Raw genomic sequence first — 72,089 nt, 5'->3', positions numbered from 1 at the left:
ATAGTCCTATAAGCTTTGAATTGAAGAGAGATAGGAGTGGTAAAAAGTAAGAGAAAGTATTATTTGCCACAAACTGCCATGATGATGGCTTAATGCTCTGTTACTGATAGACAATTTCAAGGGAACTTTCTTTACTGCATGTATTATTGAGTTCTTGTGAGATTATTTTCCATTGGGTTCCTTCATGAAGGAGGAACCCCAAGCATACAAACTTTCTAATAAAGATACTCCTCTGTTTCTTCCTCAATTTTTCTACTTCACAAAGTACTAATAATGGAACATTTTCACAATGGCAGGTTGTCCTCTTGAGTATTTACCCTTTTAAATGACTGTAAGCAAAATTTCTACCGTGAGGTCCTCAAAAGGTGCTCCGCTTTTCAGAGCAAGCCATCCCTTCCAGGAGATATTCATATATCATGCTGCCTGCCATAGGCTAGTTGGGTATTCTCAGGTGGAGCCCAGGATCATCAGTTCAGGTTCCTGTGCTTCTGTAAGGGTAGGAAGCATAACCAGGCTTTCATAGCGATCTAATTTATTTTTGACTCTAAGCTTTAGAGAACCTATGGAGCATAAGCCACTCTACTCCATTTGTGTGTATGAGGCAAATTATTCACATCAGAATTCATCCAAATGAATTTTTGTTATAAAATCTTCTTTCTTAATATTCTACTCATTTATATGCTAAAAATGGTTAAGGGCATTCAAGAGAATTTTAGAAAATCTGGAATTTTATCTGTGGTTTAGCACCTTTTGAATCTTGGTGCTCCAATAGAAACTTGGTGCTTTCAATAAAATCAATATTCTATTACATTAATGAGTAGGCAAAGAGACCGTATTTGATTATGGATGTCAAAGTTCCAGTGACGCAAAGAATTGATGAGTCAGAAAGAGGAGAGCATAACTAAGGAGAAAGGAGTAACATGAGGGCATGAGATCTGCATCATAAAATGAGAGGGTGGTAATTAATGGGTAAAATGCACACAACCATAGTAAAAGGGGAAAATAGAGAAATTACTGGTACAGATATATCTGGTTTGGTTGTTTCATTGATGAAGAGATGACGGATTTTCTTTTGGTTTTCTTGTCTTTTCAATGAGGTCTGGAACAATATTATCAGCTGAGAATAAGAGCGCATAGGGATACAGGGAAATTTCAGGAAATAAGAGCTGTCATAAAACACAAGATTTGAATTACAAGAATAATAATGGGATTATCAGGCACCCTTGATATTTAGGGTCCTGAATTTATGTAAAATCAGTTAGCAAAATATCTGTTTTCCCCAATGAGAGACAAATGTATACTTGTTGAAGAGACAAAAAAAAGTTTAAATTTAACCATATTCAGGGTTTGGCTAGGGCAAAACAAAAGGCAGGGAGGATAGGAATAATACTTTATCCTTGTAAAGAAGTATTTCTAACTATGAGCAATATAATCTAAACTGCATAGATTGGAAACTGAGGGCCTTTGAGTAGACATGTTAGAATCTTAATTTCCTCCATCTAGACTATTTGAATATCCTGACAAACACTGTGAGGAAATATGGCTCCTTAATTCTTCCCCAGTAAGGTTCCATGGCCTTTGTCATCTTCATATTTCTATCCTATTCTTACATGAACCTGGCACATATAACAGTTAAAATTATGGGTTCTTCATGCCAAACTCTGAGATCTGTTTTTTACCTATTTGTTAAAAAGTACTTTGAAATGTATTGCTTTTCTGTATATATGTTAAATTTCACAATAAAAAATGGTTAAAAAAAATGATGAGCTCTTGTGTCATATAGGCAATATTTAAAATCCTAGCTCTCCCATTATTTAATGTATATGTACTTTAACTTATTTATTTATTTATTTTTAGTTTTATCAGTAAAATGGAGAAGATAATTGCACATACCTTCTAGAATTCTTACATGGTTAAAAAAAAACTTGCAAAGCACTGAGAATAACATATGACATATAACAAAGATGAAGGAATTACCTACACTTTTAATATTTCTAGTACATTAAGAATCCTAAAGAACTTGATATCCGGGTGAATTGACAAAAAAATTTATGGGCCCGAGTGATCTGGTATGGCTACACTTTGCACAATAGGAACAGAAGTTACTATTTTGTTGAATAGTTACTCATTTAAAGGACTTAGAAAAGAATAAAATTTAGTACAGAAGAATTTTCTTTTCCTTTTTTTTAACCTCATGGGTTACTTAAACCTATAATATCTGGTCCTCTTGTATTTTCAATAACCTACTATGAACTAATTAAGTGGAATGTGGTAGATAAAATGGGAAAGATGAAATTTTGGTAAATGTCTAATCATTCAAACCTAAATGGCCTGCTGGTGTTGCCCAGGCTACTTTTTGAAGACTATGGTTTAAAAGTCCTGAATGGGTTTTTATTTCTTGCCTAAGGTAATTAAAGCAGGCAGGAAAGTTAAAGTCAACTATTGTAAACTCTAGGCAGATCATAGAAAAACATCTAGTCAGTCATTTACAGGCAGGATTTCAGAGCAAAAGAAAATGAGCTACGAGATACAATTTTGAGTGAGAAGAAATACCAAGGACTGTCTTGTCAGTGCCGTTTTTGAAGTGGCTGGTAGAGTTTACTGCGGATGATGGAGTCTAATTGTCTTACAGAATTTGGGGTGATAGTGGAGCAAAACAGACCCAAATTTACATACTGCAGGGAACTTTGGTTTGCAGAAAATAGTGGTGATCTAATAGAACAACTGCTGCAGGATATTTTAGATGGGTTAAGAGTTTAAGCACAGATTCATATGTGATACCAGACAAGAAAATGCCTCAGTCAGGTTCTTACCACTATTACCATTAACTATCAGATACTTGGGGAAAGACAAAAAACGGTTATCCAAACCATGCATAAAATCCAAATAAGTATACTAATAAAATGTCCTAGTGATTAATAGCATTCAGCAATAAATGACATTTGCTTGAATTTCCATTTAGCCAATTAAAGAAAAGCATATTCTAGAGACAAAGGTGTAATTAAACCTCAAAATTGGACTCAATAAGTTCTAGGTGTGTGAGGAGGAAAACTGAAGAAATTGGAGACTAGCATAAATATGAAATTAATAATATATTTGTCATTCTTTTATCTAACACTTAAGTTCTAATGACTTTTAAGTACAATGCTGTACATTATGTATTTAATCCATTGTGGCAGAATATGGACATAAATTACTGAATAAAGAGGTGATTCTTATATTATATTGGAATCTTTATTGTAAATGAATAATACATATGATGTAATTTATATTCTCACTTATCTAGAATGTTGCAAGATCCCCACTCTATCTTTTCTCATATGCCTCACCATATATATCTCTCAGACACAATAGGCCACAAGTTTACAAATAAGTAAAACAATCTGATAGATACTGTCATCATAAATAAAAATGGAATGAGATTTTATCAAATGAGGTTATTGTTGGGTGGACTCCAATGAGCCCCTTAGTTTGCCACAACTTTTCCACTACTCTGAGAAACAAAATCACATTTTTAGTCATAAGTTATATTACTAGAACTCTTTTCATTTCTCTTTTTCATTTTTATAGAGTGTCATTATAAGTATTCCTCATATCCACCTGAGAAGTAAATACTATTAACCCATTTTATAGTTGAAGAAACTAGGCCTCATAAAAATGGTGCATTTGAAAAATTAATATAGCTTTTTAGTGATCCAGACATGAGTCAAATAGAAATTTTAGAATTCTCCACTTTTTAAACATATAAGTAATGGGATCTAACTAGACCAACGCTAATCTCACTCTGTTGTATTCACCACTTTATATAGTTGCATGACAACTCTCCAATTCCCTGTAAATAATGAATGTAGGTGCCAGTCATATCACTAGGGCATCTTCCTTTCTCATATCACAAGATGCGACATATTTCTTCTCAGTGAAGGTTATGTGCCAAAGAGTGACCATTAATCCAATGAAATATTTCATTATATATATTAGGAACAGCTCTTTTCTAAAGATTGCAGAACCTCAAACTTGTATTTTCATTGGAATTTAAGGAAACTATTTTGCAGTGGGTCTTTATAATATTTAAATGATTATTTCAAGGACCTCACAGGGCCTGTATTTTACTACACAACATGCATGTTTTTGAAAAATTCTATTATATATTCAACTTTTATAAATCACCATCTATTTAAAATGAAAAATAATGAACAAAATAGATATGTAAATATGTTGCTATAGTTGTGAATTCAAACGGGAGAAGCCGTTGTTTAGGATGCATTCCCCAGCTCACATCTTAGCATATGTGTAACTTTTTATACTTGGCTCTCATTTATATATTGCTCTGCTGCTGTTCTGGATTTATTGAGGAAACTGTGAGGCAGCATAAAAAACTTATTCTGGATACTTGTGGCAGTTTTGAAATTAGCAATCTTTTTCTTTTTTTTTTTTCTAACCATTGACTTGGAATTCCCCTGAGATTCAGAGACAGTCACTGAGTGGCAGTGCCCTGGGGGATGCGGAGTTGAGACACTGCCTTCATAGCTCTGTTTCCATTACTAAATGCTGGGGGGTGCTGTGAGGAGAGAGTGATCCTTACACTTCAATAAATAGTTTAGGAAGATTTTATCTACTTATTATTAAATAGTCCAGTTTCCCAAGTGTGAGACTCAGTTTACACTTTGCATTTCCAAAATCTAGCCCCCATTTCCCTCTTTGATTAAGGTTCCCACAACTTTTTAGGCCTCTCTTGAAATAACTTTACTTGCTGTGTTTTATATTCCTGTGGGATATTGCCTGAGTGTTTATCTGATTTCACTACTGAAACTTTTTCTTCTTATTGGGCCACATATTTCTACCTGCTTTCAATAACTAACCACTCTTTGTCTTCTCTATTGGTTATTCCAATGAATTCTCAATTACATACATATGTAAAATTAATTCACATATCCATTTTGTGGGGTTCTATAGCCTAGGAGTGGTACCATTACTTCTGGAGGTAGTTTCTTCCCTGGAGAGAAATAATTAAAACATGATAATGTGAATTATAGAAATATATTATATAAAGCACAGCTGTTTGTGTTAAGAGACATGATACCTGAGTTATCTAACTGAATTTAATTTCTCACTGTGAACTGCTTTTCTATGTAGTCCAGGCAACTTAATCTAATTCACTTCTTATTTTCAACTTGTCCACTCCAATAAATGCTTTTGTTGATTTAGACTTAGTTAATCAGTTACTGTTACTTTACATTTCTTTTAAGCCTTTCTTCCCTCACTTAGAGTTGTGAGTCAATAGTTTGGAACTTTGAGTAGTACTGCTTGCTGGATAAAATCCTTTCAATGAAATTTTACTCATTTCAGTGGCAGGATGTTTTTCATCCTTTTAGGATATATACTTAATGCCAAAATACTGCCTGGTACCGATTATTTCATGTGACTTGGTTTTTGAGACAGCTCCTTCTCATAGATAAATCCATTTACATTTAAGGCAATTATTGATAAGGCACAACTTACTTCTGCCATTTTGTTAATTGTTTTTCCATGTCTTATACTGTTTTTGTCCCTCTTTTCCTTCATAACCATATCTCTTTTGTTTAGATGAACTTTTATAGTGAACAGCTTTTCCTTTCCTTTTGTGTTTTTTAAAAATATATTTTCTGTATGGTTACCATGAAGATTACTTTTAACATCCTAACTCATATTTTTCTGTCTCCTTGTATGCTTTATAATATTTTTTTTCAAGACCTGGACATTCTTACTATTATGTTGTGTCTACTTTATATATCCAGTTCTCCTCTCAGTCTGCTATACCAAGAATGATAAAAAAAGGAAAGGAAATATAGAAAGGCAGAGAGACAAAAGAAAAAAATATTAACAGTCAAGACACCCACAAGGAAAAAAAAAATAAAGAAAGTGTATTGCCTTTCTAAGTCTTTCATTATACGCCCATGGGAAAGTAGAAGCTGCTGCTGCTGCTGAGGTTAAAACCAAAGCCAGCAGCCATGCTCATCCCTTGGGGGTCTCCCAGATTGAAAAACACACAAAAGAGGAAAAAGCAACACCCACGACCACTGAAAAACACCATTGCTGAAAAAAGCAAACAAACAAAAAGGGATGCACAGAGTCTTTATCTTCTGGTAGATGCTGATGTAGGACTGAACTTGCTGAGGCCAAATGGCTGAAACTCAAACCAGTGTCTATATCAGGCCCTTGGGGATCTACATGACCAGGAAATGCCAACATACAGAAGGAAAAGCAAAGAAAATGTAAAAAAAAGAAAAAAAGCTATACTTTCTTTTTATGTCTTGGTGAATGCTGGTGGTAGGCAGGGAGCCACTTCTGCCCAGAGGGACAAAACTGAGGCCAGTAACTGTACGGATCCCTCAGAGAACCCACAGACCACCTCCACACTCAGCCCCCAGTTTTAGTGGATAAGGAGTCCTCTGCCCGAGCCCCAGCCATTACTTCAGAATCTGGACAGTGTTCCCATGGCCACTGCCCCTCCCACAATTACTGCTGCAGGGCTGAAGAATGATGGTTGGCCACTGGTTCGAGCTTTCACGTACAAAAGCTGAACTCTTCCTAATTCTCCTGTAGACGTTTTAGATGTCCAACCCAGTTCCAGGGTGACCACTTAGTTTATTACAATCTCTTTTCCTAGATCATTCATTTTTCCAGTGGAAGGAGGGAACTATAAAATTTACTACTCCTCCATTTTGCCAATCTATTACTTCTGATAAGAATTTTCTATGTTTATGAACAATGTACATATGGAAGATACCATGAGATAGCTTAGTTATTCTAAACTAAGTAAAAGAAAGCTTTCTGGGGCTGACTCTGTGCTTAACTGGTATATAGCATGTAGTTTTTCTCAATTATAATCACATCTCATAAACAAACAAAACAAAAAACACCACAAAGAAAAACAAACACAAATAAAAAACAGAAATCTACCTCAAACAGCCAAAGACTCTGACAACTATATTTGAGGAAAATGACAGTATAAACTTCAATGCATGTTGCAACCTCTCTATTTATCCCTAGTACAGGTCCCTGGCCTCCCTTCTCTTTTCACCTTCTTCCCTCTCCAGCATTTGCTTTCTTACTTTCCACCAAACCACAGATTTGGCTGCAAGCACATACATTAACTTTATTAGAATAAACAATTTAACATTTCCTATTTCTAGCATCTGATTTTAGCCACAAATTAGCAAAACCTAAGGATGTCCCTTTACTTTAAATATTGGGCAGCAGGAATCATAAATATTTTTAATATGAAAATTTACTTCCCATGTCAAATTTATAAGTCCATAAAGTTGGGAAAACCATCACTTTAATTAACTAAATTACTTAGACTTAATGATTATTAAATTTGTGCCTGATGTTCTTCATGTATTATCCAGGAAATACTGATTCAGCACTTAAAACGTGTTTGCATAGTCTACCATGTATGGAAGAGTATAATACTAAAAAAAACAGACATACATTCTACCCCAAAGAACTTAAATTCCAATGAAAGTAGACAATCACATTTAATTTGAAGACTGCTTTGATAGAAGAACAGAATATGCAAGAATAGGTAATAACATCCAATATTACCATTTAAGGAGAGTGATAAAAGACTGGTTCAAGCAGTATTTAGTATGAAATTAGGAAGTTGAATGCATGTTTGCAATGAGTAAAGGCTGGTACTTATAACTGAAAAAGGTTAGGAAAGTGGACAATGTTCCAGAAGACAGAAACTAATCCATAGAAAAAAGATTTAACATGGCACATATTCCACTTACTATATTCACTATAAACTTAATGTCATAAAAGATATTATTAAACTCACAGATTCTGTGATTCAGGAAAATAGGGTTCCTGTATCTGGCGGGTAGTACCAACCGCTGACACAAGACTTCAGTTTCTCTCCATGTAAGAGACTCAGTGCTACTCTGTAGATGGACCCATTTGGACTTATTCACAGCATGGTAGGTTCTAAATGTGACCTCCTGAGAGAGAGAGAGAGAGAGTGAGAGGGATTGAGAAAGAAATAGAAGCTATATCCTCTCCATGACTAAACAAATAAACCTCTGAAAACATCAAAGAATATTTGTACCATAGTCTGCCAGTTAGATGATTCACAGGTTCTCACTTAGATGCATAATAAATGAGGCAACAGGAACCCTACATCTTAGTGGGAAGAATTTCAACTTTGGAAAATGCAATCTTTCATAGTCCCCTTGAGGAAGTTAAAATATTTATAATTGCTAAAGCATGGTGTAAAAAAAGTGCAGGGAATAAAGTTTCTAATAAGACATGTAGAAGTGCATGATTTCAGTTTAGGGGAGAAGGGATTCAGAGTTGAATGCACCCCAGAAAAGCATGTTCTTAAATTTATTTCATTTCTGTAGGTGTAAACCCATTGTAAGCAGGACCTTTTGGTGAGGTTTCTTCTGTTACAGTGTGGACCAATACAATTATGGTTGGTCTTAATACGATTTCAGGAGCCCTATATAAGCGAAGTGAAATTCAGACACAGGAGAAAAGCTATGGGAAGCAAGAAGGTTAAATTCAATGGAAACTAGAAGAGACCCAAGGGACCAGGAGAGGCTAGCATGCACATTGCCATGTGAAAGAAAAATTAAGGACCAAGGATTGTGGGTACCAGCCCCAGAGTGCTACCACCCTCAGAGAGAAAAAAAGCATTGCTTTGATGATGACTTCATTTCGATCTTTTCCCAGCCTCAAAACGGCGAGCTAATAAATTTCCATTGTTTAACCCATCCATTACTTGGTATTTGCTTGAGCATCCAGGGATTCTAAAACCAAAGGTCACAGAAATATTTTGATAGATTATCTGTAATAAAAATGACTTCATCAGATTAGAATGTGACAAGGTCTCTTCATATGATTGTTTTGTAAGAGGGGAGAAACTCTAACACAGAGTTTCAGTTTGTTAGGGTATTGTAGCTGTTTGTTTGTAAAACTTTATAGGTTTGGATAAAAGCACCAGGGAAGGAAATATATAAAATATCTGTTTTTTGTTTTTAAAATGGGGATAACGTGATTGATTGGCCACAAGAGGTTAGTGACAAAAAAAGGAGTCAAAATGACAAATAGATTTCTGACTCAACAACTGGGTAAATCATAGTGCTGTCAAATAAAATAAATTGGCTGCCTACATTGGCCTGCCATGAACAGCCATCTTTTCTGAGATGTGACAGGAACTTTAGGGCTCTCCAAGAAAATGGAATGCACCCTGCAAAAAGTTGCAATTTAAGCAACAATTAGAAATGAGCTGGTTTCAGTACAGTGGAAGTAGCTTAACAGAAATAGACAACCATGTCCCAATGACCAGTGTATGATCATTGCTTACTTTGTAAAACCCTCCTTTGTAATAAGGAATTTAAATATCAAACAATTATTGTAATTTCTCCTCTGGGAATCCTCTAATTATCTTTATAAGCTAAAGTCACTTGCTACCTATTATAAGATGCTTACTTCAGCTTGAGAGCTTCCTGTTAACAGTCCTCTTTCAATAAACTCATTATATTGATTACTATTAGTGCCAATGATTTGTTTTGTTGGTTTTGACAGCATCTTAAAAATGAGGAGACCAGTAGGAGTATATTTAAAGTGAAAATGACTCTATTTTACATGCTATGTTTTACATAGACTTTTTTCTTTCAAGAGTTAATGTTTTTCACTGGACTTCATAAGACAACCTAGGGATGAAAATCTATATTTGGGGAGTTTTTAGTGTACAGATAATAATTGAAACAATGAAAGCATAAAAGATGACCTTGTGGAAGTTCACAGAAAGGAAAAGATACATGTGTCTATGGAGTAGTCTTGCAAAACATCAGTGTTTAAAGGAAGATGATAGCTGACATGTATTGCTACTTAGAATGATTCAATCACTATTCTAAATGATTAACGTGCAATATCTTGTTTACATTTTACAGCAATCATATGAGGCAGGTGCCATTACTATTCCTAACTTATAAATAAGGAATAGAATGTAAAAAGGGCTAAGAAATGGCTCATGGGTTCCAACTTGGACATTTAAGTCCAGAGCTGGCACTGCTCTTGACTATTGTGATTCCTGCTTGGAGAAGGAATTGTGTGAGGAGAGGAAAGAGAGAGGTAAAAACAGAAGCCAGAGTAGAACTAGAAACTGTATTGAAAGGTACCACAAACACCATAGATAAAAATACTTTGAAGAAGAATTGCCTAGCAGTTCCAAATATCTTTAACTTCTAGTGATTTGGTGAGTGAAGACCTGGTGGAGTTGTGGGGCAGATGTTTTGAACTGAGAAAAATAAAATATAATTCTATCAAAACAGTAATATTATTGTTGAGAGATAAATGTGTGTTTCTTAAATTAAATAACTGAATTCTCATTGTGACGAATTACAAGGTTATTTATATCACAGGATAAACAATTTTCAAAAATGTCACTTCTCTTCTAGGAGCTTAGGAGAGTAAATAATAAAGCCAAATGACTGAGAATGTTAATGCAGCACCCGACCAGGTATTACACTAGCAATTTATTTGAGGTCATATATTCTATTTTTGACATTTGAGGAAGATGTTTGCCCTCTGTTGAGTCATATTTTCATACTGCTTTAAATTCAAAAATGTGTTAAATTGCTTGTCAAAGTGGAAAAAAAATCAATTTCCAGGGAAAAGTGGGATTATATCACACTGCTTTTTGTATGCCATGCTGCATTACTCCAGCATGAGAGACAATGACTGTAAAAATAAGAAATAAAATGAACCTTTCCCTTCAATTGAATAGATGCCACTGTGCCTCTCACAGACCATAACCTTAAAGCACAAATATGATAGCAGTATTTCAGGCAAAATCTAGGGCTCAGGTTATATTTTATTGATGATCAGTGCTGCTATTAAAGCATATAAATATCTGCAAAAATAATATTTATCTTTGGGTGTTTACAAGCAATGCAAACGTAAGGCAAATCTTGTCTGAGAATTATACGTGAAATATGAAAAAGCTTGAGCAGATTATAGGTAAAGTCACTCAGTCTATGTCCAACTTTGGTAGCTGTCAAAGATGACAGCTACCAAAGTTACAAAGGTTTTAACTGAATGTCTGCAATAAAATGATGAATGTAAAGAAATAATTTACTGCAAATAAGGAGTTGTGTCTCCCATCTTCCTGAACAGTGTTGAAGAAAAATGGCCTCCCTCTCAGCATACAAGGGCTTCCTCCTCTAAATCTCAGATTAAATAAAGACATTCAGAATAATACAAAAAGTAAAAGTATTTTAAAATCTTAGCTCACATTTAGACTCTCCAAATTTTGGAAATTGTCAGTATCTAAACCCTGGTGATCAGTTCTAGAAACCTTAGAATGGTGATTATATCAGCATTTTAGCTACTCTCTTTCAGATCCTGGCCTACCTCAAATTAATCAATTTTCTGAAGATAAGAACCAGAACTCTGCAAATTATATTCTATGGTCACCTTTTAACAGATTACTTCTTCCTAGTTTCTGTAGATTGAAAGCACTTGAGGAATGTTGGAAGTCAGAAGAGAGTAATACTTTCTTCCCGTTTGCTTGTCCTTCCTGTCAGTGATTCCCCAGCATTGCCATTTTGTACAATGATAGCAATTGGGTGCAGCCTTCAGCTATTTCCATTACTTCCAAAAAAACCTTTCACTCTCTCTGGGGTACTAATAGCAGAGGGGTCACAGGCGTTCTTCAGGGAGCAAGTCCTAGCTCCATGTTTTCTTCTTCTGATTTCAGATCCTGAAAGTCTCCATTTCTTCCTTTTGTGTTTCCAGATCCTGAGGGCAGTAGTATCTTCCTGCACTATTTGTATCTTGGTCCCTCCCGTTTCCCTTGTTTTTTCCAAATATTCTACATTACTGATTGGTCCCTAGTTGTAAATAGTAAACAATGTTTGCTGATGTGATTTTCTGTTGTCTTCTCAATAGAATCACTGACAACCCAATTTTAAAGGCTTAAAGTGTTTCACAATTATTATCTAGATATGTTAATTTTGTTCAATCAGAATTTAAGAAAATATTTTTTAACATTAACTTTCATTACAAAGTTTGGACATATTATAATTCAATATCAAAATGGTGATTTAACTTTTAAATTAACAGTAAATTCATTCATTTATTGGATAAACTTTTGTGGATTACATAGCTGTAATCTTGATCTTTCCTGATTACTGCCTCAAATAAGTTGCCTTGAACCGAAAAGGTATATTACAAGTGATAGTAAATCCTGTGATGGTCTTGTTTAAATAAGAAAAATACTGTCATCATTCTCTGAGAGTTCAAAGCCATTATTTGGGTTTTTGGATTGTAGAAGAGTCTTATGTCAGGTTCAAAATACTATGTAGACATATAGACAAGATTATGTGTTAAAATATGTTACATGTATATGCTTATAATTTGCTCATTTAAGTTTATTATTTTGCACAATTTACCCCATAAAAAAATACAAAATTTGCACCCTCACAATTGAGTCAACAGGGGGCCACATTGATTCCTTCTGGCCACTATTGTATCATTCAGTAATATTTAAGGAAGTGGTAGCCCTTTTGGAAAAGAGAATGAATTAAAGAACATTTTTTGAAGACAAAGTACTTTGGGGATAATGTATTGCAGAATTATTAAAAGGATCCTTAGATCTAAGGAGTTATACTGAGCTACTTTTCTGTACTGATAGCATATAAAATATATTAAATGCACATTGACATTTTAAAGAAGAATGAGAAAGAAAAGTTTCCTATTATCTGTAATGAAGAAGTTTTATGATATAATACACTTATTTTAAAATTATGATTGAAAATGCACTTCAAAAGTCAAATCTTTTCAAAGAAGCTCTAAATCACTGAATTAAGAATTTAGAAATCTTATCTAATGCTCTTATGAAGAATTCTTTTGACCTTTGAGTTGACATTGAAGAGTTTTCTTATTATCTAAAAGCCTATCTTACTTATTCTTTTCATGACATTGAAATGACATGAAAAATGTATTTGCTCAATGTAGTATAAAACAAAACTATATTATACATGTACATATATAGGCAATATAATAAGGATTTATTTATAAAATGAGAATCGAAAATATTTAAATTGAAAATATATATCCTATTTTGCTTTCCTTGCAGGGTACTTTACAAGGAAATTTCTCAGGCCATGCATGTTTCTTTATAAATATCTTAGGGATATTTATAGCTGTAAGTAGAAGAATTAGTCATTACTTTTAAGTTAATGGAATAATATAGAACTTTGAAAAGTATGAGCTCTATAACCACTGTAAATAAAATTACCTTTTTTTTTTTTTACATGTGGAAGCACTGGGAATCAAACCCAGGTCTCTGGCATGGCAGGCAAGAACTCGGCCACTGAGCCACCATTGCCTGCTCAAAATTACTTTTTAAAGCATTGGGAGTTTTTGCTTTCTTCATGGGTGTTCAGTGTTATCGGCTGTGCACCAGCACCTCAGGGGCACTGCACTAGTGTAAAAGATGAAGGTGGTATGGGGTCCACTATATTTAAGCATGATGGATTGTCAAGCTTTGATTTGTCTTTTTCTTCCCCAACTTTCACTGAAATCAAGTAAAATAATCAAAACAAAGACAAAAGGCAATGGGGAAGGAAGCATCATCAGAAGAAAGTTTAAAAAAATATATGATATAGAACATTTAAAAGAGAAAGTTTACATTTCCTATAGAAAAAGATATTGAGGAGAAAAGAAATAATTACAGCAAATAGTTCTTGAGATTCTCAGAATTTTGGTAAATTTAGAAAGTTAGAATGATGCAAATAGATAAAAAGAGAAGGATTGCTACAGCTGGGATTAGTCATTGTCTTCTGCCAGATGGAATACAGATGCTTTACTCCATGAGACATAGAACAAATGATTCTCTGGGTTCTGGAATGCAAGCACAGCAGAAAAAGGTTCTGAGAGAAGGGCTTATGATTCTACCTTTTTTTATGGTCTTCTTTCCAACTCATTATTTTCATAGGCTCTCTCTAAAGGAAAGGATTACCTTTTTACCTTACATGGAAAAAAAAAAAAAGTTTTCTCCAAATCTCTAAGTCAAAAAATAATTAAATAAAGGACTCTTTTGAGAAATATAAACAATAGACATGCCTGGATGTGGACTCTGAATTTACACCCTAAGTTTAGCATACTAATACAATTATTAATTGTTGGCCTACTATCGTATTAGTTCTCTGGGGACATGAATGCAAAAGTACTCAGAAGGAACATTTCCTTAGATCATCCCATAAAAGTTTCCCACATAAATTACCCCCAAATGTAATTTACAAAAATCCACTCAGAATATTAATCAGGAGTGAAACAAAGATTTTGAATAGCTCCCAAGAATAATATAATTTCATAAGAAATATTTTGAAAATCAAAGACAAGTAGAAATAAACACCACACACAATTATATCTACTCACACTAAATGTAAAACAAAGCCTGGAAAGGAAAGATGAACTAGAATATTTTAAAAAGAATACAATGATATTCCTAATAATTAATATGATTAGTTGGAATAAAATAGAAAAAGCAGAGTGAGCAAGGGAAACTGTATTAAAAATGATTACAGAAGATTTTCAAGATTTTTTAAAAAAAATCATAATTAAGCAATTTACAAAGCTTACAGGAAAAATAAAAACATGTCCAAACCTGAAATAACAAAGTGCCAAAAGGGAAATACAAAACTTTAAAAAAAAAACAACCAGAAACAAAAGATGGAATATATTCCCAAAATATTCTACTGATACAGATTTCCCATTAGTAAAATATACATTCCTGCAAGCAATGTAATTATATTTTAAAAATCCTCAATAAAATAACTTTTGACCTAGGATTATCTCCTTTGCTCAGTTAACATCTGAGAATCAGAATAAAACTGAATATCTTCTCAGATCAAGACTAAGAATGTTTGCAACTAACATATCGCTTCTTACAAAATTAATTAGTGATAAATTTTAATTAAACATAATTTGAACCTTATAGAATGGAGTAGAGAGAAAAAAGAATGGTCAGTGGTCTGGCTTTTTGATTCCTAATACATCTGGAGATTTCACAGAAATAGATAAGGATCGTATGACAAATCTTTACTGGAGTAAGAAAGGGCTGCAGAGAAAGACTGCAGGGGGGAATAGCAGAAGACAGCTCACTAGAGCTAGGACAGTAAAAATAAAAAGAGTGATTTTGACGTGCGCCACTCTCTAGAACTGATGATAACCTGCTGTTTTACACTTTTACACAGGAAAACAGCAGGTCCAATGCAATTTTCAGAAAATTGAGTTACATGAGAATAGAGCCGAAATTAGTTTTTGTAGAGAGTGAGTAGGGCACATCCAGTTAGTTAATCGTGGTCGCAAATAGCCTCTCGGGGTTTTGCTTCCTGTGGTTTCGGTGCTCATCTCACTCAGACAGCTTCTTAAGAGAGTGTCGCCAGAGCACTGCAGAGAGAGTAGCGCTGGAAGCTCTCTTCCACAAACTATGTCCTCTACTATGCTATGGAGAGGATTGTAGAGGTCTCGGAACTTAGGCCTCGGAATTTTCCCTACGCCACTCTTTTTTGTCACGACCTGAGCCAACTAATTGCCAAGGTATCTAGAACCCACAGATAAAAGTAAACACCATACAATTTCAGTCACTGCCAAAGGAAAAAAAGCCGGCAGACTTCTTTGCCAAACTGGCATCCATTCTCTGCCCTTCTCTGCCATGTAACCCGAAGAAAAGAGCCACAGACTGCATCACCACAACCTCTTAACTTCAGGCTTTGAATAAAGTTCTGCTAGTGGGAGAGAGATCTGTTTACTTCCCACTAATATAAAAATGCCTCCTTGGGGGTAAAATTCAAATAGGTTTATTTCCCATTGTAAAAAATAGTAATTCCCTAAACTGAGAATTGTTCTTTAAAACAACCCACTGTAGCTGCAGATGTGACCTGGCCCTTTCAGCACTGCTCTGTGGGATCAGGTCTCAGGGAAGAAAAAGAAAAGTGATGAAATCCTGATTTACCGCTTTTGCTATGAAAGATAAACTCTCCTTCATCTCTGATTCAGTCATCTTATTACTTTAGCAAATGTGATAAGATTTTAAGTTGGCAGGCTAACCTCAAATCTCAAAATCATTGCAGTTCTTGACAGCAAGGACAAAAACGCAGGTATAGTAACACACGTTTATACATCTTTTTTAATGAAGATGCTATTTGTCTTTGTTTCTGTTTCATTTGCACCAATGATGTGATAATAATGATAAATAAAATTCTAGCATCTTGAGACAAATCAAATCAGTATCACAAAATTGATGAAGTAATTATCATTATATACCTCACCACCATGAAATCACACTAGGAAAAAAAAACACACACATCACCAATATCGCAAAATTACCACTAATCATGTATTATAAATCATTTATATATATATATATATATATATATATATATATATATATATGTATATGTAACCTATTAGTAATATATAAAGTCTACTTTTCTTTTGGTAACTGCATATTTCTCAATTTCTGTGGATTTTTCATAGCTTATTTAGCCAGTATCCAACTATGTATATTTCCAGTTATTATTTAAATGTGTTTCATTTTTTAGTATTAGAAATCATGTTTCAGGGCGGGCCACGGTGGCTCAGCAGGCAAGAATGCTTACCTGCCGTGCCTGAGGACCCGGGTTCGATTCCCGGTGCCTGCCCATGTAAAAAAAAAAAAAAATCATGTTTCAATTAAAATCATTATGCATATGTGATTTTACATATTTGTCAATTATTTTGAGGGAGATGCAACCCTAAAATTGGGATTAATATATTTAAAAGTAAATGCTATCCTAGAATATAGTAAGCAAATAATCAAAAGATATTTTGAGGGATGGGAGAAAAAATATGAAAATATTAAACTTTAACATCAGGTAATCCCCTGATACTGTGTTAAATATCGGGGACACCCAAATGAATAAGCCAAGCCCTTGAAGCTTACTCTTGTGAGGCTTATGCAGGTAGTGGAGAAGTTTAGCTTACCTATAGGTATACCTGAGATTTACTTCTGGAGGAACTCTGTTGTTGCTCAGATGTGGCCTCATTCTCTCTAAGCCCAATTTTGTAGGTGAAATCATTGCCCTTCCCCTTACATGGGACATTGCATCCAGGGGTGAAGGTCTCCCTGGCGATGTGGAAGATGACTCCCAGGGGCGAGTCTGGCCCTGGAACCATGGGATCAATTCCATCCTGACCAAAAGGGGGAAAAGAAGTATAACTAATAAAGTATCAATGGCTGAGAGAGTTTAAATAGAGCTAAGAGGATACTCTGGAGGTCACTCTTACACAAGCTTCAGTTAAACTTTGCTGCCTATCATAATTTGCCAAACTCCAACCAAAACCATTCCAGCCAATCCTAAGGAACACTTAGGGCAATATGTAAGATTCTGCAAAGGTTCCATGCACTAGAGTAACTTTCCAGAAACCTGCAACCTCCAGATGGGTACCTGGGCCAAATAAGTCCTGAAACCGAGAAGGCCCAGCCTCTCCAGGACATCAGATAGTTCCATCTCCCTACCCCATATTATTGACAGCCTCTTCCAACATGAAAAAGCTAGAATGGCCATAGCCCTCATACCCATAAAAAGTAGGGTAGAAAAATCAAAGTTGATGGTGGAGTTTAACAGAGAAGGTGAAGTTTAACAAACAAATATGATTGCTGAATCATTAAATTGTTATTTCTTTAGTTTCTAAAGAAACTGCAGCTGTACTTTAGAGCAGCTAGAAATAAAAACCTAAAATTATGGAATTGTAAGCCATACCAAACTCTGAAATCTGTTCTACAACAAATTGTTGTTCTGTGCTTTGAAATTTATTGCTTTTGTGTATATATGTTATTTATCACACACACACAAATTTAAAAGTCGGTTGTAATGATAAAAAAAATTTATTCCTTCTAGCCTCCACATTCTGGAGCAGCTAGAAGGAAAAATCTGAGAGGATGGTATGGTAGCCCATGACAAACTCTGTGATGTGTCCTATGACTACTTGTTAAAGAGTGCTCTGAAAATTATTGCTTTTTTTCTTTCTTTGCTTTGTGTATATGTTATATTATACAATAAAAAAAAGTTAAAAAAAAAAAAGTAAATGCCAGTGGAATTTTATAGATGTTGTCAAATGACCTACCATAAAGGTTGCATTCCCACCGACAATGTCTGAATTATCTCTTTCCTACACTTGCACAACAGAATATATTATATATTATGAAAGTACTAGAATTTTATAAACTGATCAGAGAAAGGTGGTATTTCAGTGTAATTTAATTATTGATTTCCCTTTTTAAAAAATTTCCTTCCTTTCAAACACTGTCTCTCATCTTCCCTCATCTCTACTCCATATAACATAATTATTTTGACTTTTGAGAAGCGTTCCTGCTTTTTCTTCAATATTTTTAACCTTCTTTCTTTCCCCCACCTTGTTTCTATTCACAGATTAATATGGACATTCTTAAGTTATCACGTAATTTGTTTTTTAAACCACAGAGAGTTCCTACATGTATGCAATTCTCATATGATGTTTTTAAAATGTGTAAAACAGTAGTATAATATACAAATTTCATTGCAAACTAAAGTGTGATATTACACTAATTTCTTACAAATGGACCCATTTTCCCCCTAATACTCCATCCTACTGCTTTAAGTAATCTCTTGATTTACTTGAATAAATTTTCAAGAAATTTCCTCAGTTTTTATATGTTTGAATGATTATTTTCCTGCTATAAAACACCATTGAAAGACTGGTTAAAAATACAAATTTTAAGATAATTTTTCTACCTAGTGAGCATAGTTATATTGCTTTTCATCATCTAGTAGTACTGATAAAGTTTATTATATCAATTCCATATGTGCACACTTTTTGGTCCTTAAATTTATCATTTAAACCAGATTTAATATCTTACTGGCATCCTCATTCATTAATGAGTTAAGTGAAATCTTTGATACATGTTCAGTTTATATTTTCATGAGTGTCAGGCTTTTATTTTTTGAAAATTGTATTTAACAATAACTGCATATGTGGATTGGAAACAATTTTTGGAATAGTTCCTATATGACATGGCAGAGAATTTGAGCAAGATTGTAAAACTTTATACAATCAAAATATGATTTATGTTTTATTAAATACAATTTTAATTAAACAAAATTTCAAAAGTTATTAGATCTCATATACAAACAGTGAGCAAAAGAAAAATTTCTCTTCCCTATATGTTTTAGATGCCATGTTTTCTCTCGGTGATATTTTGTAAAATAAAAATGAATTTTTAAACTCTCAGTAGTAACTGACATTATATTTTTTATTACCTGAAAGGTATATTTTATTCTCTCTTTCGAAGTAAAGTTTGGAGGAAGTCAGAAATTGTTTTCTAGGTCATAAGTGACTCAGTAGTTACATATCTAATATCTACGATTATTATTTAGGAAATTGTCATAAATAGGCTAAAGAAATAGTAAAGCACTTACGTATATCAATTATATTTTATTACAACAACATAATGTACATGGTTCTCTTATAATATCCTATTTATATAAATGTTTCAATTAATAGCATATTTAATTTTTAAGAAGGACCTTGATATCTAGATTTACAACAATTTATTTTAATACTCTGAAATTATGAATCACTCAGGGAATCTCTGGCAAACCTTTTGTTTTTTACTTTTCATTAAAACCTTAAGTGCAATTCACATGTGCATGGTAAAGATAGAGTGTTTTTTATTTTGGCTGATTCTCATATTATCACTGGATCAGGTTATTTCACTGCAGCAGAAAATTTCACCCAGAGGATATTAAGCATCAACTGCTTCTCTGGCTTAGGTTAAGAATATTAAACCTAACATATTTTTTTGTAACTAATAGTGAGTTTTCTCAGTATATGTGACAATCTGAATTAAATTTGGGCCTTTATGTATGAAATTATACCAATAATTATACAAATAATTAAAATTACTGAGGAAGACTAGCCCATTAACACAGGATCTGTATAACTTACTGTTTTATCATCTATACTGGTGACAGGTTGTGGAAACTTCCACGTAACAGGAAATGGAAAGGGATTAATGAAGAAAATGATGAAAGCATTAATGAAAACTGGACTATAGATTTGAGTTTAAGATCTAAAAGTCAATACATTTGGCCTAATTAGAATAAACCTCATAGACTAAGGGAACTCTGTGAAAGTTCAAAGTTTACTGAGATTTTCATCATATCTTTCACACGAAATGTAAAAAAAAAATGGATAAGGAGTGTTAAAAATATTAATAGAAAAAAAGAAGACATTATAAGGGGTGGAATAATCATTTTGTATACTGATCACAAATATGTTAAAAAATCCTAAGCATAAGAATAATATTTATAGTAATAACTTCTTTTTACATACCATATAGCTAGAACTGTGTTATTTACTTTGGTCTGATTTTCATACCCTAGACCTTCTCTTCTGTCTTCATTATTATCCTTTTACAACTCAAAAGAGGATTTTGAGTTTTATTTTTATTTTTGTTTTACAACTCAAAAAAGGATTTACATATAAGGATTTTGCAGGTATATAAACTACAACTCAAAAAGTACTTACAGATGAGGATTTACAGATGAAAATTCACAAGTTCAACAGAGGTCATGGCTAGTATAGAGTCAAGCAAGTAATAAAAGACCAATTTGATTGCAAAAATCCAAAGATTTTATCTTGTTTTAGTTTCATAGAATTGTGTCATTTTTCCATATGCTTGTTGAGTGATATAGTGACCTATGTTTAGTGGGCACTCAAAGCATCTTGGCTTATTGAATTCAAGGAAAGTATAATTAATATTTCTTCTTGACCAATAAACTGACCTATTGAAACTATAAAATACTCATGTGGTAATATTTGAGAATTGCTATGCAATTATGAAATAATAGTAATCTGTGGAATCGATATTGTGCTTAGATTCTAGGAATTTCAAAATTCTTTGAACCCAATCAAAAAGAAACTTTCCTTCACTACTCTGAAAGATATATTGAATTCTGATTTTAGCTAGCATCAAATACTTGAGTATTTAAAAATTTTAATGGATAGAATTTTACAGTATACATTACTTTGTAACTTTTTGCACAAAATTTTATTTTTGAAAAAACTTATTTGCAAGTTTTTTCATGTAGCAGAAACTCATTCTTATTGCTGTAAAATATTTCACTGAGCAGGTAATATGAAATTTATTCTTTCTACTATTACAAGGCCTTCCCGTAATCCATAGTTATGGTTATTTTGAATAGTGCTGCTGTGGATATTCTTGCACATGCTCCTTTGCTCATTTGTATTAAATTTCTATTAGGTATGTATCTAGCAAATAGAATTGCTGTATCACACTTCACTTTGTTATATATTCCCAAATTTCCATAGTAAGTGTACTAATCTACATGCACAAAAACACTCTTGTGATGGATTGAACTCTAGTCTTGTTTGGACATGTTATTGGTCTTTGTCCTCATTTTGGTGGGTGTGGACCTATGGTAAATATAGAGCTCTTCAAGATATTGCTTCAGTTAAGGAATGGCACACATGAATCAAATTGGGCTTTAATCCAGATAACTGCAATCCTTTATAAGCAGAATTAAAAAACAGACAGAGAGAAGCCATGGGAAGCAGACAAAAACATGAAGTCAATTGAACTGGAAAAAAAGTCATGAGGTGCATTGCCTCATGTGACCCCCAAAATTGCCAGCCAGCCAAAAGAAGATCCCGGGAGGGAGCAAGCCTTTTAGACTTTGAACTATGAACCAATAAATTGCTGTTGTTACGCCAACCCTTTTATGTAGTTTGTTTTAGCAGCTAGGGAATGAAATCTATAAATTGTATTTGATTCATTTTAACTCAACCCTTGGTATAATCTTTTAAATTTACACTAGATTTATTCTTGTACTAATGTTATTGATGTTGTTAAGAATTAATGTTGTTTCATTTTTTAAATAAAATTTATGTTTTAGAAAAGTTTTAGATTAAAAAAAAAACAAAAACCAAAAAAAGAATAAAACACAGAGTTTCCATTTATACCAAATCCAGTTTCCCCTATTATTAATATCTTATATTACATAATTACATTGCATAATTATGGAATATTTTATAATTAATCACCAAAATAGGTACAATATTACTAACTAAGGTTAATAATTTATTGAGATTTCTTTAGTTTTTACTACATGTGCTTTTATTATCAATTCAGGATCACATCCAAGATAACACATTCATTTTGTCATCCGGGCTTCTTAAACTCTTGTCTGTAGCAGATTCTCAGACTTTTCTTATTTTGATGACAAGGACAGTTTTGTGCAGTACTCGCCAAGTAGAATGTCAGAATTTTTCTCTATTCCTAGTTTGCTGAGACATTTTATCATGGTGTTTTATTTTGGCTAATGCCTTTTATACATTAAATAATATAATCCACAAATTTTCTTCTTTAACTTGTAAATATGGTGGATTCTTTTGGTTGATTTTCAAATGATGAAGTGACCCTGCATACTTGGAGTAAATCCCGCTTGATCATATATAGAAGTCTTTTTATATGTTCTTGGATTTAACTCTTGGATGCAATTAATATTTTGTCACATTGTTTTGCATCTGTTTCTGCCAGATCTTGTTTTATAGTTTCTTAGTTGTAGAGATTTTTCCTGGTTTTTCGTGTTATGATTATGCTGGTCTTGTAGACTGAGTTAAGAAGTGTTCCCTCTTTTTCTGTTTTCTGGAAGGATTTGTGTGGCACTGTCACAATGTCTTCCTTAAATGTATGATAGGATTTAATGGTATACACATCCGGGCTTGGTGCTTTCTTTTCCCGGAAGTTATAATTCAATTCGTTTAATAGATTTAGACCTATTGAGATGTTCTATTCTTAATGTGTGAGTTTGAATAGACTGTGAATTTCCAAGGAGTGCACATTCATCTAAATTATCGAATTTGTAGGCATGGAGTTGTTCAGGGTATTTCTTTTTATTATACTCAGTAAACATGGAATGACATTGGCAACTAGTTTCTTATCTCTTTTATGTTTTTAGTTTGAATAAAGGTTTATCAATTTTATTGATCTTCTAAAAGAATTAGCTTTTGGATCTGCTCAGTTTCTCTATTTTCCCATTCTCAATTAAAAAAAAATTCTGCTCTAATTACCTTTCTTAGGCTTTCTTTTTTTAAATAATTTTTATTGACAAACCTCCACACACATCCATTCCATATATCGTGTACAATCATTGGCTCATAATATCATCATATAGTTGTGTATTCATCATGGTGATCATATTTTAGAACACTTACATCACTCCAGGAAAAGAAATAAAAAGATAAAAAATTCATACAAATCATACTCCTTGCCCTTCTCGCCTATTGACAACTAGTATTTCCATCTACCCAATTTATTTTACTCCTCATCTCTCCTATTATTTATTTATTATTCATATTTTTTTTTACTCATCTGTCCATACCCTGGATAAAAGGAGCATCAGACACAGGGTTTACAAAATCACACAGTCCACACTGCAAAAGTTGTATTTTATGCATTTGTCTTCAAGAATCTTGGCTACTGGAACATGCTCAACAGTTTCAGGTACTTCCCTCCAACCACCTCAGTACACCATAAACTAAAATTTGATATCTATATAATGCATAAGAATAATCTGCAGAATAACCACTTGACTCTGTTTGAAATCTCTCAGCCACTGAAACTTATATATATATATTTTTTTTTTTGGGGGGGGTGCATGGTACGGGAATCAAACCTGACTCTCCTGCATGGAAAGCAGGTATTCTAACCACTGAAATACCCGTGGACCCTGAAACTTTACTTCGTCTCATTTCTTTCTTCTCCCTTTTGATCCAGAGGGCTTTCTCAATCCCTTGATGCTGGATCCCAGTTCATCCTGGGAGTTCTGTTCCATGTTACCAGGGGGACTTACACCCCTAGAAGTCATGTCTCACGTGGTAGGGGAGGAGGGCAGTGAGCGCACTTGCCTAGCTGGCTTAGAGAGAGAGCTTAGGCTTTCCTTGAGGTTAAATCACTCTTCTTTTTCTAGTTCTAAGCACTGTTTTTGCTGCATCCCACAGATTTTGATATTGTATTTTCATTTGCACCTGTTCACACACACACACACACACACACACACACAAACACACACATAAAATTTCCCTTGAGACTTCATCCTTGAATCACGTGTTAATTAGGAGTGTATTGCTTAATCTCCAAGTATTTGAAGATTGTCCAGTTAACTTTCTGTTATTAACTTCTAGTTTAATTCCATTATGGTCTGAGAACATACTTTGCATGATTTCTATTTTTGAATTTGTTGAGGTGTGTTTATGCCACATTATGAGGTCTACCTTGATGAACGTTCATGCAAGCTATGAGAAGAATGTAAATTCTTTTGTCACTTAGGGGAGGATACTATAAAGATCAATTAGATTATTGATGTAGTACCATTCAGGTCAATTATATCTATATTGATTTTCCAAGTGCCGATCAATCAACCCTTGCTTTCTTCTGATTAGCATTAGCATGGAATACCTTTCTCCATATCTTTTCTTTCAACCATCAAATTTTTAATACTGAAATGGGTTTCTTGTAGGTCATTATGACCCTATTATGATCTCATGTTAACTAATTCCATTTGCAATGACACTTTTTCAGAATAAGGTCAAATTCACAGATATAAGAGTTAGAATTTCAACATATCTTTTTAGGAAACACGATTCAAACTTGAACACATATTATTCACATTTAAAGTGATTACTAATATACTTAGATAATGTCTAACATGTTTGTTACTGTTTCCTATTCATTGAAATTGTTCTTAGTCAACTTTTTACTTGTTTCTGCTTTCTCTGGTTTTAAGTGAGCATTTTTATATTATCCTGCCTCATGTCCTCTCTTAGCACATCAATTTTCCTCTTTTTATTTTTTTTTATTGTCCTAGAGTTTGCAATATGCAATTTTAAGCAATGTAATTGCATTTTCAAATAAAAATAAATACATAAGCATGCAAACAAAATCAAAACACAAAAAGCAACACTTGCCTCTCTTCACTGAAATGTGAACTATACTGACACCTTTGTCAAAAATCATGTGACGTATATGTGGGTAACATCTGGACTTGCTAACCTGTTTCATTATTATGTGCACAACTCTGATTGCCTCATAGCAAATTTTGAAATTAAGTGTAACCCCTCCAACTTTGTCCCTTTATTTTCAAACTATTTCTGTCTTAACTAGATCTTTTACATTTCAACGTAATTTTGCAAAATAACTTGTCATTTTCTACAAACATGCTGTTTTTCATTATGAATGTTCAGAATTCATAGATCAATTAGCATTTTATTTAAGTTTTTAACAATATTGAGATGTGCTATTCGTAAACAATTCTCTCTCCATCTATTTTGTTTATAAATAATTTTTGCAATAATTTTTCACTAACTTTTTTGTATATATTCTGTTAAACTTATCAAAATAAGTTAAAATTATCAAAGTAACATAACTTTTAAGGATACTGCAAATGACATTATTTTTTAATTTTTATTTTTATTGTTTTCTCCTAGGAAATTAAAATATTATTTTGTTTCATATATTGACTTTGTATTCTGTGAACTTGATAAAGTAATGACTGCATTCTAATGGGTCATCAATGTTTTCTCTGTAACTTTAGAGTCTTTTCCATTCTGGATGCCCCTTTTTTTTAACTTTGTATTCTGATTTCAGCTGTATGACTACTGATAAATGTTTAATAGAACAGGCAGCAATAGATATTCTTATTTTTCTATTTCAGAGAAAATAAATTTAGTTTTTCTACTATGAAATACAATGATTATAAGATTGGAATATTTAAGCTTTATTTTTTCTAGACATTTTTCCTTCACTTTCCATTTTCCTTTACTTTTTTTTTAACAACAAATCAATCAAACATTTTATTTAAAATGATTTGAACTTCGTGGGTTTTTTAATGAAATATATAAAAAAAAAAAAGACAAATTTCCCCTAAGAGAAGAAATGATACAGTGAAGAGGCCTCAAAATAGTCATGTAATTATGGTAAAGTATAACTGCTACAGGCAAATGGAAGCATAAGATCTAAAGAGAATTAAGACATTTGCTGTATTTTATGTTCAATTTAAAAATCATGTTCCGTTTAGTGAGGGAAAGTATACATCCTTCATATAATGTTGGTGAGGCTTGAAATATGTGCGGTCACTTGCAAAAAAATTTAAAAATGGCTATCAAATAAAAATTTACAAACTTACAAATTTTTTTAAATTGGGATATTTTAGATTTACAAAATTTGCAAATATAGGACATAATTTTATCAGTCTTCAATACTCTTCCCCTAATGTTAATAATTTATGTAACATTGGTACATTCACTGAAATTAAATATATATATATATGAACAATATTATTAACAAAATTACAGATTTAGTTACATTTCACAGTTCGTTTTCTAACTGTTTTCTCTTTTAAGACATAGTCCAAGCTATAGCATAAAATTAAGTTATCGTGTTTCTTTGGTCTCTTCTAATCTGTGAGTTTCACAAACTTTCCTTGTGTTTTCATGACCTTGACAATTTTGAAAATACTTATGAAATATTTTTAAAAATATTCTTTAGCTTGAGTTTGTTTAAGTTTTCTGATAATTAGACTGCAATGATAGATTTTGGTGACAACTACAAATTTGAAGTTCCCTTCTTGTTACATCATATCAAGGGATATATGATATCAATAGGACATAACACATGATGTTAAAAATGTACCACTTGGTTTCTCTCAGTTTTTGCCATGTGATAATTATTGTTTGTTTTTTTTTTCTTGCATCCTCTAATTTTTGCAAGTTTGTCAATAAGTCCTACCCACAATCATTGGGAGGGAAATGAAGCTGCAGCTACTAAAGGGAAAATATTTTCATAAATTATTTGAAATTATTCTGTAAGGAAAATTGTTTCCATTTTCCATTATTTCTTTATTTCTTCAATTATTTATTTATGTTAGTATATACCTATGGATATACAATTTAATTTGGGGTCATTATCCATTACTATCATTATTTAGCTTGGTCAAATTTTTCAGTATTGTCAATGGGAGCTCTTCAAGCTTGGCTCCTAGTGTTCTTTTGACATGTCCTGTCATTTAAAAAATCTTCTTCCTCTATTAAGACTCTACCAGTCTTATTTTTATTCTAACCCTGAAATCAGTAATTGTTTCAAGGAACTTGGTTCTTTTTATTTGAGGATGATATTTGAAGGAAATTATGAGTGCATGCTAAAACTACCACAGACTTTTATATCAATTTCTGGGAATTTATCCTGTAGACATACGCAAATGTACTTGAAAAAAAAGAAAGTGCATGGATGATCTCTGAGCATTATCTACCAAAAAAATAATAAAGAGAAGTTAAAGGTACATAGAAATGTAAAAGAAGCACAGAAATAAGGTATATATCAGAAGGATTTATAAGAAGGAATTTTTATTGTGGCTATAGTGATTTGGATACATGTAGAATTGACTGGAAGTGACTGGGAGCAAATGATTTAGAATACATCTCAGTTTTCCAGAAATTACCAATGCCAAAGAAATCATGAACAAAATCTAAAAATATTCCTTGACTCCATAATTATTAAAATACGTATGCATATATTAGGCTTCCTAGCAGAATGAGGGCTCTGGAAACTGTGCAGACCACAAGGAAAACATATGCTAGAAAGTCCATTTCAGATGTGGTCTTGGAGGACAACTGGTAAGATTTACCGCTCAGAAAGCACAGCCCTGGGCTAAGAGAAAAAGAAAATGGACAATGGAACTCTTTCCCCAGAGCAGATTCAGAGTCTAATTTAAGAGTTTGTTCGATTGTGCCAGATGAGTGAGTTCAGCTTATGGTGTGTGAGCAGAAGAAATATCAATCATATCTAGATCAAAGATTAGAAGAGAACAGCCCCATCCACAGTGTGTTTCATCTTCAATGACTATGGATGATGGAACCACATTAGGGAAGGACCTAGGTCCTTGAAAAATTGCATTAAGAGGTATAGTATTCTGGCTAGGAATATTCATCTTACTATGGTATCAGAGCAAGATACACATTTCTATTTTGTTGAATTCATTGCTTATTTTTGGGTTGGATAACTATTAAATTATACCAGCTTAACTCAACTAATAACATGCTCAGATTGCCTGTTAAGTGTGTGGCAGTGGTGGTGGTTGTGGTGGTGGTGTGTGTGTGTGTGTGTGTGTGTGTGTGTGTATGCATCTGATGGGCTCTAGAAACATTCACTGATTAAAAAGTGTTGCATTTTACTTCATGAAGTTTGAGCAACATGAACAAAACCCTAAGGATTTTTCCAATCTCTTCTTTCCAGAAGATGATTAAAAGGGTGATAGGCTATGGAAATTATTTAGCATTTCTATTATTTCAAATGATATATGTTTATTGAAATAATTTAGTAGATATTAGAAGGCTTCATGAAGGATCTGAATTGTCTAGGAATTATTGAGCATATATCATCTTTGAGAAATGTCAATGCTACCAAATTAGATATATGTATAGGACAGTTATTACTACACGAAGGTATGCAGAAAGTGCTATGTGATATGACTCAAAGGTATTACTTCTGAGCTGAAAGCTATTGTAAACAGAAATCCAGAATGACAATACTTGACTACCAATTTATTCATTCAGTAATGTTGCATTCCTTTTATGTACCTTATAGTCTATGGTGAATTAAATGGTGTATGAGATAAATTTTGGTTCTATTCTCAGTGGGTATATGATCCACCAGTAGTTTCAGATATATACTGCAATGGCCAACTCTGTGGGAGTGGAAAAGACTGTTTTTCTTACATTTACTAAGGTTTTCAACTTCTATATGGGTTAAGTAAATAAGTTGAAAAATAATAACCCATATGGGTTTGGTTGTCTATTTTTTATTTCATAGTAGTGTGTTTTGCCTTGTTTCATTTATCATTTCATGTTTTTTGTTGTTGTTGTTATTGTTGTGGCTGTTTAGTTTTTCCTTAAAATGGATCATGGTATCCTGTCCCTGTGTTAAACAACATTGTGATGAAGCAAGCTTCCTATTTCTGTGTGGATTAAATAATTTCATGACTTAGAATATACTCTTGTCCCTTTATTAAGCAATACTGAGAATGAGCAATAACATAGCAATTTGTAACAAAGAAAATGCTTGCTCCAGGAAAATAACTCTGTGAAATCACTAAGATAACTTGCACATCAAATGTTTAGGTGACTCATCAAGACTCACATGTTCATCAGTACAAAGCTATTATGTCATAAGCATCCTGAGCACCAAATCCCTATAAATACCTTCCCTTAATTTTCCCATTTTGAGACACAAGTATCTATCAAGGACAGTTCTCCCTTAGTGCAGTTACGCTAGTAAATGTAGCTTTTGTGGGTCAACAGGTTTCCCTGGAGGTGGATGGTCAAATACTTCTCAAAAATTATTGTCATTGAATCAGAAATCAGATTTTGTAACAATCAATTCATTGAAGTATTATCATCAGAACAGGCCCTATGATGGCACACAACACACATGCAAACAAATGCTTGTACACACAAATGCAATCACAAGCGTCTCCCTCTCCGCTCTATGGGACATGTCACCCAGGGATGTAAACCTTCCTGGCAATATGGGATATGACCTCCAGGGATGAGCCTGGCCATGGCATGGTAAGATTGAGAATGCCTTCTTGACCAAAAAGGGAAAACGAAATGGAACAAACTCAATTTTCAGTGACAAAGGGATTTCAAATAGAGTTGAGAGGTCATTCTGGAGGTTATTGTTAGGCAAGCTTCAACCAGATATTGAAAATTGCTGAAGTATGCCAAATCCCAACAAACAATATTCCTGAAAACCCTTTAAAAATACTCTGGCTTTATCTAAGACTCTAGAAAAGTTTCACTTAGTAAATTTATTTTTTTCAGGAACATAAGAATTCTTCCAATGCCAGATAAGCCCTAAAACCCAGAAGCACCAGTCTTTCAAAGAATATCAACCAGCTTCATTTTTCTATCCCTTAAGTCAGCACTCCTTTCCAGCAAGAAAAAGTTAAAATGGTCATTGCCCAAATATCTCTGAAGTTGAAAGAATCATCAAATGAGAGATAGTGGTGTAACTGTGAAATTAGAATTTAACAAATGACTATGACTCCTGACTCATTATATAGATATTTCTTCTTGGTTTATTAGAATAGCCAGAAAGAAATACCTGAAATTGTTGAATTGTAATTCAGCAGCCTTGATCTTTGACAATGATTGTATAATAATATAGCTTTTATCATGTGACCATGTGATCGCAAAACCCTTGTGACTGACACTCCTTTTAGCCAATGTAAGGACAGATGAGTAATAAAAAAAAAGAAGTACATGAAATAATAATAATGATAATAATAACATTATTATAATAAAATGGTGTTGGGAATATGCAGAAAAATACTCCTATGTAAACTATTGACAATAGTTATAGTACTAATTTAATAATCATTCCTCAATTGTAACAAATGTAACCACTGTTAAAAATAGTAGGATTAAAAAAATAGTAGGATTAAAAAAAAAAGTGTTATCAATTGTAATAAATTTTCCATGGCAATTCAAATGTTGGTGGTGGGGTGGCATATAGGAATCCTGATTGTTCTGTAAACACACGGTTTCTCTAATGAAAAACTCACAGTAACCTAAGTTTTAGAGGAAAATTGCTTTTCAAAATGTTGGTTTTCTCTTCTAATTTTCTCAGAAAAATGGAAACATTCTGGATATATGTAATCATGGGAATTATTACAGTTTCATTGATTTCAGAATATGTGATTATTTCCTACCAAATGGTCCTACAATTTTCCAGATTCAATAAAATATTAAATATTAGGTTTGGGCAGCCGACCCGCCTGCCCTCCTCTCCCCTCTCTCTTTGTCCGCCGGCCCGCCGCGCGGCGCCCACGCCCCGCAGCAGCCGACCCGCCCGCCCTCCTCTTCTGCCTTCACCGGCTCCTCCGCCACTGGCCTCCACAGCCTTGCCACCCTCACCTTTCCTCCTCCAGAACAGCTACTGGGGGAGTGGAGACAATACAGAGCAGCTCCCGGAGCCACGACGGAGATCAAAGGGATGGCGTACCCCATCCTGGAATGGCTGACTGTCTGGGAGAACCAGCTCCGGTGAGATCACCAAGGGGCGCGGGCTTTCCTGGGTGGGACGGCAAGTGGCCGGAGTCCCTCCCTTCCTCCTTCCCAGGCCAGCTGGCAGAATTGGACAGGCGGTCCCCTTGGGCCGCGGCAGCTGGCACCCCCACCACGCGAGGCCCCCCGGACCAACTGAGAGAGTTCGGTAGGAAATCCCCAGAATACGGAGAACAGTGACGGGGGGGTCCCTTCCAAACACGTGACTCCCTGGTCCGGCTGGGAACAGTGCACTCTCCCGGGCTGCGACAGTTGGTGCCCTCCCGCCACGCTTGGCGCACCGGGCCGACTAGGTAATTCGGCCAGACGCTCTCCCGTGCTGCGGCAGCCGGCGACCCTCCCCGCGTTTGGAACTCTGGGCCGGCTGGCACTCTTCCAAGACGCTTCGGCTGCCGAACCTCCCCTACAGCGAGAACTTTCCAGAGTTAAAGGACCCACAGCAACATTCACTGGTGGAACCCGTACACAAACGTGTGCCACGAGCGCCACCTACTGGGCAGGATAAGAAAAATAGAGCACAGAGATTTCACAGAAAAATCTTTCAACCTGTGGGATCCAACACCCAGGGAAATCTGACTAAATGCCCAGACGCCAGCAGAAGATAACGGATCATGCTCAGAAAACTGAAAATATGGCCCAGTCAAAGGAACAAACCAATAGTTCAAATGAGATACAGGAGCTGAAACAACTAATGCTGAATGTACGAACAGAAATGGAAAACCTCTTCAAAAACGAAATCGATAAATTGAGGGAGGACATGAAGAAGACATGGGCTGATCAAAAAGAAGAAATAGAAAAACTGAAAAAACAAATCACAGACCTTATGGAAGTGAAGGATAAAGTAGAAAAGATGGAAAAAACAATGGATACCTACAATGACAGATTTAAAGAGACAGAAGATAGAATTAGTGATTTGGAGGATGGAACATCTGAATTCCAAAAAGAAACAGAAACTATCTGGAAAAGAATGGAAAAATTTGAACAGGGTATCAGGGAACTCAAGGACAATGTGAACTGCACAAATATACGTGTTGTGGGTGTCCCAGAAGGAGAAGAGAAGGGAAAAAGAGGAGAAAAACTAATGGAAGAAATTATCACTGAAAATTTCCCAACTTTTATGAAAGACCTAAAATTACAGATCCAAGAAGTGCAGCGCACCCCAAAGAGATTAGACCCAAATAGGCATTCCCCAAGACACTTACTAGTTAGAATGTCAGAGGTCAAAGAGAAAGAGAGGATCTTGAAAGCAGCGAGAGAGAAGCAATCCATCACATACAAGGGAAACCCAATAAGACTATGTGTAGATTTGTCAGCAGAAACCATGGAAGCTAGAAGACAGTGGGATGATATATTTAAGTTACTAAAAGAGAAAAACTGCCAACCAAGACTCCTATATCCAGCAAAATTGTCCTTCAAAAATGAGGGAGAAATTAAAACATTCTCAGACAAAAAGTCACTGAGAGAATTTGTGACCAAGAGACCAGCTCTGCAAGAAATACTAAAGGGAGCACTAGAGTCAGATACAAAAAGACAGAAGAGAGATGCATGGAGAAGAGTGTAGAAAGAAGGAAAGTCAGATATGATATATATAATACAAAAGGCAAAATGGTAGAGGAAAATATTATCCAAACAGTAATAACTCTAAATGTTAATGGACTGAATTCCCCAATCAAAAGACATAGACTGGCAGAATGGATTAAAAAACAGGATCCTTCTATATGCTGTCTACAGGAAACACATTTTAGACGCAAAGATAAATATAGGTTGAAAATGAAAGGTTGGGAAAAGATATTTCATGCAAATAACAACCAGAAAAGAGCAGGAGTGGCTATACTAATATCCAACAAATTAGACTTCAAATGTAAAACAGTTAAAAGAGACAAAGAAGGACACTATATACTAATAAATGGAACAATTAAACAAGAAGACATAACAATCATAAATATTTACGCACCGAACAAGAATGCCCCAAAATACGTGAGGAATACACTGCAAACACTGAAAAGGGAAATAGACACATATACCATAATAGTTGGAGATTCAATTCACCACTCTCATCAATGGACAGAACATCTAGACAGAGGATCAATAAAGAAATAGAGAATCTGAATATTACTATAAATGAGCTTGACTTAACAGACATTTATAGGAAATTACATCCCTCAACAGCAGGATACACCTTTTTTTCATGTGCTCATGGATCATTCTCAAAGATAGACCATATGCTGGGTCACAAAGCAAGTCTTAACAAATTTAAAAAGATTGAAATCATACACAACACTTTCTCGGATCATAAAGGAATGAAGTTGGAAATCAATAATAGGCAGAGGGTCAGAAAATTCACAAATACATGGAGGCTCAAAACACACTCTGAAACAACAAGTGGGTCAAGGAAGAAATTGCAAGAGAAATTAGTAAATACCTAGAGGCGAATGAAAATGAAGACACAACATATCAAAACTTATGGGACGCAGCAAAGGCAGTGCTAAGAGGGAAATTTATTGCCCTAAGTGCCTATATCAGAAAAGAAGGAAAGGCAAAAATGCAGGAATTAACTGTCCATTTGGAAGAACTGGAGAAAGAACAGCAAACTAATCCCAAAGCAAGCAAAAGGAAAGAAATAACAAAGATTAGAGCAGAAATAAATGAAATTGAAAACATGAAAACAATAGAGAAAATCAATAAGACCAGAAGTTGATTCTATGAGAGAATCAATAATATTGATGGGCCCTTAGCAAGATTGACAAAAAGAAGAAGAGAGAGGATGCAAATAAATAAGATCAGAAATGGAAGAGGAGACATAACTACTGACCTCACAGAAATAAAGGTGGTAATAACAGGATACTATGAACAACTTTATGCTAATAAATACAACAATTTAGATGAAATGGACAGGTTCCTGGAAAGACATGAACAACCAACTTTGACCCAAGAAGACATAGATGACCTCAACAAACCAATCACAAGTAAAGAGTTGAATTAGTCATTCAGAAGCTCCCTAAAAAGAAAACTCCAGGACCAGACGGCTTCACATGTGAATTCTATCAAACATTCCAGAAAGAATTAGTACGAACTCTCCTCAAACTCTTCAACATAATCAAAGTTTAGGGAAAACTACCTAACTCATTCTATGAAGCCAACATCACCCTCATACCAAAACAGGCAAAGATATTACAAAAAAAGAAAACTACAGACCAATCTCTCTAATGAATACAAATGCAAAAATCCTCAACAAAATTCTAGCAAATCGTATCCAACAACACATTAAAAGAATTATACATCATGACCAAGTAGGATTCATCCCAGGTATGCAAGGATGGTTCAACAAAAGAAAATCAATTAATGTAATATACCACATCAACAAATCAAAGCATAAAAATCACATGATCATCTCAATTGATGCAGAAAAGGCATTTGACAAGATTCAACATGCTTTCCTGTTGAAAACACTTCAAGAGATAGGAATACAAGGGAATTTCCTTAAAATGATAGAGGGAATATATGAAAAACCCACAGCTAATATCATCCTCAGTGGGGAAAAATTGAAAACTTTACCCCTAAGATCAGGAACAAGACAAGGATGTCCACTATCACCACTATTATTCAACATTGTGTTGGAAGTTCTAGCCAGGGAAATTAGACAAGAAAAAGAAATACAAGGCATCAAAATTGGAAAGGAAGAAGTAAAACTATCACTGTTTGCAGACGATATGATACTATACGTGAAAACCCAGAAAAATCCACAACAAAATTACTAGAGCTAATAAATGAGTACAGCAAAGTAGCAGGCTACAAGATCAACATTCAAAAATCTGTAGCTTTTCTATACACTAGTAATGAACAAGCTGAGGCGGAAATCAAGAAACGAATCCCATTTACAATCGCAACTAAAAGAATAAAATACCTAGGAATAAATTTAACCGAAGAGACAAAAAAACCTATATAAAGAAAACTACAAAAAACTGCGAAAAGAAATCACAGAAGACCTAAATAGATGGAAGGGCATACCGTGTTCATGGATTGGAAGACTAAATATAATTAAGATGTCAATCCTACCTAAACTGATCTACAGATTCAATGCAATACCAATCAAAATCCCAACAACTTATTTTTCAGAGTTGGAAAAACCAATAAGCAAATTTATCTGTAAGGGCAGGGTGCCCCGAATTGCTAAAAACATCTTGAGGAAAAAAAACAAAGCTGGAGGTCTCGCGATGCCGGACTTTAAGGCATATTATGAAGTCACAGTGGTCAAAACAGCATGGTATTGGCATAAAGATAGATATATCGAACAATGGAATCGAATAGAGTGCTCAGATATAGAACCTCTCATCTATGGACATTTGATCTTTGATAAGGCAGTCAAGCCAACTCACCTGGGACAGAACAGTCTCTTCAATAAATGGTGCCTAGAGAACTGGATAGCCATATGTAAAAGAATCAAAGAAGACCTGTATCTCACACCTTATACAAAAGTTAACTCAAAATGGATCAAAGATCTAAACATTAGGTCTAAGACCATAAAACAGTTAGAGGAAAATGTATGGAGATATCTTATGAATCTTACAACTGGAGGCGGTTTTATGGACCTTAAAGCAAGAGCACTGAAGAAATAAATAAATAAATGGGAGCTCCTCAAAATTAAACACTTTTGTGCATCGAATAACTTCATCAAGAAAGTAGAAAGACAGCCTACACAATGGGAGATAATATTTGGAAATGACATATCAGATAAAGGTCTAGTATCCAGAATTTAAAAGAGATTGTTCAACTCAACAACAAAAAGACAGCCAACCCAATTACAAAATGGGAAAAAGACTTGAACAGACACCTACCAGAAGAGGAAATACAGATGGCAAAGAGGCACATGAAGAGATGCTCAATGTCCCTGGTCATTAGAGAAATGCAAATCAAAACCACAATGAGATATCATCTCACACCCACCAGAATGGCCATTATCAACAAACCAAAAATGGCAAGTGCTGGAGAGGATGCGGAAAAAGAGGCACACTTATCCACTGTTGGTGGGAATGTGAAATGGTGCAACCACTGTGGAAGGCAGTTTGGCGGTTCCTCAAAAAGCTAAATATAGAATTGCCATACGACCCAACAATACCATTGCTAGGTATCTACTCAAAGGACTTAAGGGCAAAGACACAAACGGACATTTGCACGCCAATGTTTATAGCAGCGTTATTTACAATTGCAAAGAGATGGAAACAGCCAAAATGTCCATCAACAGAAGAATGGCTAAACAAACTGTGGTATATACGTACGATGGAATATTATGCAGCTTCAAGACAAGATAAACTTATGAAACATGTAATAACATGGATGGACCTAGAGAACATTATGCTGAGTGAGTCTAGCCAAAAACGAAAGGACAAATTCTGTATGGTCCCACTGATGTGAACGGACATTCGAGAATAAACTTGAAATATGTCATTGGTAACAGAGTCCAGCAGGAGTTAGAAACAGGGTAAGATAATGGGTAATTGGAGCTGAAGGGATACGGACTGTGCAACAGGACTAGATACAAAAACTCAAAAATGGACAGCACAATAATACCTAATTGAAATTAATCATGTTAAAACACTGAATGAAGCTGCATCTGAGCTATAGGGTTTTTTGTTTGTTTGTTTGTTTGTTTTACTATTATTACTACTTTTATTTCTTTTCTCTATATTAACATTTTATATCTTTTTCTGTTGTGTTGCTAGTTCCTCTAAACCGATGCAAATGTACTAAGAAACGATGATCATGCATCTATGTGATGATGTTAAGAATTACTGAGTGCATATGTAGAATGGTATGATTTCTAAATGTTGTGTTAATTTCTTTTTTTTTTCTTTCCGTTAATAAAAAAAAGTATTAGGTTTGGGAAACTAATAGTCTGAATAATATAAGGAGAGCTTGGAGAAGCATGTATGATATAGGGCTTATTATTTTACCAACAAAAAATTCAGTTGATTTACTCCATCTATTTTCATATTGAGAGAATACAACATTTTAAAATTTTTCCTTTTGTGATTTATGATACTTACACATTTTTAATATATTCCTCCTAATATGCAGCTTAGCTGGAGGGAAAGGAGAAATAATATTTGTTGATTAGTGTGCTTGTTTGAAGCTGTTATTACCCCAGAAGAAGGCATGCTCTTTTAATCCATTCCTGTGGGTGGAAACTTGTAGATGGGACCTTTTGGTTAGGTAATTTCAACTGAGATGTGATCCCCATTCAAGGTAGGTCTTAATCCTTTTTTACTGGAATATTTTAGGAGATGATGAAAGACGAATAAGGCTGAGAGAGCTTACAGAGAAAGACCCAGAGAGAGGTGCGAGAGAAAAGCCAAAGAGATAAGAGAGAATCCACAGATGCTCAGAGAGGAGACCACTGGAACCAGGAGTAAAAGCAGGGAAATCTAGTATGAAGGACCAACAGATGCTGGCCATGTGCCTTGCCTGACAGAGGAGTCCTGATGCCAGCAGCGTTTCTTCAGAGTCCAGGTATCATCCCACTGGTGCCTTAATTTGGACCTTTTCATAAATTGTAAGTTAATAAATCCTATTGTAAAAATCAACTCTTTTTGGTATATTGCATTCCAGTAGCTTTAGTAAATCAAAACAATTAGCCGTTGGGAAATTCACAGAGAAAGAGCATATACACGTCTATTTTTAATATGACTGAATATCTTTCAACTTCTTCCCCAACACACAAAAAACTGTGTTTTGGGGCAAAAAATCTTTGCTGTGTGAATTGTCCCCAAAAAGAACTGGCCATAAGAATTGCAGGCAGTTTTCTTACTAGTTTTGGAAGTAATGGAATACAAGTGATGGCAATCCAGAGGAAAACAGCATCAGCTTGGAAACAGTTTATATGCAGAGGAAATAGATGGTAGTATAATTAAAGGCCCAAAGAGATTGTAAGAGCAGTGGCACAAGAAAAGTGTTCCTGTAATGATGCAAGCAATATCTCTGTTTATTCCTGAGTGTTTTCTTATCAAGAAATGTCTAAATGGAATAATGAGAGATTAGTAAAAATGTCCTAGGGATTCATTGATTTTTTTCTCTTTTTTAATATCTCAATAACTCTCATCTCTAATTCACAATGCAGCTAAAGGTCTGATTTTGCTTCCCTAATGTTTCAGTAGCTCTAATTATTTCCAAACATTCTCAGGGAGAAACCATAAATAAAACTCATATGTGGTGCTCATCAAACCTGTACTTAGACTCTTTAGCAACTTCAGGAGGCTAAGATGCATAGCGTACTGGTTAAAGTACTGCAATGCACAATGTGTGAGCCTCACAGTGTTACAGTTTCATTAGCCTGTTCTTTTTTTTTTATTTTGGGAGAACAAAATCAAATAAAGCAACAAATAACAGACATACACAACAAAAATATACATCATATATTATATGAAAATATAAGTAATACTAAAAAATTTCAAAATTCTGTTGCTACATTTGTTATAAAACCCTTCTACTTGATAGTCTGTTTATACTGAACAGATAGATTTTGAGATCAAATGATTTCTGTCAATTCTGCTAAAAAAATCTGTATTTTTCTAATGGTGTGATATAACTATTTATTTGGACAGATGTTTTTTTAATAATAAATAATTTTACTAAACTATGCAACCTGTGCTTGAAATGAAATTGAGAGAATTCTCTTTTGTCTTTAGTCTCTATATAACATTGAATATTATTGCAATAATTTTTCAATTCTTTCTCTTTTTTTTTTGCATGACAGGCTCTGGGAATCGAACCTGTGTCTCCGGCATGGCAGGAGAGAATTTGCCAGTGAGCCACTATTACAATGTCCAATTATTTCTATTTTTTAAGATTTAAATGCACATATTTCAAGATATTATAATCCTTAACCTTCTCAAGTGACCAAGATCATAGACTAAGCACAGTTTATGATCATTAAAAGGAAGTGTCCGTATTGTTTCATGAAGTTCTCAGTTTGCACAGAATATATTTTACACATAAGATTCTCCCCTTCTTATTATAGATAAAAGGGATATGCTACGAAGTGTTTTAAAGATACGGTTATTGCTTACGTGATGATATATTTTTTCTATTAACTACTCAAACCCTTAATATCTTTAGGATATTTTTTGTATCCATTTTATAACAATTCTCAGATATGATGTTATTTTATACGTATTGTTTATTGCTTCTTTCCAAAACGCTGCCATCTTTAAATAAAACACTCCTAATAATTTACTTGTATTGTTGATCTAGAAATTCATTTTAAAATATTCTACCCTGATAGTTCATCTGTCTACACTCAATATATATATATATACAGAGAGAGAGAGTGTATATATATAAAATTTCCAGATATATATCATGATATGGTAAAAGCCAATATTTTTATAGATTTCAGAAGGAGTCAGGAAAATACCAGAAACTTTACTTTCTTTCATCCCCAGTATAGTGTTTATAAAGGCGAACCTTGATAAGTAGAATATAAGAATGTAAATATTTATCTATTATCTGTCTAACCTATCACCTATTTATCTACTTATCTATCTACAGAAAATTCACTGGACAATTTTTTCATGTTAGTGGTTACCTGATTGAAATTGTCCTTATTGAAAGTTGTCTAGGTAAACTAAAATAGATTTTCATAGAAAAATATTATTGTTTGCATACTGAAACCATATATCATCAGAGTCCATGATAAATAAGATTATATTACAATAAGATGAAAATTAAACAATATAAATTGCATGGTATTTAATATGATATACTCAATATGGATTTCTGAAATTATATCCTGCAACAGGGAATAGTATACCTTGTTAAAATATGTGATGTTAAAATAAATCCTTTCCTTTCCAATTTTGTGCTATCACATTACATGCAGATCATAACATAACAAAGGTCTTTTAAGTAGAACGTTTCTCTGCTTCTAAACCATTTTGAAAACACTGTCAGATTTTTAAAATAACTTTCCATGTGTCCCATTCATCAATGATGATAAGTAAGTCACTAGAATTTCATATATAGAATATTAAGTAATACACCATTACCCATACATTTATAATAACTAACAATTAATGGAAGGTTATGTGTGCCAAGCATTGTTATAAAGGAATTTTATGAATTCAAATATGAATTCATTTATTTCTCATAAAAAAATCAATGGAATTGGTGCTATCATTACCTCTTTAGTTTACAAGCAGAGAAAGAGCAAAAAGTTGTGAAAACAATAATCCAATTTCAAAACCTTTTTGTTCTTAACCAAAATGTTCTCATTACTTTACAAGTTGAAGTTCAAAAACTTAGCACCATTTCAAATGTGAGGCTGTGAACTAATTGTATCAATATCACCTCAGCAATAGGTTAAAATGCATTTGGGGGGCCTCAAACTCACTTGTATGGAGTCAAAATTTGAAATTGCCACCTGCCTGGTCATCTTAATTTTAAATCATGCTCCATGTATTTTTGATGTGTACTATAAGTTAAAAACATTATTTTGGTCTATAATTTTTAACCCTCTTTTTTGTGGTACCCAAATCTACCTTTAATCCACTTCCAAGAACCCTTAGCTCCACACACAATTTCGTATCCGTTTTTTTTTTTTAAGGAACTTTTTTGCTTATCCAAAATTTCTTCTTCATAACTACTTAAAATTTGACTTCAGTATCACTGTGGATTGGATGGCTAAAAGAAAGGGATCATGATTTGTCTTTATAATAATATTTTTATTTTCAAAAATGTGATTGTGTATCATAAAATTTGAATGTCTAAGATGTTTTAGTTCTAGACATACGTAAGAAATATCACTGAGCATGTAGCATTACTGGAATTAAAATTTTCTCACAGTTTTTAGTTTTAATGTTCAAAATAAGATTAGAAATATTTAATAAATTACAAGTTCTTGATAAAATTAAATATGTATGTTTAACAATTGTCCAATTTTTTCTATTGATCTCAGTGAAAGATACATTTTTAAAATGGTTTAGAGTCATTCTTGGATTATGATGGACAAGTGGAATTTACTGCCATGGCATCTCTGAGATGAGACAAGGGCACAGAGAAATCTTTCTGTGTATCTAAACCAAGCATGCATTTCATGTGAGCCCTTGTCTATTGATAAAATCCACTACAGCAAAAAGAACCAATCAAACAAGAACAAAAAGATACAAAAAGGACCCAGCCTGCCTTATTCACCATTTTAGTGCATGTTTTGACTCAGGCAAATATTTAAACTTACCTCAATTTCAGTTATATTTCAAGTAAACTAGATAAAAATGTATACCATATATTTCCAAAATGATTACTATAAAATGGAAAAGAGATATGAAAGTGCCAGAAAACTGTAGCAATATACAAGTGTGACTGATAAAATATATTGAGATTTGTATCCTCCACATACATGAATATCTATAGCATTAATTTGGGAAAATTTGGCTTAATTGAACTTATTGCAAAATATAATTTCCTAAATTCAAAGGAAATATATATATATATATATGTTTTTTTTAATTATTGCAGCAACATATACTAATATATATATCACAAAAATTTCCCTTTTAGCCATGTTTAAGTGTGCAACTCAGTAGCACTAGGAAAATGCAAATCAAGGACACAATGAGATAGCACTTTATAATCACTAATGTGGCTATTATTTTTACAAAAAGGAAAATAACAAATATTGGCAAGGATGTGCAAAAAATGTATTCCTCAAACATTGTTGGTGGGGAAGTAGAATGACACAGCCACTGTGAAAATCAGATTTGCAGCTCATGAAAATGTTATACACAAAATGACCAGGCATTTTCACTTCTAGTTATAAACCGAGAAGAACTGAAAACAGGGCCCCAAACAGACTTTGAGTGCCAGTGTTCACAGCGGCATTATTCACATCAGTCAAAAGATGTAAACAATCTACCAACAACCGATTAACAAAATGTGGTACACAGAAAAATTCTGATATTATTCCTGGTAAAAAGGAAATATATTCACATTACTTATAAAACTAGAATTTGAGATATACATAAAAAATGTAAGCGTTGGATATGATGGTTTGGCTTTTTTCCTTAGCTGCCTCTAAAGTGTTGGGCGAGGAAGCCAAGGCCACTTGTGGTGAGGTCCTCACTTGAGGTGGTGACTAGACCATGACCTGCGGCCCCCTGCCCAACCATTGTCCACTGCAGGGCTCTCTTCCAGGGTGCCCGCATCTGCCGGTCCCTGCTGTGTGATGATGAGGTCACTGCAATGGAGGAGACCAATTCTTTCATTAAAGAAGTTGGCCTGGCTTCTTTGCAAAGGCCCTGGACCACGCCCACATGGGGAGCCTCTGCAATACGGGGGCTGGTGGACCTGCCCCAGCAACAGGGGCTGCACCAGCATTGGCCCTACCCCTCTACCACTGCTGCCCCGGCTGAGAAGAAAATGGAAGCACAAAAGAAGAATCTGATGATGACAGATTTGGGCTTTGTTCTTTTTTTTTCCTAAATCTTCTTTGTAAAGTAATATAAAGGTGAACTTAAAAAGCTAAAAATAAAAAAAGGAGATGATGGATTAATTTGTTGGTGTTTTTCTTTGAAAATAAAGAGAATCGGAGGGAGAGAAATGTGATGCAGCTATCAAAGTATAATAGAATTATAAGCATAGGTGTATAGGTTAAAGTTTAGGTGCATATATTTGTATCAGTCAATGTGTAGTTCAAAAATGTTGGTAACAAGCTGAAAACTCATGACATAAAACATCAGTACTTAATTGTTGAATGTGTGCTCCCCGATATAGGTTGAACCTAACTGGATTTATGCACACATATCTGAGGATTTTCTGGGGATTCACTGATCTAGATTGGTTAGGTAGCTCATATAGAGCCACCATATTTTTCTCATGCCTACGACAGGAACACAGGAAGTCCAGTGGAAACATGCAAACCTTCTTAAGACCTGAGTTCAGAATGGTACACTGGCACATTTTCCTATTCTGTCGAACAAATTTTGCCACAGGCCAATCTCGTAGTCATAAGTAGGAGGATATGCAAACCATTTAAAAGAACTAAAAGTGTAAGCACACTTCTTAGAAGGGTGGAGAACAAGATTTCATATTTAAAACTACCACATCAATTTTAAAAAACTAATCTTTCTCAACGACTACTTTCATTTTGTCACAGTGTTTATTTTGTCTTATTCTTTGAAGAAAGTTTAGTTAACATTAGCCTATTTTTCTTTAAATTAGTTAAAGTTTTAATATATTTGACATATTATGTCTATATATTTTGTGCCTTTTTTCAATATTCAATGATTTTATTTGCCCCATGTTTTGCCTTTAATTATAATTGATTGGATATTAGTAGTTCCTTCTTCTCTTCCTGCTCCATTTTTATAAATTTATCTATGCCTTACAGTTTTTGGTTGGTATTCCAATCTTAATTTTCATTGTTCTTTTAGATATATGTATTAAAATTACCATGGATTAATTTATATAGCTTCTAGTAGATTACTAGATATTTTACCTCAGACACACACATTTTTATAAATTTCAAGTTTTCTTGCTTCCATCATCTTATATTATTAATTTATTGGTATTGATTTCCAGTGGTTTTACCTTCCCTTTCTCCACCCCATACCCATCTTCCTTCCTTCCACCCTACCTTTCTCTCTACCTTACTACCTTATTTCCTTCCTTTCCTCATCTCTGTATTATTTTTAAATGGGTGTTTACATCTAATCATTGAAAATTATTTTATCCACCATGATAGGAAAGAATATATATTTAACTTCCATATAATGAAGTGGGATTTAGCATTCTCCTATTTCATGCAAGTACTTCCCTAGATGCATCCCAATTTTAGTTGTTAAAGTCAGTTTTTATGCTAAAATGACGGCAATAATAAGGCAACACTAAACACAAAAATAGATATTATACCCTGAAAGGAAACTTCTCAAGAAATTTGCCAACTCTCCTTTGGTAGAAATAATTAACTTAAGGATAATTTTGCCCAAACACTTTCCACAAAAGGAAATGCAGACTAGGAAGCCTGGAGTCACCTGAGCTTTCCTGTATTTTCATCGCACTGTACAGCATTGTTACCTCAAAACCTTTATTAGGATGTTTACAATTGTTGAACTTTGACCTGTCTTCCATGCATGTAGATGCAATTCATGATTCTAGATCTTCTTTCGTCTATATGCCCAGTACCTGTCGATCTTGTTGACTATTTTTTGTAATCTTTCATGATCATAATAGTTTTCTATAAGTGCAGTGTGCATAACTGCCTTGAATTATCAGCCTACGTCTTCCTAAGTTAAGAAGATTCAAAAGAGTTCTATCAAGGTCTCTTCCACTTGTTTAAATTGTTACCTTATTTTTCATGAGCATGAGCTAAGATCACTTTTCTTAAATCTGTGATTTGTTAAATCTGTTCTCATTTTTGCATATGGATGACACCATATTCAATTTTTCAGCACTGCTATGTTATATCCTCTCTTGGAGATTTTGAGTTAGAGGTGGAGTTTATGGAAATAATTTATATAGCTTTGCTTATTTCAACAATTAAAACAATTCATACTTAGAACTTCTGATAAAATGATCAAATCCTTCAGGAATAGCATTATTACAGCTTCTTTCCCAACATTGTCCATATTTCCAGACAGTATCTCAGTTATTTTCACTGGTACATTGCCAATGCCTAGAATTCTTGCTAATACAGAGTAGCAGTTTAATAAATATTTTTGAAATAAATGAATATTCTCCTTATCTCAGCATGAATTATCCATGACATTCAACTATCAACTGATCATATATATCTTACAATGCTCTTAATATCATTGTTTTGTATTTAACTTTAAAAATACATTTGTGAGTGTAGTTATTTTATGTATAACATCCACATAACTAGCATGTCCTTCAATAGGAGATTAACATGTAGAAGTGGGGAAACATAAACATATACTTATGAAGATAATTTATTTATCAAATTTGGTACCAAAAAATGCCTCTGCATAATATCACATAATCAGATATGAACTGCTTATTGTGATTAGATAATGTAATCTATAAATCAATTTGGAGACTGCTATCAAAGGCCTCCAAAGACTATATAAAACCCCAGTTTCCTAATCAATTCCCTGTTTGGAAAGACGGAGGAAAACTATAATTGATCTCCTTGTCCGACTTAGTGCCCTCATCTATTTTAAAAAGCACATCATGTCCCTGTCTGTTTTAGATGCATTAACTGATTTCCTCAGCCCAGTACTTTGTGTTTTCTCGGATGTGCAAGTGTCATCTGCTTGATGTCTGGTAACTAAGATTATAAATGACGTGTTTCTTTTCTCCTCGTGTTCTTTTTTCTTTTCTGAGTCATAAAAGGCTATGGTTAGTGATGTTTGTGCGTCTACTTGTTTCATAGCAGCTCAGCTTCAAAGTGCTTTGATAAAATGCCTATATTTCATAACTCAACTCACAAATCATGGAATATCTATTCCAGCCTAAAACTCACGAGTAAGATAATTTTACACTATTAATTACAAGAGATAATTAATCAGGAGTGCAGTTTCCCCCTTTTTTTTTTATTAGTAGGCTGAGGCAATTTGTGGGTGCTTGTGTGTGTGTTTCTTGAGAGCTCTTTATTAATCTCAGTTACTAAAAAAAATCTTCATATATTAATTCCTCTAAATGTTATGTCACCTTTCTCAAAAGGATAGAAAATCTCCCCAAGTATTTGATGCACTCTTAACATCTGAAAAAATGTGAGCTGCACTTGGATACTCTATCATCTCTTCATCGTTCATTTTCTCCTACTTTCTCTTCCTTATCTTCCTTATTCCAATGGTAAATTCACTAGTCACAGAAAAGCTTCATTTCTATCTAGGTGAGGTTTATAGCAGATATTTTTATATCTGCTGTAAATATTTTTACTGTGTGGAATTTTCTGCCAAGGTCCTTTTGAGCAAACAACTACATTTCTCTATCTATCTCTATCTCCATCTCTATCTATCTATCTATCTGTCTCTATCTCTATCACTTTCTTTCTATCTCTCTATCTCTTTGTCTATTATATATATGCTTGAAATATTTTTCTAATAATATTTAATTAATCAACTCTATGTAGACCATACATTTTGATGAACATTTTATTATATTTTCTACTCCATATTATTTAAGATATTTTACTTTGTCAATTTCAGTTCTGAGGATGTGAAGAAAGAAAAAGCAAAGCCTGATGTTGTTAGCTGCATTTTTGGAGCATTTTCCTACTCTCCTCAAATTTGGATAAAGGTCATATTCCAAGTCATCAAGGTGAATGCTCTCTTAAAAATTATTTTAATTTTCTACCTTCAAGCGAGGTAAATTCTCCATACTATAATTTCTCCATACATTCTTCATATCTTCTTTGATTATTTTATCTATAATTATGCATTTTAAGTGTAATTATTTAATTTCATGTCCCTGAATGCTTTAGGAATTCATATGTTAGATCATTATACGTCATTATATAATAAGTATTTCATGCAAGCTGACATATAATTGTTGTCCAATTAGAAGGTTGAATAGGGGGTGTGAGGGTAGTTCAGTGGTAGAATTCTCACCTGCCATGGGGGAGACCCGAGTTCAATTCCCAGCCCATGCACTTCCCAAACAAACAAAACAAAGAAGCCACACACACACAAAAAAAAAACCCCGAAAAGTTCAACAAATGGTGCTGCAATAACAAGCTGCTAACAAGCTGCTCACATAGAAAAACACTGAAATGTGACCCTGCCATACAGCCTACAAAAAAGAAAAAAATATATATATTGAATAAGTGAATTAATATAAGAATGAGCCTAAACACTTAGGATGAAATAAACATCCATGTTTCTCTCTCTGGCGCTGGATTCAGTTCAACCAAAGTCACAAATAGGAAAATTTAGCATCTATATTCTAACAGCCATTATAACGACAGTTGGAGCAAACCCATATCTCAAGAAATTTACATTGTGTTGCTCCATTCATTTTGTTATAATTTTTCCCAAGCCCAAAGCAGCAGAATTAATATCTACGCCTGGAACATATTTCTGTTAAGGAGTTTAGATGTTGCTTAAGACATACTTCCTTGATGAGGCCAACACTCTCCCTCACAATTGCACTCAACCTCTCTTTAACTAATATTCACTATGCCTGCAGCCAGGTTTTCTTTGGAAACCACGGAAACGCATGTCTTCAACATCAAAGTAAATTTCTATTCCATCAAACACCAGCTACAACCTAACTTGAATTGAGCTCCAGATGTTAAGGATTCTCCCTTTACAGGAAAAGCCTTGGCTTTACCGTGAGATTTCTCATTCTTCGATTGCTAGTCCTATGTGCATAACCAGGAGTCTCGTGAAGAAATTGTGGCTGATAGTAGAAATGATGTTTGGATTGGGATTCAATTTAATGGTATTATGGTTTAAGACCACAGGGATGCTCAAACCCAGCTGTTATTGCTTTCTGTGATATCCAGAAAGAGATGCCACATAGGAAATAAGGAAAATGTATGGAAATAAAAGGTATAGCAATAAACTATGGAACCCCTCACTGTTCATTGTGTTATATTGAAACTAAGCTATGTGTTATGATTTATCCAAAAGTATAACAGCCTTATTCTTCCTCCATAAAATTCATTTCCAATTTTCCTTTTTAAACCAAACTCTAACTAACTAGATAGAAAGGGTCAGAGTGGTCCTGAAAAATGCCCCAGTTCCTGATATATCAGAGTGTACTTCTGATGTGTGGATTACATGGAAGACTTTTTCACAGGCAAAAGAGGCAGTTACTTCCTTAATAATAGGAACACATGGAAGAAAGAAGAATAAAGTAATCACATGTATTTGAATATTTAATCACAATGATTCTAAAAATTGACAAATGGGACCATGAATATCTTAGAAGCCAGCCTATCATTTTATTTCATTTTGATGGTGAAGAGATAGGTGGGGTTTGGGGAACTGGATATTTTCCCCACTTGTTGTACAGATACATGGCAGTGAAATTAGTGAAACTGGATGTCATCTCTGAGGAAAACTGTATAATGATCAAAGATGGTCTTTTTCATTGTTAGATTGTCAATGAACAAAGAGTGAACTCAAGATTGAAAATGCACAGAAGGGGAAAACAGTATATATAAAGAAGAAATGAGGCTTCCATCTCAACACACCTAGCTGTTAAAAAACATTTTTGATACCCAAATTAAATTCATATGATTCCAATTTTACAATATGGAGTGACTCAAATTATTCATTTATTTCATTTCCAAAACTATTGAACAATTTAAAAATATTCCAGGAGACTTAAATGTAATTTTTCATTAGCTTAACCAAACCATAGTTTAATATATCTGCCCTAATACGATCCTAATTGTCCATAGTTTCTAATCACAGACCTAGTGACACTGGAATAGATCAGCCCATTAAACATGGTCTGCTTTACAAAATTGCATGTTGTCACCTTGTAATTCTGGAATAAATCACCTATTTATGTGATACACCCACACATACATATACATATGTATGAATGTACATGTACACATATACCCACAAACATATATGTGATTTTCACGTTTAGATTGTGTTACTGCTGCTGTCGCAGTCACTCTACATAGATCACTCTAGCACTTGAAAGTTTTGTAGGTATTTTTGTTTTGAATTTTCCCTAAATATCTAAACTTATCATGTATGTGAGTATGTGTACGTGGGTTTGGCATGTGTGTAGGATGCTAATGAGAGGGTATGTTAGCACTCTAAAAAGAAAAATAATATGGAAAGTAGGTCTCAGCTACTTGCTGAGTCACTGTGAAAAAATAAGAACAAAGAACTTTGAATTATTTATGGAGTGAATTCCACATATCTTATAGTACAATAGCACATATATTTAAGATTTATAGAAAGGTGTTTTGCAGGAATTCTCAAATGATTTCCTTAAATGCATTTGAAAATGTGAAGAGATATTTAAATATAATCGATTTAGTTTGGGAAGGGGGATATTTAAAAATAAAATGCTATTTGATTACTAAAATTATTTTGCCACTTATTATTGGAAGCTTCAAAATTCCTTATGAAATTCAAACTTGAATAAAAGTTGTAGCAATATCCATTTATATTGAGTAAAACCTATAATTGTGAATTACATGTGCAAATTACAAAGCAAGGCTTTAAGACAAACATCCTCTCAATATTGTTTATTGAATAACTAAGCAATATTTCCCTATGGCCATAATTAATAGCCATAAATTTGCCCCCTTAGAGAGTACATCATAGAAAAATAAATAGACTTAGTGCAATAAACTATTTGAGAGGCAGCCTAACTTAATTGGAGTAAGCCCAGATTGTCTGGTCATACAGCTTCTGGATGCTCCTTCTCGCTTTCTCTTTCTGGGACCTTCCCTAGAAGAGAGGCTTTCGATGATAGGATAAAGACCCATCCTCACTCAGCTGGGGCACACTTTAACTGAAGCACCTCATCAAAATGTCCTATTTACAAATATTCACATTCACAGGAATGGATTAAGTTTATGAGCATGTTTTTCTGGGCTGTATAGCTCCCAAATACCACAGCATGCTAGAAATAGATAATAATAATAGAATATTTCTTAACATCAAGTGCTCTCTTTATTTGACTTTATTATATATTTATATGAATAATTTTATATCAGATGTCTTTCTACAAATTAAATTAAAAATAAAATAATATACTTTGAAACTAACAATTTAAGGCTTCTAACATTATGTTATTATATTCCACCATTTTAAGATACAAATCTCCAAGTAATGGGAAATGCACATTAATGCTAAAGTATTGGTGATATTTTCAGCACTTGGCGCATTATAGATTAAAGTAATACAGGTGAAATAGTAACGAAAATGAGTAATTTTCTTCCCTCTGAATTCTAATATGCCAATTTTACTCAGCTCTAAAATTTGCTTAATATTTAATTTTTCTAGTCACTTATATTCTATTGAATTATAAAGCAACTGAGATTGAATACAGTTTTAAATGGAAAAGTACAGTGAATGTTAAGTATCATACAGAAACTAATTTGGAGATTGACAGGAACTTCAATTCAAATCTTTTTAAGGAGTGGTTAATAATCTGAAGCCCATGAAGCTGTGAAGTTCTGTGACTAATTTTACTCAGAAGCTTATGTTTACTGAGGATGGATTCCAAACTATTCATCAACCTTTCAACAATGCCAATGATCCAAACATTTTTATAACCAGAGTTCCAGAGTATGTAATGAGTGAATAATTCAAGTTTTATGGGTATATTATCTCAATATAATTTTTTCTTTCATTCAACCAATCAGGAGCTTTATTAGATGAAATACTATGTAAAATTGTTGGGATTTTAGGAAATCAATAAATAACAAATCTCCTTCCCCCACCTCAGTTTTTAGCAATTGAGAAGAAGAGATGCAAGAATCAAGCAGATGCATATCAATACTTCATCTCTATTTCTGACAAAGCTGTTTGGCATAGGTGTCCTTGTTTGTGCTCAAGTGAGTTTGCTCAGAACTCCCTCAGTATAACTAATCATCCCAAATCCTCAAAGCTCTGCTATGTCCCAGAGTTAAGCCTTCCACATAGCCTAAAATAAGGATTACCACTGGCACATATGGAGCTAAATGTACTCAGCTCCTTCTCCGGAGCTCACCAATCTGATAGACTCACTCTCCAAGAGAGAAGTGACTAACAGTGGGGAGAAGGTTCAAAAAGGTTCTTTAAAGTAATGCCTACCCATGGTAGAATTAGGAAAGAAGTTTGTGTTCTTTTGCACATTCTCCCATCTTTTTTTTTTTCTCCTAATGTATTGGTTTCATCAATAAAGCATATGATTAAACTTTATATCCATGAGGAGGATATTATCCATTTATTGGGTCAATCCTGTTTCTACTTTCCTGAAGCCCTTCTCCTATTCTCAAATGTGGCCTCCTTGGGTACTTTCATGAAACCATTAAGGATAATTTAACCATTGTAATGACATACTACCAAATATGTAGTAAGAGTTCGTAAATTTAAACTAAGCTAAAAGCCATTCTGTTACCAAAACATGAAAACAGTTTGCTATTTTATTTTCCAAGGGAAAAAATTGCCTAACCACAATAGATGGTTACTTTTGCATTCCAACTTGGCTAGATTATGGTGTCCATTTTGTGATCAATCACTGACCTAGTTGTTATGATGGGGGGTATCTTGTAGATAGGATTGGCATCTACACGAATTTGATCTTAAGAGGAGACTACCCTCCACAGTGTGGTTGGGCATCACCCAACCAGTTGAATGGCAGCTGCAAACAGAAGATAGGGTTCTGGGAATGGTAAGAATTTCTGTCTCAAGACTTCAACATCAGCTCTTACGGGGAATTTCCAGCCTGCCAGCTTCCCGGAAGGAATATGGGCTCATGAATTCAACATCACCTTTACTGGAATTTCCAGCTTGTGGTTTGCCATACAGAATTGGGACCTGCAAACCCCATAATTAATTTTTTTTTGTATTACTGGTTCTGTTCTTCTGGAGAACCTGACTGATATACAAAGTTATTATTCCATAAAACGTTTTAGAATGATTTCAGTAAGATTAAATAATATAATCTAACTCCAATAATGAAATTTTAGTAACATAGAAATGCCACAAAGTGGAATATAAATTTTCTCATATACAAAAATTCCTTTTAGATATTATAATTTAAATATTAAATTGGTTTGCAAGTTAAAGTTCCTAAAAATGAAAATACTGAAAAAACAAAAACAATTCTACTGCATTGGTGATTTAAAATGTAAAGAAATGAAAGTCCAAAATTCATATGCCCCAATTTTTTGTTCTCATTATCATCCAGATATGTTTCAAAGACATTGATAATGGTAGAATTTCTTGGACAGCTATGGAATCGGCTGACCCACTAAAATGGAAGCAGTGTTTTCAGATCCTCAAAAATGGATTTTTTTTCTCTAGTTCACAATTATAGAGTTCAAATAAATAGTAGGACACACATAAGATGTATATAGTATGTGCACAGGCAACTTCCACACCAACACACACTTCCAAACCTTTCAAAACACAAAAATTACCTTGCCTCTAGAGCAGTTGTGTCAGCAGATGTAATATACCAGTGCACAAGGTGAAGAGAGCTCAATCACATCGGAGATGATGCTGACCAGTATATAAGTATTCTAAATCAGGCATTCACAGTCCACAACCTGGCACATTGAGTGACATCCCCCACCATCTAATTTATTGTGACAATAATTTAACCATGAGGGAGAAATTTTACCTGTGACTACTATTTTGCCTAGGAATACCACTTTCAATAAAATTAGAACATTGTACTTTGTTTTTCATATGCAGTGTATATTAATTTAGTTTTTTCCTTGAGTAACATATCTCTGGGACTACAGTTACGAATTGTTTTGTTTTGTTTTTACTAATGACACCCAGTTTACAATCTCTTAGAAAGTCCTAGACCTATATTGGCCACCTCCAAAGCCTTTTACCATGAAATCTGTTAAAGGTAAAATTCTTGTTCCTTAAGGAGACTTGCGAATTTTTAGCTGAAATGACATGAAATTTCTGACCTGACCATTATGTTGAAGTTCTGAATCTTAGGTTTATAGGCACTGAGAAAAGGGCAAATCTCTGTGCATAGTTCCTCACAGTGCCCACTCATTCTCACAATTTTGAATGTTGCTACTTTTGATAGTGTCAGGTCACAACTATTAAATTTTCATTTTCTGTTACCTACTCCTTTTAAGAGCCTTAACAGAGTTGGTGGCAGTTCAACTTATGCATTAAATTGTTTTTGTTTTTGTTTTTTTTTTTTCATTTTCTGCATCATGTAGGGCACACTGTTGGATTTGAGTTAATGCACTCTCCACATTTGTATTTCCTTTCTGGCCATAAATATGCTTACTCAATAATTTTCGGAAGCATTGTTCTTACTTTGATGTGAAAGTTCTTTGTGCCTCAGGAAATCTTTTAGATCCAGCATCAAGTAAAATATTTATCTCATTTTTAATAACCTCTGTGAGAACAGGTGAAAAGAATTGTTTTTATTTTTTTTTTTCAATTTGCTTATCCTGGCCTTCAAGTTTCCACTTTTATTTTCACAACTAACTAGTCTATTATTTGGTGTCCAAATTTTCTCCAAAGAATTCTCTTTCTTCTTACAGCATTCAAGTGTGCTACATCTTCTGTTCTGATAGAAAGACTGAATCATGATTTTTCAAATAACTGCATTTCTTCTTTACTCATTTGTCAAAACTGTTTCCTTAGGGTAGGGTGTTCCAGGCACGGGACTTTTATTTCCATTAAAACTGTATTGTTTTATTAATTTTGTTGAAATTTTTGTACATTAGCTTGAGAAGATGGTATTTTCTCTTCATCATAAATGCCTTTATTCATTTTTTATTAAACTATCCTCCCTTCTGTGAGTGAACCCAAGAACTTCTCTTTTTCCTTTGGTGTTTAAAGTAAGGTTTAAGCTTCATATAATTTAAAAAAATGCGGAGTCACGGGCACAGTAATGCTATAAAGTGATTTATATGATTTTGGAAAATGCCATGTATAAAGAAAGGAGATGTGCTCCAGTTACTTCTTTAGTCTTGGGTACAGGAAATGGAATCTGGAACAAATTGGCTGAACTGCTCACCTATGGTTGGCACATACACATACTTAAAGTTTTAAGACCGTACACTGATGCGTTAAAGTCTTTTGTATGATTTATTTATATATTACATTAACTATATTTAATGATAGGTATTTACTAAACTTAAAAGCTAAAGCAAAATAATACAGAGAATATCAGATGAAGGTTATATGCAGCCATAGAAATTAGCCAAATGAATTATGAAGTTAAAATTCAAAAGCAGGACTTCTTGGAAAATGGCATAGTAGGATAAGCAAAATACTCTCCTCCACCATAAAGCAACTAGAGAACAGGGAGGAAATGATCAAAGCAGCAGCTCCAGAGTCTGGGTGGCCTCTGCATGTAGAAGGAAGACCTGGACAGAAAAGTGGAGAAACTACAACAGAGAAGTTGGGGTAAGCGTACTTAACTGTGACCACCCCTATGACCCGCTGCTTTGTACACTGGCTGGATCAGCATCAGTCGGTTGAAAAGCAGCTCATCTCTTCTTCAGAGAGGTAAGGGAGGCATTCAGTCCCGCAGCCTGGCATTCCGACATGGGAGCCAGGAGACACATTTTATTCACATGCAGAGACACTGCTGCAGTGCCCAGTGCCCACGCCCCGCTTCTGAGGCAGGCCGCTGCAGGCGCCTGGACATGGGAGAATCTGAGAAGCCGTCCCCTCAGGAGGAGAGGAGGACACAGAGCAGAACCCATCTGACAGTTTGCCAGTGAGAGAGACACCCTGGGTCCTGCTGCCTCGATCCTAGCTACCCAGGGGCTCAGAGGGCTCACTGTATACACAAGCAGAGAAGTAGGGGCGAGGCAGTTTCATTGCAATGCCAGGTGCCCATCCCCTAACCCCAAGGTGGTCTTGGTGGCCAGTGAAAAGCAGAGCACTCCTGGGCCAGCCGCTGGCTGATACATGGAACCCCTCAGTCCCGCAGCATGGCGTCTTTCCACACAGGAGTGGGAGAATCACCAGACCCATTGCACCTACAAGCGTAGTCTTTGCCATGGTGCACACTGCCCACCCACCACCCCTGAAGCCACTGGCTTCCAGCATGCATGGAGGCCTGAGACTTTGACTGGATTTTCACCTGGTCTGCACCCTGCCCAGTGGGCTGCCACTGGGAGAAGTGAGATTGTGGGGACGAAGTGTCCCAAGGTCGCCATCTGCTGGATAGACTGGGAAAGTACAGTCTGGTGAGCAGGTTCTCAGCCCAGCCTCCAACAGACTTCTGAGAAGGGCTGAATTCCTGAGTAAGGAGCCCTTGGTTTGGATGGGAATTACTGACAAACCAAGTGCACAAGGAAACCTTCAATGCAAACCCAAGCAAAACCAAAATATTAGACAAATGAGGGAAACCAACATTTAAAATAACCTTATCATGATAAATGCCAAGAAACTAGCAAAAATTCACAAACCATATGAAGACGCAAGAAAATATGGCTAGGCCAAATGATCAAAGTAAAAAGCTAGAGGAGACACAGAATTTGAAACTAATAAAAGATAGTCAAAAAAAATCTTCTAAATCACTTCACTTAGTTGGCTAAAGAGGTAAAGGATATCAAGATGACCCTAGAAGAGCATGAAGAATAATTTGAAAGGAAAAATAGAAAAATAACAGATTGTATTGAAACAAAAGCTACTGTAGATCAAATTTAAAATATTACAGGAGACATACGACAGCATATTTGAGGAGACAAATGAAAGAATAAGTGAGATAGAGAAAACTGCTTGTGAATTTGAATGAACAAAAGAACAAATGGCGGAAAAGATGGAAAAATTTGACCTGGATCTCAGGGAAATGATGGACAACATGAAGTGTACAAATATAAAAATCACTGGTATCCCAGAAGAGTGACGTGTAGGGAGATTATCTGAGGTGGTAATTGGGGAAAACTTCCCAACACTTATAAAAGATACAAATGTGCAAATAAAGCCCAACAAACTCCAGATAGAATAAATCCAAACAGATACACTCTAAGATATATACTGATCAGACTGTCAAATACTGAAGAGGAGAGTCTGCTGAGAGCAGCAAGAGAAAAGCAATTCACCACACACCAGGAAGCCACATAAAACTAAGTGTTAACTCCTCACCAGGCATCATGAAGATAAGAAGACAGTTGTGTGATACACTTAAGATTCTGCAAGAGAAAAATTTCCAGCAGGATTCCATATCCAGCAAAGCTGTCTTTCAAAATTGAGGGAGAGTTTAAAATGTTCACACATAAACAAATACTGAGAGAATTCTTTTAACAAAAGATCTCTCCTGCAAAAAATACTGAGAGGAGTTCCATCAGCTGATAAAAAAAAAAAAAGACAAAAGATAAACACTTAGAGGAAAGTATAGAAATGATAATTACCAGTAAGTGTAACTGAAAGGATAAAAAGAGACAAAAATACTAGATTGACAAAAGCCAAGAGATAAAATTATCAAAGTAAGGACAGTTTTATATAATCACACCGAATGTTAATGGATTAAACTCCCCAATCAAAAGACACAGATTGGCAGAATGGATTTAAAAATATGGTTTATCTACCTGTTATTTACAAGAGACTCATTTTAGACCCAAAGATACAAGTAAATTGAAAATGAATGGATGGAAAATATATTTCATGAAAACAATAAAAAAAAAGAGCACAAGTAGCTACACTTATCAGTTATAGCAGATAAAATAGACTTTAAGTGCAAGTATATTATGATATAAGGGAGGATACTATATATTAATATAAAGGGTAATTCACCATGAAGAAATAACAGTCATAACTATTTATGTCCCCAGTCAAGATGCTACAAGGTACCTGAGGCAAACACTGGCAAAACTGAAGGGGCAATAGATGTTTATACATTAATAGTTGGAGACGTCAATATGCTACTCTCTTTGATAGATAGAACAAGAGAGAGAATCAATAAGAAAATAGTGAACCTAAATAATATGATAAATGAGTTACACATCAAAGACATTTATAGATCATTGCATCCTCAAGGAGCAGCATATGGATTCTTCTTGAGTGTTCATTGAACATTCTCCAGGATAAATCATATGCTGTGCACAGAACAGGTCTTAATAAATTTAAAAAGATTGAAATTATTCGAAGCATTTTCTCTGCCCACAATGGAATGAAGTTGGAAATCAATAATTACTGAAGAACCAGAACTCAGAAACATATGAATGTTAGATAACACAATCTTAAACAATCAGTGTGCAAAAGAAGAAACTGCAGGAGAAATAAGTAGTTATCTAGAGTCAAATGAAAACAAGTATATTATATCAAAACATATGGGATGCAGGGCTTGCAAGGGTAGTTCAGTGGTAGAATTTTTGTCTGCCATGCAGAAAGACTGGGGTTTGATTCCCAGTTCAGGCACTTCCCAAAAAACATACAAACAAGCAAGACAAATAAACAAAAAGCAAACAAAAAATCAATAGTGCTGCAAAAAAAAATGGATACTCACATGGGAAAATAATGAAATGTGACCCCGCCACAAATATATATATATATATTTTATGATGCAGTTAAGGCAGTGCTGAGATGGAAATTTATAACTCTAACTGCCTACATTAAAAAGGAAGAAAGAACTAAAACCAAAGTCCTAACTGACTGTCACAGTCAGGTTCATGTGTCAACTTGACCAGGTGGTAGTACCTGTTTTTCTGGTTGGGCAAGAGCTGGCCTGTCTGTTGCGATAAGGACATTTCATAGAATTAAATCATGAACACATCGCCTGCAATCAGCCAAAGGTAGTGTCTTCTGCAATGAGTGACATTTATTCTAATCACTAGAAGCGTTTTAAGGAAGATTCAGAAGAGATAGGCTCTCTTCCTGCTTCAGCCAATGAGCCACTCCTGTAGAGTTTGTCCAGACCCTTCATTGGAGTCATCAGATTCCCAGCCATCAGCTTCACAGCCTGCCCTGAAGAGTCTGAATTCTATGTTCCCACGGTTATGTGAGATACTTTTATAAATTTTATATCTAATGTTATTTCCTGCTTATTCTGTTTCTCTGGAGAACCCTAGCTAATACACTGACCAACTGAAGAAACTAAAGAAAGAGCAGCAAACTAACCCTAAAGCAAGTAGAAGAAAAGAAATATCAAAGAGTAAAGCTGAAATAAATGAATTGGAGCAAAGAAAACAGTGTAGGGAGTCAATAAAACCAAACTTTGATTCTTTGAGAAGAACAAGTTTGATCAACCATTAGCTAGACTGAACTTACAAAATCAAAAAGAAAGAAGATGCAAATAAATAAAATCAGAAATAAGTGAGGATCATCATCACAGATCCCAAAGAAATAAAAAAGATATTAAAGGGATGCTACATATAGCTGCATGCCAAAAAACTAGACAAGTAAGATGAAATACTCAATTTCTTAGAAACACCTGAATATTCTATACTTACTTGAGATGACATAAAAGACCTCAATAAACCAATCACAAGCAAAGATCCAATCAGTCATCAAAACCATCCTCTTTTGGTTTCCAAAAGCTGCTAGAATGCAATATACCAGAAATGGAATGGTTTTTAAAAAGAGAATTTTTTTAAGTTGCTAGTTTATAGTTCTAAAGCTATGAAAATGTCCAACTTAAGGCACAAACAAGAGGTTACCATCACTCAAGAAAGATTGATATCATCTGGAACACTTCTGTCAGCTAGGAAGTCACCTGACTTGTCCCTTGTTACTGGGCTTTGTTGCTTTTAGCCTCTGTTTCCTGTGGGAGTTCCTTACTTGGCTTCTCCAGGGCTTGGTTTCATCTCATGGCTTCCCTTGGCTCTCTCCAGGTTCTTGCTTGCTTAGCATCTCATAGGAAGGCACATGATTATTTCTGCTGGGCTCTGCCTGTATTCGGGCATCTGCTCCCTCCCCAGACACCTCCAGGCATCTGTGTTTCTGACAACTCTGAAGCAACTGTTCTCCAAGCAGCTGCATCTGAGGTTTCTCCAAAATTTTCTCCCTTTCAAAGGAACTCTAGAAAACTAACCAAGACTCACCTTGAATGAATCACATTTCCATGTAATTAAAAGACTACACCCACAACTGGGCATGTCATATCACCACAGAAATAATCCAATCAAAATTTCCTGTCCTAAACAATAGGTCTGGTCCCCAAAATTGTATCGGGATTAAAATATGGCTTTTCTGGGGTAAATAATCATTTAAAACCAACACATCTCCCTATGAAGAAAAGTCCAGGACGAGATGGCTTTACAGAGGGATTTATCAAATGTTCCAAGAAGAATTAACACAATTTCTCCTCAAATTCTTCCCCCCAAATTGAAGAAAATGGAAGACTACTTAACTCATTTTATGAAATTAATATTAGCATCATACCAAAACTTCTCACACCCTATACAGAATTTAACTCAAAGTGAATCAAAGACCTAAATATAAGAGGCAGTACTATAATACTTCTAGAAGAAAAATATAGAGAAATATCTTCAAGACAGTGATAGGAGGCAGCTTCCTACGCCTTAATCCGAAAGCACAAGCATTGAAAGAGAAAAAAAAATAGATAAATGGGCAATCCTCAAGTTTGAACATCTCTTTGTGCCAAAGAACTTTTCCGAAACTGTAAAGAGAAAGTCAGTTCAATGGAAGAGAATACTTGGTAACCGTATATCTGATAAAGGTTTGATATCCAATATATACAAAAAAAATTCTACAAGTCAACAATGAAAGGACAAACAACACAATTATATATTGTAAAAAATACATAAATAGACATTTATCCAATGAGAAAATACAAATAACTAAAAAAGACACTTGAATATTATTCACTTTCATTAGCTATTGGGGAAATGCAAATAAAACCACAATGAGATATTATCTCATACCTATAAGAATGGTCACTATTAAATAAACAGGAAACTACAAGTGTTGGGGAGGAAGTGGAGAAATAGGAAATTATTCACTGCTGGTGGGAGTATAAAATGGTACTGCCTCTGTGGAAGACAGATTGATGGCTCTTCAGAAAGCAAAGCATTGAGTTGCACTCTGACCTAGCAATTCTGTTAGTTGGTATATACCCAGAAGATCTGAAAGCAGGGACAGGAACAGTCAGTTGCACACCAGTGTTCATAATGGCATTGCTCATAATCATAAAAAGGTGGAAACATTTCAAATGCCCATCAATAGATGAATGGATAAGCAAAATGTGGTATATACATATAATGAAATATGATGCAGCTCTAAGAAGGAATGAGGTCCTGAAGCATATGAAAATATAGATGATTCTTGAGGACATAATGCTGAATAAAATGTCAGACACAAAAGGGCAGGTATTGTATAATTTCACCAATATGAACTAACTAGACTATGTAAACTCAGAGTCTTAAAATGTAGAGTATAGGATACCTAGAAATAGTCAGATGCTAGAGAACGGGGAGTGGCAACCTAAGATGTTCAGAATGTATAATGAGATGGAACTTAAACATTTTGGAAATAGATATGGGAGATGGTAGTTCATTAAATATAAGCAATAGTGCTGTATTGTAGGTAAATTTGATTGAAAGGGATTGATTGTTCAGAATCATGTGTGCTATAGATTAGCACTGAAAATTTAAATATGTGCTTGCATGAACTAGTACACATGTATGATGATGTTAAAAAGAGTTAATAATAGAGTGATATGTGGAGGAAAATGACCTATTGAAAACTACAGACTTCAATTAACAGTAACACACTAAAATTATGGTGTACTATCCCAAAACTAGGGTTCAATAATAGGGGGCAAAAATGAGTAAGGGACATTTGGGTGTGTCTATCTGTCAATTTTCTTTTTGGTGCAATGAAAATGGTCTAAAATTGAGTGTGATGATGATTGCACAACTAAGTAATGATACTGTGAGATATTGATTGTACACTTTGGATGGAATATATGATAAGTGAATATATACCAATAAAATTTGCAAAAAAAATTAAAAGATACTTTGGGAAGAACAGGCTACTAAGTCATTGAAAATATAAGGGAAGTGGAATTAAAAGTAGTTAATATGGACAGCGGCATTAGCTTACAAACTTTTCAAGTATGAAATCAAACAATTTTCCTGATCAACACCTGAGACACGATATTAGTTATATTTTAGTTACTGACAGTTGAGTTCAATGTTAAATAATAAGAACTAAACTTAAATCAGCAATGTTTTTACTAAATTTGTATCTCAATAAATATAATAATTGTCTGAACATCTGAAAAATAAAGTGCACACAGAAGAGATAATTGTCCACACTATGTAAAATGCTTTGTGTGCAGGTGGATTCATTTTAGTAGTTATTAGTGTTAAAAACAATAAATATGAATGGAATAAATTAGGTGTTCAAAGTATGTGATCAAATGAATTAATGTTTACAAAGGCAAGAAATTGTCAATTACCTTCTTGTCCTTTTTTATAAAATAAAAACAAACAAAAGCAGAATGCAAACTTTCTACATCTGGAAAGCACAGGGACACATACCTGTCTGATATTCCTTGCTGTGCATGTGGTTTGCAAGAGGCATCCTTCATCTGCATGGAGAGCTTGCACAATAATGTTTTGTTCTTTGAAAGTCTGGGAGGTTGAGAAGATTGGGAAGATAGAAGTTTCATGGCATCTGTCTGTGCACTTCCCAGTTAAAAATAAATTCAAAACCAAAAATAAAAAAAAAAATTCAAAATCAACAGTTTAAGTTTTGTAGAAATTTTAGTTAATTACTTTTTTCAATTTGAGATTGGGAAGAATGTCTTAGACAAGGCATAGCAACAATTTCCACATTAAAAAAAATTGATAAATTTGACCACTTAAAATTAAGAACGTCTACTGAGAAATCACTCGATACATATTGGCTTTGAACAATAAAGGATTAATAATAAACATATATAAAGAAACCCTACAAATAAACAAATAAAAGCCAAGGAATTCAATGAACAAATATTTCTTAAAATAAGAAATGTAAATTGGCAATAAGTATGTTAAGAGGTGTTCATCTCACTAGTTGTCAGGGAAATAGAAATAAAGTACATGAAGTGGCAATGAATATGCTTACCTGATTAGTAAAATCAAGTATAAATATATGAAGTTTTGGAAAATGTGGATTAAAATGACCATAATTATTGCAGATTGAAACAAATATTTGTAAAACCACAGTTGAAAATAATATGTATTTTCTTGTAACATCAAATATTTGTATCCCCTACACAAACATTTCTAAATATATAGAGAGTGAGAAATTATTGCAATTGTGCATAACACATAACATGCAATATTTTAATACCAGTGATGATTGAAATTGAAAAAAAACATAAAGCCCAAATAACTATCAACAGGGCAGGAGAATGGGTAAATTATTAATGATATAGTAACATAATAGAATAATATATACCAGTGAAAGAAACATAACCTGTTTATACTACCAACAACATGCACAAAATAAATGTAACATAGTAATGAAACATTGAGTAAATAAGTAAAACAAACTCCATAAATTCAACACAGGGCTCTGACTTGATTTTTTGTTGCATTAAAAAATACTTCAAAATAAACAGAATATACCTAAAAAATCATATATTTTATTAAAATAATGTTAAAATGTGAGGGAATAAACTTTTCTGGGATACCACAGTAATAACCTCAGAAAATTCTCTCCTCCATAAAAGCAATGATAAACTTCCAAAATTTGCAAAAATCATTGTTTTCAGAAATCTGGACATTAAGCAGGTAATAGATATTCTCCCTTCAGAAGCAGAGATGTTTAATATCTTAGTCCAAGATTAAATTAACCATTTTAAATATGTTAAAAGTATGTAAATAAAAGTATATAAATAGGATATGAAAATTAAGTTTCACAAAACATAGACAATCAATAAAGAGACAGCAACCATGAAGAAAAGTTACCAAATGAAAATTTTTTATTTGAAATATTTAATTAAGTAACTGAAATTAAAAATTCACTAGAGGGACTCAAGAGCACTTTACCTGATAAAAAAAATCAATGAACTTAAAATTGGTCAATTTAGATTGCTTAGCCTTAGAAAAAGTTGAAAAAAAAAAAAAGTAAACTGAATAGAGCCTCAGAAACCTGTGGGACATTAATATACGAATAATGGTCATTCCTGAAGGAGAGAGGAGAAAGAAGAAGAAAGACTATTTAGAAAACTAATGGCCAAAATCTTCCTAAATTTTATGAAAGACTTAATTGACACAGCCAGGAAGCTCCATGATCTTAAAGTAGAATAAACTCAAGATATATACATTTAGGCACATTCTGATTAAGGGTTTGCATTTCTTTGGAAGGACAAAAACAAAAAGAAAAATTTTGAAAGCACTAAAAGAAAATTAACATGTCACATATGAGTTATCCTCAATAAGATTAACAGCTGGCCTCTCATCAGAAACAATGGAGACCAAAAAGCAGTGGAATATTATAGTCAAAGTGCTAAAAGAAAGAGAACATATATCAAGAATCCTATATTCAATGAGACTACCCATAATTTTTGAATGATGGAGTAATTAAGGCATGTCTGGATAAGGCAAACTGAGAAAATGTTGTTTTCTAGCAATTTTATGCTAGCAACAAATACCAAAGGAATGAAAAACTAAAGGGAGTCCATCTGGCTAAAATGAAGGGCCACTTGGCAATTAATTGAGTTCCTACAAATAAAGTCATCAGTAAAAATATTTATATTGTTAACTGTAAAAGACAGTAGAAATATTTCGGTAACATTTTTTCTCCTATGGTATTTAAAAGAAACATGCATAAATAAATAATTATAAATTGTTTTGATGGGTTTATATAGGTGTAATTTTTATGGGCAATAAGAGCAGAAGTGAGTAGAGTGAATAGAGCTAACTGGACAAAAATTTTTGCATACTATTTAAATTAGATTGGTGCTGATTCCAGCTAGGTTAGGTTAAAATGTTAATCGTAATCCATGGGACAACTTAAAGTAATGCAAAACTGTGTAAAATAAACAACAGAGGAATTTAAATTGTGTACTAGAAAATGTTTAACAAAAATGCAGTAATGGAGAAATAGAGGAAGAAAAGAGACATAAGACATAAAAATTGTGCTTCTAATTTGTTGTTGGTTTTAGTTTACTAGTTTTTGCATTTGTTTTTACTAGTGCTAATGCTGCATAGTTTTATTTCTTGTTGTGTTAGTTAGATTCAGTTGTCAACTTGGCCAGGTGAGCATACCTATTTCTGTTGCTGCAGACATAAACCAATGGTACGTGAATCTCATCTATTGCTAATTACATCTGCAGTCGGCTAGGAGGCGTGTCTGCTGCAATGAGTGACGTTTGACTTAATTGGCTGGTGCTTAAATGAGAGAACGCAATGTAGCACAGCCTAGCTGCTTGGCATTCCTCATCTCAGCACTTGCAGCTCAGCCCAGGCCCTTGGAGATGCAGAAAGAAGTCACCCCGGGGAAAGTTGTTGGAACCCAGGGGCCTGGAGAGAAGACCAGCAGAGACCATCCTGTGCCTTCCACGTAAAAAAGAACCTCAGTGGAAAGTTAGCTGCCTTTCCTCTGAAGAACCAACAAAATAAATCCCCTTTTATTAAAAGCCAATCCGTCTCTGGTGTGTTGCATTCCAGCAGCTAACAAACTAGAACACTTGTGATGTAAAACTATTAATTATTCTTTAAGTATGTTTGGTATACTTCACCAGTAGAGATACCTGGCCCAAACTTTCCTTTGTAAGAAATTTTGTCATTAAATCTGTTTTTTAGTTCAGTTTTTTTTTTCTTCTTAGGTTAGTTCTGATGGTTTTTGTGTCTTACTAGGAATTTTTCCCACCAAGTTTGTAAATGTTTGTCCATAGTATTCTTTGTCTACTAGTTTTTGCATCTGGGATCTCTCAGGAATACTTTCTATTGACTGCGTTTTGTTGTTGTTGTTTGCTTGCTTGTTTCCTGTCTATGGACAATACTTCACAACTTCTTTTCAGGTTTCAAAATTTTTAATTGAAAATGGTCATTTTCAGTGAAAAAATATGGCACCTCTACATATGTCAGATCAACTGTCCCCTGTGTTTATTGTTTTTGTTACTGCTGCTCTTTGTTTAAGGGATTTTTAGAACCAATTGTTCGATCTCTATTCTTTTTCATTACAGCCACTATTCATTGTAACCAAACTGAAGGCTCTGTTTGGTTAGCTTCAAGGCAGGTAATGGTTTTTCAGGGAATTTTTACGTAGCTCGAACCAATAAGTCATCTGCCTATTGCTGTAGGGTTTATGTTGGGAGGTTTACAATTCTGCTTCACCCTTCACCTCCTCCTGGTCCAAGTCTTTAAGGTCAGTCACAGGTGAGAGTTGTGGGCCTCTTAGGGTTCTGTGGTTATGAACACAGCTTCATATTTATGTTTAGCTTTTAAGATCCCTGGGAATATCTCAACACTTTTTAAAGCCTCCTATGGACATCTTGTTTGCATGATGCCCTTTTAGATTTTTGTCCAGCTTTTTCTTTTTCCCAATATATTTGTTAACTTCAGACAGCTTTAAAATTACAAAATTTTCACTGAACATTTTTGATAAGCACTGTATTGTAAGCCTGAAGTTGGTTCAAATACTGACCAGGCTTTGTAATTGAGATATTTCTAGGGAACTACTGGATAGGTCAAATAATGAGATTGCTTTAGGAATCTTTTTTTTTTTTTTTTTTTTTTTGCGGTGCTCAAACACTATCAGCCTCTCCAGTGGCTCCAAACCTGCTTATTTTCAGTTACTGTGGTTTCAGTGCTGCTAGTTTTCACAGCTACTACAGACTTGGGAAACAGGTGTAAAGGAGTAGTCCAAATTATAGTGCTATAAATCCTACTATTTTTACCAAGACAAAGCAGTTTTGTCTTTTTCTCTGGCTGTGCAATACTTTGATTAATTTCCTGACCTTTGAAAACCTTGATTTTGACAGTTCCCAATGTTTTATTGCTGTTGTTGTAAGACTTCATAAGATCAAAAGTAGTAAGTTGTACAGTTAGGTTTCATATTCACTCCAGTTGACTCTAAGTCCATTCTATTAAACACTGGGCCACATATACTATTTTTGTTGAGTTTGTATTTACATGCTGTGCCCCCTAACAATATGTGAACTTCTGAGTAGTAATACTATTGATTGCAGTTTTTATCGCCAGTGCCTGCCATGGTGCCAGACACTCGGTGAACATTCAATGGAAAATGTTAAATATGGAAGTAAATGGAAGTTACACCCTCCCAGAACCTCTAGGTCTTACATCTCTGAAGTGAAATCGGGAATTAGAGGAGATAAAATATTCCTATAGTAAAAAGGAGCCATATTTCCCTCTGAATAAAAATTGTGAATCACTGTAGACTTCTGTTCAGATGTGTTATCATCAGAATGGCATTTAAGAAAATTGTTTTTGTTACAAATGGGTCAACACAGAGACAGATTGGCGCTTGGAAGGCTGGTTAGAATTTTATAGTCTTACAGGTAAAGATTTAGCAATTAGATAAGTTTCAGACTATGTTCCTAAGCAAGGAATGTATTCCTTTCCTTGAGGATTAGATCAGAGCTTGTGTTTTTGGTAGTCTATTCATGGTATCTGTCTGTGTTTAATCATTATCAACAATATTTCAGAACAAAGATTACATAAGGAATGCTTCCTAAAACTTTTCCCATCCTGTTTTTTTATATGTTTTGCTGTCAGAGTGTATCAGCCATATTTATATTTTCAAAATAACAATACATTGAGGATTTAGGTAATACATCAGTGATAATAATAATAATAGTGTAGTAATAATAATACATCTACTATTTGTTAAGGATTTAGTGTCTAATCAACAGAATAGCAATAAGATGGCTATTATCCTCATTTTGCATCTGAATAGAATATTTCACAGAGAGTATAAGAATGTTACTATGTTAATACAGCCATTAATGGGTAAATTCCAACAGAAGTACTTTAATTCCAGAGACTCTCAACCCCACTTAGGAAAAGGGAAACTATGCACATACATGTGTGTATATGTGAGCGTATGTATATGTGTGCAGTGTCTAATATTTAATTCCTTGTTAGTAGCTGTCATGGTCAAGTTTATGTGTCAACTTGTCCAGGTGGTGGTGCCTAGTTGTCTGGTCAGGCAAATGCTTGCTTGTCTGTTGCTATGAGGACATTTCATGGACTTAAATCATGACCTCATTGACTACATCCACAGCTGATTACATTTGCAATAAGTGATGCTTATTCTAATCAATGGAAGGCTTTTAAAGAGGATTCAGAAGAGACGACCATTCTTCCTGTTTCAGCCAGCCAGCCTCTCCTTAGAGTTCATTGAGGACTTTCATTGGAGCTGCCAGCTCATGGACTGCCCTACAGATCTTGAACTCTAACGTCTCTACAGTTGCCCAGCCAGCCTCTCCTGAGAGTTCGCTGAGGACCTTCACTGGAGCTGTCAGCCCACAGACTGCCCTACAGACCTTGGACTCTAATTCCCCATGGTTATGTGAGACACTTTTATAAATTTTATATTTACAAATCTCTCTTGCTGATTCTGTTTCTCTAGAGAACCCTAGCTAATACAGTAGCTCTGGAGATTTGTTTTGGGATGAGCCCAGAATAGACCTAATCTCATAGTAAAAACAGTTGATGCAGACTTACATTTACCTATTCAAGGCTACGGCACAATTGCTCATGCATCTCACAGATAGCCATCATTGACAACCCGAGATACTTTTATACTCTCAACACATTTAACATAGTCTAATGCCACTAATTCTTCCTTCTTGGCCTTGCCTTGCTGGGCTCCTTTACTGTGTCTTTAATTGCTACATATCCTTCAAAGCCTATATTAAGAGTCACCTGCTTAATGCCTTAGTTGCTATTCCTCAGCTAAAAAAGATTGTTTCTCTTTCTGTATTCCCATCTGGTACTATTTAAATATTCATTATTCAAATTCTATTTTCTTATAATCAATAGAATTTTTCACATATCTGTATTCAATTGGTTTAAATGATACTTATGGCAAGACTCAGGTCTGAATAATTGTCTACCACTCCCCACTCCAAATCCTCAACATTATGAAAATTTGCATTAGTTAAATGTTAGATAGATATCTATCTGTTAAACTACAGAGTGAGGCCAGATTGCAAAGAACTTATGCAAGGAAGTGAAACATGATTTTTACACTCAGTATTCCTTTGGGAAAATAACTTCTTTCATATTTGGATATCCTGTAGACAATGATAGAAATTGGGAGAGGAACATGATATTGCACAGATTGTTTTAAGCATTTTTAATATGTAAATTATTATCTAGCATGGACTTATGCATATGCATATTTGTGAAAGGATGTGTTTGTAAATCTTTGTGCTGACTGTAGAATAGAGAGCTCTAAATATATTTTGGTGTATACCTGGCATTTTCTTGCTGAACTCAGGAAGCATGTAAATGTAAGTGCACAGCCTCTGTGTAAATAAGCTATATGCACAGGCTTGGAATACCATCAACATGAAAAAAAACAAAAAACAAAAACAGACACCTTATAAATAAATTTATTTCTGACTCTTAATCCTGTGGAAATTTCTGACAGAGCAAATGTCATGTTTAATGTGGTTTACACTGATTCCTTTGGTATGCAAAGATGAATGTCAAGTCATGGGCGATTGGAAGTGACACTGAAAAGGAGAAGAGTAATATTTTTCAGAAACTTACCTATATTCCAGTTATGACTGAAAATGGAACTCTGCTGAGCAGATTGAAACTATAATACTGTGTGAATATAACATGACTTTTGTCTTTTTATTACTATGAATTGTCAAGCTCCTCCTGTTGCTTACATATATATATAATTTTCACATATGTATTTATATATAAAAAGGGAGCATAGGAACAGAAATGGCATCAAAGTGGATGAGAGGCAAAAAAGAGTTTTTTTTTTTTTTTTGGTCAACTCCAAACCTATTTAATTCTAGGCTACTTTTCAATATCATAGTGTATTACTTTTATGTACTTCATCATATACTCTAGAAAAGATGTCTTTATCTCATAGCTATATCTGGCTTCTTAAAATTAACCTACATAGAATCCAAATCTATTTTAAGTAAACAATCAAACATTTGCACAGCATTTCCATTCCAAATGGTGCATGCATTATTACTTTAATTTTGACTACCTGTTATAAAATAAGCAAGGCTTAAACACAAGATTTACAAGAACTAAAGATAAAGGCCTCTATGTTTTTAGCAAGCAAAAAAGCCTGTTTGCTTGCCACATTTACCTGCCTTTATGCCACCACTGCCATCCGACTGGAATAAATTATGCCTTCATAGACTTGCTAAAAGAAAAGCAGAGTAGATTGAAGATTTAGGTGTCAAACATTTTCTTTAATCCCATAAAGTTATCCATCTTCTAAATTTTTAGACCACAATGATCTTTAATATCTTACTCACTGACTTTTCTTCACTTTGTCAAATTATTTTCCTCAAAATCTTAGTTGAAACTAAAATATGAGCCTTCCCTTATTGACAATAAGGAAAGGTTCCCTTATTGGCTTCGTATGTTAACATATCTTTGCATTGATTTGTTCCTCTATTGTGTATAATATGTAAAAAGTGTGAATTATATCTCCTTATTGAATTTTACTACATTGTAGGATCTTAAAATTAGTTAAAATATCTGTATAGCTAATAACTGCAAAAGTTGTCCTTAAATATTTTTGAACCTAATAAGAAAATATCTAGTATTTTTAATGAATTGGGGTAAGGAAGTAAATTGAGGTGGGAGAGTTCTTTTACTTAAAACTCTTTTTCCTATCATTGCTTGACATGTTTCCTAATATCATTTGGTGATTTTCTCATATCTTTATTTCATCATGGATACTGTATTCTTTGTAGTTTTTTTCCTATAGAAGATAAGAACTTTCTAAGCGGTCTAGAGTGATAGATTTAAAATGGTCAGTGGTCAAGTCTTGAACTTGATGTCAGTGGGAAGAAGCTTTCAGAAGAAAAATATTTCTGATCCAAAGTGGGAGAGATGAAGCACTGAAGCTCTATGAACTAAAACATATATAGGCATCCTGATCATCTTTTCATAGATTTTATAAGTTGAGGCAAATAAAGAAAAAATCTAAGTACTTCGCTTATGGAAGAGCAAGAATAACTATTCAAGTGGGCTTTTCATCAGGAACCAGGCAAACAAGATGAGAGTGATGTGAAATATTTAAAGCGTTGACAGGCAAGACCATTAACCTAGAATTTGACATCTAGTGAAATTGTCCTTCACAAATGAAGCAGAGTTAGGAATTTCTAGAACAAAATGAAAACAGGAAATTCATTGCCAGCAGGCCTACCCTACAAGAAATGTTTAAAGAAGTCCTTCTAGGAGAAAGCTAATGATATAGATTAGAAACATGAGTCGACATAAAAAAAGGAAGAACGTAAGAGGAGGAATAAAAGAAGGAAAAGTAAAATCTTTTAAATATTTTTCTTAATCTAAAAGATAGCCGTTTATTTAAAATAATAATAGTAGCAACATATTGGGTGATTAAAGCATTTAATAAGTGAAAGGAACTACAGAAATTTCATTAAAGACATGAAGGAAGAATTTTTTGGAATGCTATAAGGTGATAATTCTAAACAGACTACAGAAAAATTTAAAAAGAGAAGTATGGTTGACATGCCAAGAAAGAATATAAAATAGAATCACATAAAATATTCAATTAGAACCAGAAGGCAGAACAAGAGGGGAAAAGAAAATGTAACCAAATGTAATCAATAGAAAACAGTTACAAATATATAGATATTAATCTAGCCATATCAATAATACTTTTAAATGTAAAAGGTTTAAATATAAGTATTTGATGGAAATTATCAATGTGGATATAAAACAAGACCCATATATGTCATCTTCAGGAGACAATACTAAATATAAAAACTCATATATTGAAAGTAAATGAATGGAGAAATAGAAACTGAGATAACATTAATGAAAAAAAAACAGATGGAGTAATTATAGTAGTTTCAGAATAAGCAATCTGTAGAATAAAGGAATTTAAAAGGAATAAAAAGAGACTTTAGATAGGGCGGGCCACGGAGGCTCAGCAGGCAGAGTGCTGGCCTGCCCTGCTTGAGATGATGCGGTTCAATTACCGGTGCCTGCCCACGTAAAAAAAATAAATAAATAAAAAATAAAGATTTTAAATAATAATAAAAGAACAATTCACCAAGAAGACATAAATCTTCTAAACTTAAATGAACCTAACAATACAGTATCAAAACACGTGAGGCAGAAAACGATGGGAATGCAAGAATAAAAGACAATCCATTATTGTATTGCATTCCCATCGTATTGTATTGATTGATGGATTGATTGCAATGTATTGTAACTTCACACCCTTTTAAGTACTGATAGAACAGTCGGGATATTAGTTAGAATAATTAGACACTAATATCAATAAATTTTATCTAATTGACATTTATAAAACCCTCTGTTTAATAACAAAAAAATACACATACTTCTCAAGATCTTACAGACATTTACACCAATAGACTAGACTCCGGTCCATTAAATTTCCCTAACAAATGTAAATGAATTTAAATAATGGAAAATATAGTTGCAAACCAAAATCTAATTATAATTCAACAATAAAAAGATAATTTGAAAGTACCCAAATATTTGGATATTAACCAACACACTATGGAAAAGTACCTAGGTCAAAAAGAAATCTCAAAAGGTATTAAAAACTATTTTGAGATAAATTAAAATGAAAATACAATTCATAAAAAATCGTGGGGTGCAGCAAAAAGAGTACTGATGAGATATTTGTAGTATTATGTTCTTATATTTAAAAATAGAAGAAAAATCTAGGCTAAAAAACCCAAGCTTTTACCGAGGAAACCAGATCACTTTAAATCAAAAGCAAATGGAATGAAAGTAATAGTAAAAATTAGAATAGACTGTGTCTATTTTTAAAATTGAGTTAATAATTAGCATCTCTGAAAAAAGAAAAGATCAGGACCGATGATTTCACTTATGAATTCTGCCATTCATAAAGGGAAGAACTGATAGAAAATTTCTACAACCTCTTTGAGAAAAATAGAAGCAAAATGAATATTGCCTAACACATTATGAGTCTAGCAATACCCCATTACCAAACTCAGATAAATCTGTCCTTAGAGGAATGGAAATATACAGACCAATGTTCATCACAAATATAGACACAAAAGCCTCTTTAAAATATTAGCATACAAAATCCAGTGATGATAACAAGCCCTATAAAAATGGAATTTATTCCAAGTATGCAAGTTTGGTTTATCAT

General features: G+C 34.0%; 1 long non-coding RNA gene across 1 annotated transcript; it reads left to right on the top strand.

The window, feature by feature from the left end:
- The first annotated feature begins 15,904 nt into the window (after nucleotides 1-15,904).
- On the top strand, nucleotides 15,905-46,488 carry LOC143679440 (uncharacterized). Its single transcript, XR_013173767.1, has 4 exons — nucleotides 15,905-16,151; nucleotides 37,494-37,722; nucleotides 38,966-39,015; nucleotides 46,377-46,488. It is a non-coding gene; the product is annotated as an uncharacterized LOC143679440 (long non-coding RNA).
- Nucleotides 46,489-72,089: the final 25,601 nt, after the last annotated feature.

The sequence above is a fragment of the Tamandua tetradactyla genome, chromosome 4 (genome assembly GCF_023851605.1).
Source record: "Tamandua tetradactyla isolate mTamTet1 chromosome 4, mTamTet1.pri, whole genome shotgun sequence".
Lineage (NCBI taxonomy): Eukaryota > Metazoa > Chordata > Mammalia > Pilosa > Myrmecophagidae > Tamandua > Tamandua tetradactyla.
Note: the sequence above shows the minus strand (reverse complement) of the source record. Positions and strands in the feature narration are given on the sequence as shown.